Source organism: Pediculus humanus, genomic scaffold (genome assembly GCF_000006295.1).
Source record: "Pediculus humanus corporis 1103172107729 genomic scaffold, whole genome shotgun sequence".
NCBI lineage: Eukaryota > Metazoa > Arthropoda > Insecta > Psocodea > Pediculidae > Pediculus > Pediculus humanus.
Window position 1 is genome coordinate 274793 of NW_002987332.1, and position 61438 is coordinate 336230.

At 28.0% G+C, this 61438-nt stretch overlaps 12 protein-coding genes across 12 annotated transcripts in view; 6 read left to right on the plus strand and 6 right to left on the minus strand.

Annotated features, from left to right (window-relative positions):
• Phum_PHUM320240 (Dentin matrix acidic phosphoprotein 1 precursor, putative) overlaps positions 1 to 1220 on the plus strand; it is a gene marked incomplete at both ends in the record, with an annotated part of 2462 nt that extends 1242 nt beyond the window's left edge. Inside the window, 2 exons of the mRNA XM_002427416.1 lie at positions 1 to 724; positions 1188 to 1220. The exon at positions 1 to 724 is cut by the window's left edge and continues 655 nt beyond it. Coding sequence (XP_002427461.1) covers positions 1 to 724; positions 1188 to 1220 — 757 coding nt within the window. The remainder of the gene's footprint in view (positions 725 to 1187) is intronic.
• A 10272-nt stretch (positions 1221 to 11492) lies between these two features.
• On the plus strand, positions 11493 to 14182 carry Phum_PHUM320250 (protein p60 precursor, putative; the record flags this gene model as incomplete). Its single annotated transcript, XM_002427417.1, has 3 exons — positions 11493 to 11507; positions 11689 to 11820; positions 12104 to 14182. The coding sequence occupies 3 exons, from the start codon at positions 11493 to 11495 to the stop codon at positions 14180 to 14182; spliced, it is 2226 nt and encodes a 741-aa protein (XP_002427462.1).
• Positions 14183 to 18013: 3831 nt separating this feature from the next.
• Positions 18014 to 20185, minus strand: Phum_PHUM320260 (cytochrome P450, putative; the record flags this gene model as incomplete). The annotated part of the gene is made up of 8 exons (XM_002427418.1): positions 18014 to 18127; positions 18212 to 18421; positions 18506 to 18748; positions 18997 to 19142; positions 19238 to 19444; positions 19523 to 19698; positions 19816 to 19984; positions 20068 to 20185. 8 exons carry the CDS (start codon positions 20183 to 20185, stop codon positions 18014 to 18016), a joined length of 1383 nt encoding a protein of 460 aa, XP_002427463.1.
• Positions 20186 to 22077: 1892 nt separating this feature from the next.
• Phum_PHUM320270 (uncharacterized protein) lies at positions 22078 to 23767 on the plus strand (the record flags this gene model as incomplete). The annotated part of the gene is made up of 8 exons (XM_002427419.1): positions 22078 to 22149; positions 22241 to 22359; positions 22433 to 22612; positions 22718 to 22810; positions 22884 to 23101; positions 23193 to 23416; positions 23503 to 23598; positions 23702 to 23767. 8 exons carry the CDS (start codon positions 22078 to 22080, stop codon positions 23765 to 23767), a joined length of 1068 nt encoding a protein of 355 aa, XP_002427464.1.
• Positions 23768 to 24977: 1210 nt separating this feature from the next.
• Positions 24978 to 28124, minus strand: Phum_PHUM320280 (ARF GTPase-activating protein GIT2, putative; the record flags this gene model as incomplete). Its single annotated transcript, XM_002427420.1, has 9 exons — positions 24978 to 25160; positions 25249 to 25646; positions 25722 to 25958; positions 26075 to 26378; positions 26468 to 26785; positions 27122 to 27305; positions 27390 to 27499; positions 27581 to 27714; positions 28094 to 28124. 9 exons carry the CDS (start codon positions 28122 to 28124, stop codon positions 24978 to 24980), a joined length of 1899 nt encoding a protein of 632 aa, XP_002427465.1.
• A 510-nt stretch (positions 28125 to 28634) lies between these two features.
• Phum_PHUM320290 (RNA binding motif protein, putative) lies at positions 28635 to 31929 on the minus strand (the record flags this gene model as incomplete). The annotated part of the gene is made up of 9 exons (XM_002427421.1): positions 28635 to 28766; positions 28865 to 29087; positions 29168 to 29370; positions 29444 to 30159; positions 30255 to 30449; positions 30535 to 30729; positions 30813 to 31470; positions 31621 to 31803; positions 31894 to 31929. 9 exons carry the CDS (start codon positions 31927 to 31929, stop codon positions 28635 to 28637), a joined length of 2541 nt encoding a protein of 846 aa, XP_002427466.1.
• A 290-nt stretch (positions 31930 to 32219) lies between these two features.
• Phum_PHUM320300 (multisynthetase complex auxiliary component p38, putative) lies at positions 32220 to 33773 on the plus strand (the record flags this gene model as incomplete). Its single annotated transcript, XM_002427422.1, has 4 exons — positions 32220 to 32387; positions 32797 to 32961; positions 33100 to 33313; positions 33397 to 33773. The coding sequence occupies 4 exons, from the start codon at positions 32220 to 32222 to the stop codon at positions 33771 to 33773; spliced, it is 924 nt and encodes a 307-aa protein (XP_002427467.1).
• Positions 33774 to 34274: 501 nt separating this feature from the next.
• Positions 34275 to 35944, minus strand: Phum_PHUM320310 (4-aminobutyrate aminotransferase, putative; the record flags this gene model as incomplete). Its single annotated transcript, XM_002427423.1, has 4 exons — positions 34275 to 34665; positions 34744 to 35212; positions 35283 to 35562; positions 35645 to 35944. The coding sequence occupies 4 exons, from the start codon at positions 35942 to 35944 to the stop codon at positions 34275 to 34277; spliced, it is 1440 nt and encodes a 479-aa protein (XP_002427468.1).
• Positions 35945 to 39345: 3401 nt separating this feature from the next.
• Phum_PHUM320320 (fetal alzheimer antigen, falz, putative) lies at positions 39346 to 49416 on the minus strand (the record flags this gene model as incomplete). The annotated part of the gene is given in 20 exon segments (XM_002427424.1): positions 39346 to 39548; positions 39639 to 40087; positions 40163 to 40222; positions 40271 to 40646; positions 40755 to 40937; positions 41029 to 41185; positions 41282 to 41358; positions 41597 to 41773; positions 41850 to 42567; positions 42619 to 43437; positions 43525 to 43682; positions 43809 to 45209; positions 45319 to 45948; positions 46057 to 46581; positions 46658 to 46900; positions 47327 to 47431; positions 47685 to 47893; positions 47999 to 48281; positions 48378 to 49045; positions 49061 to 49416. The coding sequence occupies 20 exon segments, from the start codon at positions 49414 to 49416 to the stop codon at positions 39346 to 39348; spliced, it is 7797 nt and encodes a 2598-aa protein (XP_002427469.1).
• Positions 49417 to 50749: 1333 nt separating this feature from the next.
• Positions 50750 to 53966, plus strand: Phum_PHUM320330 (zinc finger protein 585B, putative; the record flags this gene model as incomplete). Its single annotated transcript, XM_002427425.1, has 3 exons — positions 50750 to 51930; positions 52207 to 52557; positions 52652 to 53966. 3 exons carry the CDS (start codon positions 50750 to 50752, stop codon positions 53964 to 53966), a joined length of 2847 nt encoding a protein of 948 aa, XP_002427470.1.
• A 1915-nt stretch (positions 53967 to 55881) lies between these two features.
• On the plus strand, positions 55882 to 57184 carry Phum_PHUM320340 (uncharacterized protein; the record flags this gene model as incomplete). Its single annotated transcript, XM_002427426.1, has 4 exons — positions 55882 to 55996; positions 56225 to 56537; positions 56691 to 56803; positions 57048 to 57184. The coding sequence occupies 4 exons, from the start codon at positions 55882 to 55884 to the stop codon at positions 57182 to 57184; spliced, it is 678 nt and encodes a 225-aa protein (XP_002427471.1).
• Positions 57185 to 58989: 1805 nt separating this feature from the next.
• On the minus strand, positions 58990 to 60492 carry Phum_PHUM320350 (tetraspanin-8, putative; the record flags this gene model as incomplete). The annotated part of the gene is made up of 5 exons (XM_002427427.1): positions 58990 to 59037; positions 59123 to 59326; positions 59423 to 59593; positions 59739 to 59930; positions 60433 to 60492. The coding sequence occupies 5 exons, from the start codon at positions 60490 to 60492 to the stop codon at positions 58990 to 58992; spliced, it is 675 nt and encodes a 224-aa protein (XP_002427472.1).
• Between the last annotated feature and the right edge of the window lie 946 nt (positions 60493 to 61438).

A 61438-nucleotide genomic window follows, 5' to 3' on the forward strand; every position in this document is an offset into this window, starting at 1 on the left:
ATATGAGGAAACGATGAGTTTTGAGCGCGAGAAAAAAAATGATGATAATAATATTTTGGATTTGGATGATTTGAAAAATGAAAAAGAATTTCCGGCGAATGAATTTTCATCGACGAATGATAAAAATCCATTTCGCGATTCCGTTATAAATAATTACTCAGAAGTAATAAATGCTAACGATTCGAGCGATGCTAATGAAATCGTGGCCGAAGAAGTCAATTTACAACAAATGGATAACACGGCCGACGTAAAAGATTTCAATGCAGAAAAAAACGAGAACGAATCGAAAGAAAATGTCGAAAGTGCATTAGCAGAAGAAATGAAAGAATCCGAATTATTCGCTCCTCGATCCGTAGATCTCGATAAACAAACTTTTGTCGCCGAATCTCTTTCGCATTTGAATGAAAATTTGGAAAATAAGGATTCCGGAAATGCGACATCACCTGTTGATGGCTGCGACAAAAGTAACGAGACTCAGGATTTCAGTCATGATGATAACAAATTTTGTGAAATGGCTCCCGACGAAAAGCGTGAAAATATCGAGGAGGAGGATGTCAGCAAAGAAAAACCGATTTTAAATGAAACCGCATTAGAATTAACGAGTGAGGAAATTCAAAATCAAATATCGAACGAAGAAATCACTTTTAACGAATCCGTTAAAATTGAATCTTGCGAGTCTGCTGACACGACCAACGTATCAAACGCCGCTGCCTTTTGCCAAGACGTAAGTTATATATGTATTTTTTAAACTCGTTAATATTTTTTTTTTTTTTTGAACGGTTAAGTATTTAATTTGAATGGAAACGTTTTCGAGAACATTCTCCGAAGTTACGGCCGGTAATCACGAATTTTTTGTAATGGCACAAATAATTAAAACTTGCATAACGGTTTTTTCTCCCCCCCCCTCCCTCCCTTTCTCGTAAAAAAAACAAACTTTAATTTGCTTTAATGGATTTCCATGGTAGAATTACGTACCGATTTTCTTTTTTATTTTCCAAATTTTTTGTTTGCGTCATTTTCTATTCCAGGATGTTTTTGTTAATGATTCTAAATATTCTGTTTGGGGGGGGGGAAGAGAGGGAGAGAGAGAGAAATTCTATCTGATAATCGCCCAGAATAATTTTTTTTTTTCTTTTTTCCTCCATGATTGAGTTGTTGCATCCATTTTTTTTTTTCATTTTATTCAGCCGCAAAATTACGACTGTGGATTTCGCGGTTAAAAAAATGGGGGGGGGAGGGTAAGGGAACGTATTGTAAGGTTGAAAATTATTTAAAAAACGTGATTTCGTAAAAGGTGGTGGTAAAAGTTAAAAACTTGAGCATTTATTTAAAAAAAAAATTTATTTTTGTTATGCACCTGATAAAAAAATAATAACAAAATCGATACAGAATTTCTTTTTTTTCCCCTTTTCCTTCCCCCCATTCATTATTCCGTAAATAAGAGGTCGATTTTACGTGAAAGTGGTTATTTATAAATAAAAAAAAAATTTAGTGCTCTCATTGTGTCTCGTGTTTATTATTATTATTATTATTATTATTATTATTATTATTATTATTATTATTATTATTATTATTATTATTATTATTATTATTATTATTATTATTAATCCAAGTGTGATGATGTTGCGGAGGTTTAAGTGTGTGTGCGTGTGCGTGAGTGCGTGTGCACAGCATAAAAAAAAAAATAAAAAATTTCACTGGAAATCATCATCGTTAGCAGAGCACAACCAACAATTTGAGTTTTTTTTAAAATCGTTTTTAAATTTATTTATAAAGTAAAAGAGGTTCATAAAGAAGAAGAAGAAGAAGTCAAAGTCTAGACGTCGACGTCTTTTATTTTTAGGATTCCTTCGAACTTAATATTTTTATTTATTTATTTTTCACTGTTTTATTGATTTTTTTTTCTCGATTTCCTTTGTGACGTTTCGAAAATTGCAACAACGATTCTCATTTAAAAAAAAAAAAAAATTGTAGTTGTGTCATTTTGTGGCGTCTCTCTCTCTCTCTCTTTTTTCTTCAGGATTTTGTATTTTTTCGGTTTTTGAGGCTCGCTTCAATATTAGTTGTAAAGAAAAATTCATGGCAAATATTTTTTTTCCAACATTTTCTTTTATTTAATAAATAGAAAAAAAACCGGCTACTAATTATCCAGTCGTTTCTAGTCACGGACCGTGAAGAAATTTATTTATTTATTTATTTTTGTTTTAAAATAAAATAAAAAAAAAAAAAAAAAGAAATATTTGCGCGAGTTCAAGAAATCTGCGGAGAGAAATAAAATTGAAAACGACGGATATAAAAATAGAAATTGTCGTCTGCCACTATTAAATGTCTGGTTCAGGTTTAACGAAATGATGCTCGTTCTTTTATTTTATTTTATTATTTTTAAGTAAGCGTAAAGATGCCTTTGAATCTAGGTAGGTAGCAGCTACCTAGCTACCTAGCTAGGTATTTAGGTATTTGATGTTTTTCTGCTACGTTATTTGGAAATTGTTTGTATATTTTTATCACCAAATTAAATTATTATGACCTAATTTTTTTTTAAAAAAAACCTTGATTATTCTACCTTGAATTGTTTTTTTTTTTTTTTTTTTTTCTCCACCGACTAAGTTACGCGATTACGCTTTGTTTTTATTTTTATTAAAATAAATTTTATAGGTCGTTGACCGAATCGCTAAAAATAATTCATCGTTAAAACAAAAAAAAAAAAAAAAAAAAATTGAAAACGTCTAGAAAATTATTTTATTATTATTTCCCAGCAGGAGCAGGAGCATTTGTCGTAATAATTTTGTTTTTTATTTTAAGTTTTGTTTAAAATAAAAACAAAATTTTCAAGTTGGAGAAAAATTTTAGAAAATATCCTAGTAATAGATATTTTTTCTAGAAAAAAAAAAAAAAATGTCCGACAACACGTTTAAACTCGGTTTTTCTCTCGTACAAATCACATTCGCACGTTTAGATTACGGGGAAACGTTTAACGGTCGATTTATTCAACACAACAAATCGTGATTAATGTATTAAAAAAATAAAATAAAATAAAATTTTTTTTCAGAGTGTTATCCCGTCGGACATTAGCGAAAATCCACCGGAAATTTGTTTCGTACCAGACGTTTCCGGTTCGAATAAAATTTCGACAGATGATTATTATTATCATCAAATGGAAGGGGATGATTCGAAAAACGATGTTGATTCTTCTTCGCCTGAACATCTACCATCACCATCGGTTCCCACATTAGACAACAGTAAGTTTTTTTAATTTTTATTTTTATTTATTTTTAAAAAAAAAAATCATTTCGACGCCATTTTAATAAAATTTGCCAACATGGCGATGTTTAAAAGACACTCACTCATTCGCTCTCTCACTCGCTCAAATTTCGTTTCGTGCGAATAAATAATAATAATAATAAAAAATATAAAAAAAAAATTCACTTTATGATTTTTTCGCAATGTTTTTTTCTTATTTTTATTACCATAGGTAATTTTTTTTTTTTTTATCTATCTTCTATAAAAAAAAAACGTTTTTTCTTCATCTTCTTCTTCGTCTACTTCTTTTTCCATTCGTTAGAAAAATTATTAGAAAAAAAAAAAAAAACAATTATGGTATTCCGGTTTTAAAATTAAATTTTATTATTGCTTTTTAAAATCGCTCTCATTTAAAAATTGGATTGGAAATCAACATTTTAAAAAAAAAAAAAAAAAAAGTAAAAGAAAAGTAAAAAAAAAGTAAAGGAAAATTATTATTATTATTATTAGTAGTGGTAGTGGTAGCGGTAGTAGCGGTAGTAGTGGTAATAGTAATTAAAAAAAAAAAAAAACGGGAGGAATCATACATTAAGTATGATTAAAAAAGGGATAAATCAAATCAATTTCGTAATTATTAATTATTATTATTATTATTATTATATATTTTCTATCTTTCTCTCTCTTTTCGTTTTCTTTCTTTTTCGTATTTAATATTATGCCTGATTTATTATTATTATTATTATTATGTAGAAATAGCCGGGAAAATGTTTAATTTAATTTTTTAAAAAAAATAATGATTTAAATTGATTTTGTTTTGTTTGTTCGTTTGTTTGTTGTTGTTGTTGTTTCGTGCATGCGATTCCCATTAGATGAAAATTTCTTGTTTTTATTCTTTAAACATTATCATCATTATTATTATTATTAGTATTATTACCGTCTTATTATTTTAGTTATTAATGCGAAATTATTTATCATTTATCATCGTTATTTTTTTTTTTAATGCGGATTTGAAATTTTCTAGAAATTTTATTTGATATTTAAAATCGTAATTTTAGAATTTTTTCGACACCGATAATGATCGCAATAATAATAATAATAATAATAATGTTGAGTTATTTGGAACTTTGCATTTACGTAAATTTTGAATTATTTTGCCGAAAAAAATCGTGTGCAATCAATCGCAAATCGGGCGAATCGTTAAAAAAAGCAAATTCTAAAGTTACGACGAAAATTAATTGATATTAAAATTTGTATGCGAGCATGTTTTATCATGTTGTTGTTGTTGTTAATCCCACGTTCTTCATTAATTCTTATTCACGACTTTATTATTATTATTCGTTTTTTTTAGATTTTTCAAACGATCCCGATCGAACTTTTATCGAATCATTGGAAACAAAATTTAGAAATAGTTTTTTTTTTTTTTTTTTTTTTTTTTTTTTTTAATTTTACTCGAGCACTCGAATTTACTCGAATCCCCGCTCTCCAACATTTTTTAAAATGAGGGGGAAAAAAAAAAAAAAAAAAAAAAATTTTTTTAACGAAATGGACGCGACGTATTCAGTTTGAAGGTAGATTTCGCTATTATTCATACACGGTTCATTGGAGAAAATAATAATAATAATAATAATAATAATAATACGCGAACGCGTTTAACGAACGCCTCAATTCGAAATAATTGACGAACGTTTTGTTTTAAATTTTTCAAATGAGAATGGGTTGTTATTATCATCATCATTATTTGTAAAATTATTTATTTTTTTTTTTCGTATAATAATAATAATAATAGAAAACGATGGCGTAATAAATATTGGGTGTGAAAATTTTTCGCGTTTTAAAAACAAAACAAAAAAAAAAAAATTATTTTCGTATTTCCTGTTGTTAACAAATAATAATAATAATAATAATAATAATAATAATAATAATAATAATAATAATAATAATAATAATAATAATAATAATAATTCGTAATTTCTTTTTCGGTTTCGTCTTTGAAAAATAAAATTTATCGTGGTTCTAGTTAAAAGTTTTCGTACGAACGAACGCGACGACACTCACGATATTTGGAAAACGCGTGATTTTTTTTTTTGTCGCAAGTACATCAATTTTTATCATCATTATTATTATTTTTTGTTTGTAAAATCTGAATACGCGTCGCGACGGTAATCAATAATTCATTCATTCATTCATTCATTCATTCATTCATTCTTTTCCGTTTTCTTTAACGAAGACAAAGTTTACTGTGATTGTAAAGAAAATAATGACGGCAAAAAATTAAAAAAAAATGTCTTTTTTTTTTTAATTTTAGTCGTCGTCGTCGTTTTTATTTTGGATAGTATTTTTTTTTTTTTACACAGAGGTCACAACGCACGCACGCACACACGCACACGAATTAAAAAAAAAAAAAAAAGAGGAATTCGGTGACAGGAAAAATAATGTTGTTTTCGATTTTAATTTTTAACTATGTTTAAAAAAAACAATGGACGACGTTTACAAAAAGAAAAAACAAAAATAATTGCTGCCATCATCGTCGTAGAAAGAGTTTTTTTTTTTTTTTAAATTCTCGAACGTACGACGAAACGTAACGTTTTTTTATTTAAAAAAAAAAAAAAAGAAAAAGAAAAACGAGAAATAAAAACGTTAAAAAAAAAAAAATTCGTGTCTTTTTGTTTTGGTTGTTGGCGAAAGGTAAAAAAAAAATTCTTCGACTTCTTTCCGGTTTCTCATCTCTCAGATCGTTTCATTTTTCATTGCAATTAATTTATCGAACGTTTAATTTATTATTATTATTATTGTTGTTGTTTTCGATCGCGGGAAAAATGCCTGTGGAAAAGTGTGTGCGAAAAATTATAATGGCGGATCGTATTGGAATTCAATTACACATTATAACTGTAAATTAATTGCTTTTCTTTCTTTTTTAATTTTAATGGGTTGTTGTTGTTAAATTTTTGGTTTTTTCTCTTCCCCTCCCCGCCCCCATTTCATCTTTATCTGTGTCGAAAGTTAAGTTGGAAAAAAATGAAGTGTATTTGGGCGTTGTCGATTTAAATATTATAAACACGCCTTTAAAAAAAAAAAAGATTTTCATTCTGATATATTGTAACAGCTTCTGAATTTTATAAATAAGTAAAAAAAAATAATAATGATAATGATGATGATGATGATGATAATGATAATAATAATAAATTAAGTGACATTATTACGGTTTTTATTTTATTTCGGAAAAAATTATTCGGGTTTTATTTCGGTTTTTTTTAAAAATTATTCGGAGTCTCTCTCTCTCTCTCTTTCTCTCTCTCTCTCTCTCTCTCTCTCTCTCTCTCTCTCTCTCTCTCTCTTTCTCTCTCTCTCTCTCTCTCTCTCTCTCTCTCTCTCTCTCTCTCTCTCTCTCTCTCTTTCTCTCTCTCTCTCTTTTTTAAGGTTTCATTGTTTGACTGTCGTGAAAATATTTTTTTTTTTTTTTTAAATTTATTTTATAAACGTCTGGGAGGAAGTTGTTGTACTTTTTCATGTCTCACCGATCAGAAATGTTTTTGTATCGTTATCGTTTCTGCTGTGAAATTATTATTATTATTATTTTTTAAGGGAGAAAGGGGGGGTACGGTAGAAAGTTTTGAAATAATAATAAACGTATTGGTATTTTTTTTTTTTTTGTGAAAATTTTTTAATGACGTTTGCTTAATTACACGTTTTTTACGGTCGAAAATGTATTCGAGTCTTCAAATACAATAACAAATAAATCTCTCTCTCTCTTTCTCTTTCCCTTTCTCTTTCTCTCTCTATAAATCTGATGTTTTATGTGAGAAGAAATTTTTTTTTTTTTTCCATTGTTTAATGCACTGGATATTATAATAAGATCATCGTAAAAAAAAAAAAAAAATAAAGAAAACTTGAGGGCATTTGATAAATCAATCGAATTTTCCCAATAAACTCATCGTATTCGTCTCGTTCCACCCTGTTGCCATTTTTTTTTTTTTTTTTCGAACGGGAAATTTGTCGAAAATAGGAAAAAAATAAAAATAAAAACTGACCTTTTAAATATAGGGAAAAATTCGCCATTTTTCGCGTCGTCGTCATCGTCGTCTACGTTTCTAGAGACACGTTAAAACGATTTTATCTTAACGGTTTTTTTTTTATTATTATTAAATTTAAATTAATAAAAAGTCTTGTCTAGGATTAAATATATAAAATAAGTTATATATTTATATTTATATAAATGATTTGAGGTTTTGCCCATTTTGTCGAGAATGTGTCGGGGGTGGGGGGGGAAGGAAAGAAGGAAGGAAGGGGGGATTATTATTATTATTATATTACATCAGATTTCGATTACGGAACGCCGGGTTTTTTTATTATTATTATTATTTAACTCGATGAGATGGCGACGTGTTTGTTTCTCTTCTTCGTGTTTGAAAATTTTTCGTCGTCTGCGCAAGCGTACCAACCGTACGGTTAAAACTCGATTAAAATGTGCAGTTCATCGCGTTGCGCTGTACCACGCGGGACGTTTGATATTGAAAACAAAAAAAAAATTTCTTATTTATTGCTAAGGAGAATTCAAAAAAGAAAAAGAAAAAAGATTGGATTCGATACGTAAATATTAATAATAGTAAATCGTGTAATTAGTGCGTGTGTGTGGGTGCGTGTAAAGCAATTAGTCATTGCGTCATAGAAGAAAGAGAAAGAGAGAGAGGGAAAGGGAAAGGTTTTTTCTCTCTGATAGTGGTACGCGTGCGTTTTCCGTTCCCCCTGTTGAGGATTGTTTCATGGACACGACATACTTTGTATAAACCGATCGTAAGTAATAGAACATAATGCATTCGAGGTAGAATTTTGTTGTATACTGTTGTTGTTGCTCGGGCAACGGTCCCATTTTTTTGTAGAACAGATTATTATTATTATTATTATTATTATTATTATTATTATTATTATTATTATTATTATTATTAAAATAGATTTTTTTTTTTTAATTTTTTCTTTTCTTTTCATTCGAACATTTACTATTCTTTATGATAAAATGACCCTCGTGCAGGGCGTTAACTTTCTTTTATATAATAATAATAAAATAAATTTTGCATATTTAGGGGGGGAGGGGGCTTGGGCGGCGGATTTTACCTTAATTAATTAATTTTTTAGCCCGAAACTTTCTCTTGTTCCTCTTCTTCTTCTTCTTCTTCTCTCTTTTTGTTCTCTCTCTCTCTCTCTCTCTCTCTCTCTCTCTCTCTCTCTCTCTCTCTCTCTCTCTCTCTCTCTCTCTCTCTCTCTCTCTTTCTCGTTTTGTAAAATTTAAATAAAAATATAATAATAAGTTTTTGTTTTAATGATATTTTATTGGGGAAGGGGGGGGAACAAGATGGGAAGGAAAGGAAAAATAAAAGAAGAACCGGTATAAAAATAATAATAATAATAATAATCGTGTCGGGTAACATTTGCGTTAAATTTGCGCTCATTCATTCAACTTGTTTTAACAAAAAGATCAGTAACCTTTAAAAAGAGAGAGAGAGAGAATCTGCGAGAATCAAAAAAAAAAAAAAAGAAGCGTGTTATGGTACCATCATCATCATCATCATCATTATTATTATTATTATTATTATTATTATTATTATTATTATGAAATTTTGGAATTCGGTATATGTGTGTGTGTATGGTATCGATGTGGATTTTAAATGTGTGGATCTAAATAATAGTCCAAAAAAAAAGTTCAATCAATGTTGACCTTAACGATTTAATTCGGTCGTGAAGAAGTTAAAAAAAAAAAAAAAAAAACACGAAAAGCTTTTATTAAATCGTGCTTTGATTATACGAAATTAGTTTTTCTGTTCCCTCCCCTCCCCCCTCCCCAGTTCGCTCCCGTTAATTCCACGTCGATTGTATGTGGAATGGTGTTAAGTCACACACACACACACACACACACACATACACACCTGATGAGATTAGTTTAGTTTAGTTTTTATCATTAATTTATTGTCGAATTGTCGAATTATTTCGCGTATACACGGAAAGCAATAAAAACAAAGAATTATTATTATTATTATTATTATTTTACTTTCTTTTTGACGTGGTTCTAGTCGAAATTAGGAAAAGGAGAAAAATGAATTCCTGCATAATTTTCGTTTTCGTGAAAATATTTTAGTTGTGTGCGTGTAGGTATAAAATAGAAAATTTGTTGAAAGGAAAATTAATTATTTTAACGTAATTTTTTTTAAATTAATTTTTCTCGAGAAAACCTTTTAACCTTTTTGGAATTGTATGTACCATGTGCGTGTATGATAAAATAATAATAATAATAATAATAATAGAGTTTTGGTTTATCTGAATTTAAAATCCGCCGCTTATCTCAAATGTGGTCGTTTTATTTTTATTTTTACGTTTGTTGTTGTTGTTGTTCTCGTCGTTTTCTTCGTAATCGAAAATGATTATTGTTTTATTATTATTATTATTATTATTATTATTATTATTATTATTATTATTATTATTATTATTATTATTATTATTATTATTATTATTATTATTATTATTATCGACGTTTAAAAAGATTCGATTTAAATTTTTCGATGTTAATATGAGTCACATATATATAAATATTCAAGTTTTATTAAGGTTTTTTAGTAGGTACATATTCATGCAACGAAGGACGATTTTTCTCTCTCTCTCTCTCTCTCTCCTCTCTCTTTCGTGCCAAATATCAAATGACCTTTTTTTCCGCCTCCCCCCAACTTCCAACTTCCAACTCCGCCTTTTCCCCGTGGCAAATAAAAAAAAAAAAAAAAAAAAAAAAAAACAATCAATTTATTCGAATCTCAAAAATTAAGCACGTGTACGAAAAAAAAAAAATTTGTTCACTTCGTGAACGTGGATATCATCAAAATTTAATTTGATTTCCACTCACTCACTCACTCACTTATTTAATTTGTTTGTGTTTGTTTGAAAAAAAAAAAAAAAAAAGAAAAAAACCTTCAAAATCAGGTTTTGAAAATAAAAACTTGTGCTTTTCCATAATCGAGAGAAAGAGAGAGAGAGAGAGAGAGAGAAGTGATTATTGAGCGTTAAAAAATTATTATACACGTAGTAAAAATCTGACAAAATAATAATAATAATAATAATAATAATAAAGGCGGGGTAGTAAAAACCAGGCGGGGTACCTAAAATTTTCCTTTTTGAAATGATTTTTTTTTCCTGTTTTTTTTTTTTTCTTCTCTTCATCGATGATGACTATAAATGTTTGTAAAGTGAGTAGTAGTAGTAGTGACGCATTATTATTATTATTATTATTATTATTATTATTATTATTATTATTATTATTATTATTATTATTATTATTATTATTATTATTATTTGATTAGAAAGGGAAAAGAAGAAGGAGTAGTATGTTTAGGGAGTACGTGGCGAATACCTTAGATGGACATGAAACATGTGATTCGTTAAACAATGCCTCAAGGCAGACAAACCCAATATAAGTAACCGATAAAAATAAAAATTTGGTGGAAAATCTGTTTGAAAATCGATAACGAAAGTTCGATCAATAGGTCAGTCAGTCAGTCAATCAATCAATCAATCAATCTTCGATTACGCGGTATTTAATTGCGATCCGATGACTTGTGTAGTAGCAACCTATCGAGAATGTTTAACCTTGAACCTGAATTACAAGTCGTACATATCTCATTGATTATATGCGGGTGATGAGTTTAAAAAAAAAACTGGAATTATTAATTCGCGGGGGGGGGGGGGGCGGGGGGTTTCATAAAATTATTACAATAATGAATGAATTAATTGTTTCGTGCAAAGATCTCCGAAAGTTTTTTTTCCTTCTGCTTCTACGTCTTTAATTTTTTTTTTTCTTTCTTATCCTTATCCTTGTATTTAAAACGCGTGATTTAATCATTTGAATATAATAATAATAATAATGATAATAATAATTGTTAGGAATGAATCACCAACGAGAAATTTATTACCATTAATAATACCTGAGACTCGTCGATTATGATTGATGCGTAATTTTTTTTTTTTTTTTTTTTTAATAACCTTATATCCTAATTTGTTTGTTGAATAAAATGGTTTCTAAAATATATTTATATATATTTAATATAAAAAAAAAATCAAATAAGGAAAATGTTTGGCGGCCATATTAATAAAACGTTGTTAGAGTTCACGTTACAAACATTTGTTAATTTTTTTTTTTTTTTTTTAGCTTATTTTCAATTATATTTTAATAAATTACACACGAAGAAATTTAAAATTTTAAATTTTTTTCACAGCGCATGCGCGGGCCTAACGTAAATTACATGACCCGTTAATATTAAAAGTTGGCGGACCGGTCGTAAAGCGAAAAGACTTTTCTAAAAAAAAAAATTTAATTTTTTTTTATTTATCCTCAATTATCCATATATATGCACATCTGTGTTTTTTTTTTGTTAATTTGAAAAATAATTTATTATTATTATTATTTTAGGTGAGGCTAAGGATGAAGTGGTAGCAGAGTCAGGTGGAGAAGTGGTAGAAGATTCCGAAGACGACGAATGGAATTATTTTAAAGTTGAATCTGGTGTTAGCGTACCGGTTGAAAACGTCACTACTAACAACAAATCGGTAAGATGAAATATTTTGTATATTGGTTTACGAAACGAAAAGAAATAAAATGTACAGACAACAAACAACAAACAACAACAACAACAAAAAGGAAATGTTATGATTGTTCAAACGCATGACAGGCGTGCAAATATTTATTTTGATTAACAATTGTTTGTCGCCTTAGAAGTAAAAAAAAAAAAAAAAAAAAAAAAAAAAACCGTCTCGTCGTCTCTCCATTGTTGTTTGATTTTAATCAATAAATTGTATTTATTAAATAAATAAAAATTGAAATGATTTACAGATTTCTGGCGTTGCTGAAGATTTGTCAGAAGAAAAAATAAGCATGAATTCACCATTGAATCCAGATGCTGCCGAATTCATTCCCGTTTCTCCCATGTCTGCTCCCGGGGAAAAATATTTAACCGAAACACCCGTGAAAAATATTCCCCACGATTTGTCCGACATAATCGCGTCTTCGCCGAATTGGTCGAACATGGAAAGCGTCACGGTTCCGGAAGAATCGACTTTTATGAGGGATATCAAAAGCAGACCGAGTAATTTATTTGAAGAAGCTCAGTTGTCACCGAATAACGCCTTTTCGAATTTCAACGAAGACTCGAATAATCAATCACCGAATTATCAAATTCCCGATTATGCATCACCGCCCGCGGAAAACGATTCGCCTAAAGAACAAAGCGTTCCTGAAGAAGCGCGTGGAATATCGTTGGCAAACGATATGATTAGCTCTTTTATAGATCCATCGACGATGAGTTCACCGAATGAAATGATGGAACAACACGTCGATGTATCAAATGTGGAAGTGAACGAATCAGTGGTCGAAGAAAAGAAAATACCTTTGAGCCAAGAAGTACCGCAGACGCAAGATGTCGAGGCACCCGAATCAAAATTATTACACACGGAATCGCCGAATTTAGTTTGTTATAGTCCTACCAAAGATGTACCCGAACCTGTTTCACCAATTCCATCGACTCTTAAATCGCCCGAAGTTGACAGATCATTTTCTCCAGAATCGGAACCTATCACGGAACCCCTTGTTTCTCCCGTACCCCCTACTGATGTCCACAATTTAACACAAACGCAATCATTTGCACCCGTGGCGACCGAAGATTTATCGTCGCAACTTGAAAAATCTAATGAAAGCAACGAAAAATCTTTGCCCGACAATGAAAAATATTTAGCTGCAGATAAGAATGTAGAATCTGCTCCTGTTGTTGCTGGCGTTGTAGCAGCGAGTGCCGCTGCTGCTGCTACTGTTGCTGCTACTGCTGCTGCTGTTACTGACTTAGTCAATAAAAATGAAGTAAAAGATGATAATAAACCTTCGCAAAAAAGTGTTCCTGGTAGGCTTTCCACGAAAACAACAGCTTCGAAGCCTTCAGTTACTGGAACCAAAACCACTACTGCTAAAAAATCATTAGCTCCAACGCCACCAGTTAAATCATCGGCAACCGCAAAGACTGCTTCAGCTTCACCTATGAAAACAGCAACATCAAGATTATCAACCACTGCTAAAACAACTTCCAAAGTTTCAAGCACTCTGACTTCCAGTTTAAACAAAACACAAGTTCGTCCAAAAACGAGTACTGCGCCCCCGGCTTCAAAGTCATCATTGTCTTCAACTGCAACTGCTGCAAAATCATCCTCGGTAGCAGGAAAGACGGCACCAAAAGCTCCGACTTCAACGGTACCGGCAGCAAAACCAAAACCCAGGGTTTCATCCGCTCCGCTCGTAAAAAGAACTGCTCCGGGTCTTAACGGCGAAACCAAAAGCACGACCACGATAAAACGAACAGAAGTAACTTCGCAAACTAAAAAACCAATATCCGCAAACACTTTAACCACACCTTCACGACTATCATCATCCACTCGTCCATCCACGGCACCAACCAAACCCGGCGGAACGGCGAGAACAACTCTAACAATGGTGACAACAACAACAACATCAAGAACTCTTCCGGGAAAATTGAAAACGGGTACGAGCACCGTGACAACGAGTACAGTTACCACATCGAGCAGATTATCTTCTGCCACGAAAAAACCAGTACTCGGATCGGATAAGCAAGCAAAAGAATTGGCAAATAGATTAACATCAAAATCAACGGTATCGTCAGTCAAAACGAATGGAGTCATTCCGGGTAAAACAACCACAACCGCAACCACATTAACAAAAACGAGAAAATCTTTGACGAGCGGAGCGACGCCGTTGAAAACAAAAACGAATAACAAGACTGAAAGCAAGGCTGAAAAAATTGTCGAAAAAACAATTGAAACGATCGAAACCATGAAAAACGAAAGCGAAAACCTTTTGATAGAAAACAATAAGGATATTAATTTAATTAACAGCATTGCGAGCGAGTAAAAAGTTCAAAAAACTCAGGTACAGGTTTTTCAATGCCCCGGTACACAACAAAAGTATTTTGTGCCAATATTTTATTTTATTATTATTATTATTCTCGAAACACAATGCTTTTCTTTTTTACAACAAGTGCCTATTCAAACGTCAAAAGAAGATGGAGTAATTGTCATTCGTTATTAAGAGAATCGCAAATTATTTACTTATTAGGTTTTTTGTTTTGTTTTTTCAAGTTAGAAATGATTCTCATTCGAGAACACGCGATAAAATGCCGTATTGTTTCTAAAAAAAAAAAAAATAAAAAAATATTTTTCCTTAAAACAGGCCCTAAATTTCATAGATTTAAAAACTAATTGTTATTAACGTATGAAAAAAAACGTAAATGTCGTGGAAGAAGAATAAAATCAATTTAATTTGAAATAACGGTTTTTTTTAAAAATTTGAATAGAACAAGTAGTAACAAGTAGTAGTTAAATACAGGATAGAGATAAAACATATCATCAAATTTTTTGCCTATGCTTTTTAGTAACGGATTTTTCTATGTGTTTTTTTCATTTTTCTTTTTTCATCGATTTGGGTATTGAAAAACCGATTACGCAAGTTTTTTTTTTTTTTTTACTTTTAATTTTTAATTTTTATTTATATTTATTATTTAAAATATTACATGCGCATAAATAATAATTTTAATAATAATAATAATTTTTTTTTTTATTTATTCACGATGCGAGAATTAATTATTTAAAAAAAAAAAAATAATAAATAAATGTAGAAGGGGGAAGAGAGAGAGAGAATAATTTTATATAATGGCGGTTATTTTTTTATTTTTTTTTTTGAATAAAATCGGGGATATCGGGGTGATTTTATTATTTTATTGTAAAATGTAAAAAAAGGAATGTGTTGTAATTGCATTTATTTGTTTCTCCCCCCCCCCCCCAAAAAAAAAAATAAAAATATTTATAGGCTTGAAATAAAAAAAAAAAAACGCAAAAAAAAAATTTTAACTATTTTTTTTTAATTGTTGTCTGAGGGTGAGGGCAGAATGATGATGATAATAATAATAAATAAATAAATTTAATTATTTTTTAAATTAAGCGTATGAAAAATATTATTATTATTATTATTATATTTTATTCTATTTTTTTTTGTAAACGATCAATCAATCAATCAATCGTGTGCATAATTTTTTTGGTTATTTTTAACACCGAAGCACGTTATTATTATTATTATTTATTTAATAAAAAAATACGTAATAATAATTAATAAAATTTAAATATAATAATTATAAAATATTTTGCGTTTAAGTATTTCATATATTTATATGAATACATGTATACATGGGAAAGCTTTAATAAAAAGGATATAAAAAAAAAAGGAAAAAAAGGAATATAATGATAATGATAATTAAAAATAAATAAATATATATTGCGCTAAGGTTTTATATTGCATGGTGTTATCGTTTATTATTAACGACATTTTTTTTTTTTAATTTTTTATTATATATAATTTTTTAAGCTTTGAAAATTTTATTATGAAAAATAATTAATTATGCAAGTTTTATAAAAAAGTATATATATATACTTATATTATCGAATTTATAATAATAATAATAATATATATATTATTTGCTTACGTACACACCCATACACACTCATATATACATATATATAAATATATGATAATTGTTTTTTTTTTTTTATTTGCATAGCTTTTTGCAATAATAGTAATAATAATAATAATAATAAAATGCCACTTTTTTTTTTTTTTTTTTACACTGCTACGCTTTTCTCGTTATTAAATTTTTTTTTTTTTATTATATATATATATATAAATAAATATATATGCGCTCTACGCCTTTTGTTTAAGCAAGAAAAATATATAATAATAATGATAATAGTATATATATTAATATTATAATTAAAATATTTTAATATTATTATTAGCCTTAAAAGTACTGATATATATATATATATATATATATATATATTTTTTTTTTTTTTTTACTACATTTATTCGGCCACGGTTGTTTATTATTTTTAAAAATAAAAATGAAAAATGAATTTTTTTTAATAAAAAATAATTAAATAGTTAAATAGTTTAACCGTATGGTTGTGGTCCATTTTTAGTTTTCTATTATTATTATTATTATTATTAATATATATATATGAAATAATTTATTTTACAATTGTGTTTTTTATTTTTTATTTTTATGTTCGATTAAACGCACATTTAGTTTATTATGAATATATACATATGTTCACTTGGATTATTATTATTATTATTATTATTATTATTATTATTAATATTATTATTATTATTATATTGTTAGTTTAATCACGAATTTTTATTATTTTTTATCATCAAATATAATTATCGCGAATATAATAATTTTTAATATAGTTATGTGCAATTTTTTTTTTTTATATTAATTTTTCCTTTTGTGTGTAAAATAGAAATTGAACATCATGAAAAAAAAAGAAAATTATTTAAAGGGATGTAAGATATATAAAGGGTATAAAGGAAAAAGAATAATTCCTAAAATATATATTTATATTATATATTATATATTAATATATATTATATTATATATAATAAATATATTATTATATATATAGTAATATATATTAAATATAATTATATAATAATATTATATTAATATATAATATATATATTATATATTTATATATATAATATATATATATAAATGGTAATTATTTTATCAAAATAATAACTTAAAATAAGTTTATTTACATCGATAAAGGGAATTTTTAGTTTCAAATGTTTTCCCTCCAAAAAATGTAAACATTGAAACGTTGCCAACATTATTTTTCTCTATGACACGACAGTACTTAAAGTCACGTCGTATGCTATTTACCTCATTTTTATTTACATCTTCTATGACGTTCAAAGTCAGTTTTTCATTACATTCAAACTTTAACGTTTATAGTTTTGTTTGGAATATATGGATTTTGTTGTGTTTCGGCTTACGATTTATAAATTTTACGTCAATTTAAATAAAAGGTAAGTTTTTATATTAATTTTTGATAAATTTATCGAAATAAATATCGCGGATACAAAAATTTTTTATTTGATTTTTATCAAGTTTTATACGATGGGATACGTATCTGGTTTAATTAAAATATTATTTTTAAATTAAATTTTATACCTTTTTTATATATTTCATATAATTAATATTTAACAATTAACATTTTTAAAAAAATTTTTGAAAAAAAAAATTTTTTTTTTTTTTGTCTATTGCAATGAGGTTTTCAAAGTCAACCACATATATATTATGAGTGTCATTGATAGGCTAATTTAATTATCAATTATTTTTATGAATAAATGACATTGGTAACTGCAATATTAAAATTTTTGTTTGATGTTTTATTCAAGCAAAATATTATATAGGATTTTATTAATTTTGACTGAAATAAATTTAGCTTTATTAATTTATAATTGTAGTCATATGAATCATGTATAATTTTCAACATGTGAAACTATTTTTTTTAAATGATCCCCCTGAACTTTGCTTCGAATAACATAAAAATCTTTTTAATAATTTAGTATTTTATTATTCATTAAGTTTTTTTTTGTTTTAATTAGTTAAAATTATGGTCATAGACGAGTATATATATATATATATTTTTGTTAAAATTTTGAACTTTTGAACGTTAAATAAACAAGGCATATACATAACATTTTTATTCGAAAAGCTATAAATTAAATTTAATAATGTTTTATGTTTCAAAAAAAAAAAAAACCCTTTATATATTTGCATGTTTACTATTTTACTCGTTACTATTTTAATCGTTTTTTATTCTTCGATAAAATATATTGAATTCATTTTCTCGATTTTAACATAATTTTAATCGGTTCAGCTGGTACTGATATTAAATGAAGCACCATATTAATTTCTTTATCATTTTCGAGTCTCACCTCATAATTTTTCAATATCTGAAAATTTTAATTTAAAAAAAATATGATTTAACGATATGATTATAAAAAAAGAAAAGAAAATTCTTTGGCATGTGTACTTACAGTAGATAAAGCGATTAATATTTGAGTTTCAGCAATTTTTTTCCCAATACAAGATCTAGATCCCATAGCAAAAGGTAAAGAAGCAGTTGGATTAGTAACTCCTTTATATTTATCACCACATCTTAACCATCTTTGAGGGTAAAATGATTTCGAATCAGGAAAATATTTTTCATTTCTTCCACTCGAATAAAGTGATAATAAAACTAATTCCTAAAAAAAAAAAAAAAAAAATTTATGAAAGTTTTTTTATCTTAATATCATACCTGACGTTAAGAAAGTTTTTATAAAATTTACATTAGCGTTGATTTTATAATCGTTTAAAATTGTATCTTCTGGCATGAATCTTGTTATGAAAGGTGCAACTGGATAAAGTCTTAATGTTTCTCTCAGGCAACCTTTTAATAAAGGCAAATTAAAAACGTTTTGCGTATTATTATTATTATTATCATCTTCTTTAATAATTTCATTGTAAATTTCTTTTTGTGTTGTTTCGTTCTTTGATAAAAGATAAAGAGACCAAAGCATTGTGTAAGCCGTCTGAAATGTAAAAAAAATATGTTTTAAATTAAAAAACAAAACTAATAATAATAATAATAATCATTTTTTTTTTATAATTTAATATTAATGCATTCATATTTAGACTAATATTATTTTGTTATGGGAAGAGAAAAAAAAAAAAAAAGAAAACAATTTTTTTTTTTCATTTCATTTCAAGGGTCAAATTTTTCAAGGTAAACAACAAAAAAATTTTTAATATTTTTTTTTTTTTTTTTGGTAACACTCACAGTGTCTCCAGCTGCTAATATCAAATCTATTACTATTCTTATTAAATCTTCTTTTTTTTTTATTTTAATTGATAATTCTTGTAAAAGTCCTCCAGGAATTGGATTTTTTTCATTCATATCCATAAGTTTTTCAACTATTTCTCTCCCTGATGACGTCACGACAATAATGATAATATTAAACTTGATAATCAATTTTTTTTTGTTAATAATCTATGTAATATTATTATTATTTTTTTGTTACCTTGTTCCATGGCCGAATTAGCAGCCGCGACAAATCTTTTCCAAACTGGAAAATTTAATTTTGCGACAATTTGAACGGGTAAAAGCGATAGGGTAGCACTTTCGATAAATATTCTATGAGTTTTTTGCGATAGATTTTCAACGAATGGCGACAATATAAATTTGTTTCGAGAATAATTTTCCGTTCCGAGTAAAATGGCGATCATAACTGTAAATAAATTTCGATTTAAAAATGGAAACTCTACAAAAAAAAAAAAAAAAAAAAACTTTTTTTTGACATTTTTACCTTCGAGTGACCATTTGTATAATTGTTTTTCCAAATTTTCGACGACCGAATCACTTTTCCAATTTTCAATCAAATTTTCCGCGACGTAAATTGATTCCCTAACGTATTTATCCTCTCCGATTTTCAACATTGAATTATTCATAATTTTTCGATAATTGAACCATTCTTCGTTTTCCCTGAATGAAGAAAATCTTCCTGGGATTCATACCAAGCAGTCACGAATTGGGTTAAATCGAAAAAGAGAGAGAGAGAGGGGGGGAGAGAGAGAGAGAGAGACGAATACTTAAACTTACATGAATAACAATCCTCTTTTGCAATTGTATTTTTCATTATATAACATCCACGATTCTGGAATTATATGTTTCGGATATTTTCCTTCGAGTGCAAAAATTTTCCTCATGTAATCGCCATCGGAAACAAATATCGCTGACACGGGTCCAAGTTTTTCACGGTAAATCGGACCTAAAATTTTCCGATAAATTCGTTCGATAGTAATCGATATTCGTTTTAAAAAAATTTAAAATTTAAAATTTATAATTACCGACCCAATTCTTTGTGACGTTTATCCACGTACAAATGTAATTTCGACGGTCCTCCGTTTGCCAGTATCGATAAAGTCGTACCGATAAACGGTAACGATTTTGGACTGGGTATCGTCTTCATTTATTTATTTATTTATTTTTACTTTAATAAATAAATAAATAATTTATAATAAGTTTTCTGAATTGACGTCGATTTTTATTCGGCTTCTTCTTCAATAAACGTGATCGTCTCTTCTAAATCATAAAGTGTTTTTAAATAATTCATATGCGAGAGATATTTTATTTTAAAATGATGGAGTCGTTAAATGAATTTCAATGACGTACAAGTTTAACTAACAATGAGAAACGTGATACTCTTTTGTTGAAAAAAAACAACGCAAAGCAATGCTATTTTCCATTTTCATCTTTCGTACCTGTATACGGCAAAAAAAAAAAAAAAAAAAAGGTGGACAGACAGTGGCGTAGGTATAAAAAAAAAAAAAAAGGTATCGGATGAATAAAATTGATGAAAAGGTTTAATTTTTTTAAATGGAATTAAATTTAAAAAAAAGGAAAAAGAAGGAAAGAAAGTAATAAAAATTATTATTATTATTATTATTTTTACAGTAAAATAAATTCCAGATTTAATTTTTTTTTTAAATATTTATTCATTAATTTTTTTTCGATTTTGAAATTAATTAATTAATTATTCAAATGAATTATTCATACCTGTATTGGCCTGATTTTAGTGAATGAAAACACGTTTTATTAATTATTATTATTATTATTATTATTGTTATTTTATTAATCGATACCTTATCAATTTTTAAAGTTTACCTTATAATTAGTCATCATCTATTGAATTATTTAAGAATTTTAATTTTTATTTATTAATTATTTAAATATTTATTCAAATATTTAACTTCTTCTTTTTTCCCCGGATGAGTTATATGCGATTTGAATTGAATTTATTGACAAAGGAAAGGAGAAAAGGATAAACGAAATCATGTTTTCTCTCTTTTTTTTTTTTTTGTTTTTCCTGGCGATAATTTAAAAAAAAAAAAAAAGTATTCAAACGAACGATTTTGTAACAAAAAAAAATAAATAAATAAATAAAATTATAATTTATAATGGCGGAAAAGGAATATTTTACATCGGATTTTTTTTTTTTTTTAATAACATGGATTGAGAATAAAAGAAAGAAAAAAAAGCGAAAAAAGGAATAAATAAGACATTTTTTTCGGGAGGAGGGAAAGGTTAAAACCTTTTAAAAAAAAAGAATGAAAGAAAATTTTGTTTTTTTTTTTTTTTTTTTGATACAGATTGATTATGACGTTTTTCCCTAAGTTGACCCGTCGGTAACATCAAATTTTTAAAATTAAATTTTCCAATCCGAAACAATTTCCCCCCGCCCTTTCCCTCTTCCCCCCTCTCTCTCTCTCCACCCACGTGTACTAAAAAAAAAAAAAAAAAATTATTTTAAAAGGGAAACCATTTTAAAAATTAAAAAGGGGGCCTATTGTGGTGGGATTTTAAAAAAAATCGTTAACGCGTTTAAAACGTCAAGTGGAGGGAAAAATAAATAAATAAATAAAAGGAAAACATTGCAGAGAATTTTTTAGCCGTTCGGGTAATTTTGTCGCCATTTTGATTTTGATCGTTTGATTGCGCAATAAGCGTTTAGAAACCGTTTGTGGTTTTGTTTAGTGAAACGATTTTGTTTTTTTTTTTTTTTTTTCATTGTTGGGATTTTATTTTTTTGGGATTAATATATATATATATATAAATGTTATCTCTGACAAGTGAAAAAATTTTTAATTTATTGTTATTTTATCTTGTAGAGAAAGATGAGTCGTTTTTTTTTTTTTTTTTGTTTTTAAATCAAAAACTTTACTTTACTTAATTCAAAAAAGTATTATGGCGACCGTTATCGAAAAGAGATTGTGATACTTTTTTTAAATGTTGTCGAAACTAAATAAAATTTGAATATTTGATTATATTTATGTATTTTCTCAGGCAAAGCATTAATTCATAATGGAGATTCGGGATCTCCCAACTTGTCTTCAAGATTGGGAGGACCTTAAAAAGGAATTCAAAGCTTTCGAGGTCCGTACAAACAAATTTTTTTAAAAATTGTTTTCATTGTGTCAAGCATATAATCGAGTTAGTAAAATCTCCCATCTTTTGTAAATTTAAGGCTTTGAGTAAAGAATACGAAGGAAAATTAGAAGAATTAGGGACTTTACAAGGGAAATGTATAAAAGAATGGAATCATCAATCCTACAGGTTGAATCTTATAAGCAAAGGAATCAACAAGTAAGTTTTTTTGATTTATTTTTATTATTTTTTTCAGTTTCACGCGAGGTTTTGTTTTTTTGTTAAATTGTAGATTGAAAAAAGAAATGAAAAATGAATCGGATCCAACATTGGATGATTTATCGAAAAAAGTTGATAGAAGACTTTTGCAACTTCGCGATATCGAACAGACATTACCAAGAGCGAGTAATGGAACTTATTTGAAAATTATTTTGGGAAACGTTAACGTTTCCATACTCAACAAAAACGATAAGTAAATATATATTGAAGGGGGGTGAGTGGGGAGGGAAATTTTTTGGAAATTGGAAAACTTTCAACAACATCATAAAAAACTTTGATTTTGTCTGATTTTTTTTAGGTTTCGTTACAAAGATGAATATGAAAAATTTAAATTGGTACTTAGCATAATTGGACTTTTACTTTCTGTACTTAATTTAATTGTTGTCTGGAGGTAAAATCAATCATTTCCTCGTTTCCTGTTTTCTTTTGTTTAAAAAATTATAATTTTGATTCACATCTTTCAGATCATTGGAATTAATTTTTTTATTCTTGCTCGTTTGGTATTATTGCACTCTGACAATAAGAGAAAGCATATTAAAAGTAAACGGTTCGAGAATCAAAGGTTGGTGGAGGATGCATCATTTTATATCAACTTTTGCTGCCGGTGTATTATTAATATGGCCGAACACGACTCCGTGGTATTATTTTAGGGGACAATTCATGTGGTTTAATTGTTACATTAGTGAGTTTGTCTCTCAATCATTGAATGAATGAATGAATGAAAGTTTTGGGTTTACAATGATAATTCACATTTCATGAAAAAAAATTTACAGCGTTCGTTCAATATCTGCAATTTAGATATCAGCAAGGGGTTCTCTATCGTTTAAAGGCTTTGGGAGAAAGGCATAACATGGATATAACGATAGAAGGTTTTCACAGTTGGATGTGGAGAGGATTGAGTTTTCTTCTTCCATTTTTATTCATCGGTTACATCTTCCAATTGTACAACGCAATAACGTTGTATCATTTATCTTTTCATCCGGAAGCCACATGGCAGGTTCGTCGGTAGAAAAATTAAAATTAATTTTTAATAATTTTTGACGAGAGTATAATTTATGTTTATTTATTTATTTATTTATTTAGATTCCAGTTTTGTGTGCCACGTTTTTAACATTATTTTTAGGCAACACTATAACAACGTGCATGGTCATACCACAGAAATTTAGTAAAAAATTAACGGTAAGTTTAAGTAAGGGGAAAATGACTCGATGAGGAATCATCAATTGTGTTTGAAAATTCAAAAAAATTGAAAAAATATTATTATTATTATTATTATTTTAAGGCCGTTAACGTTCATTCATCAAATTCAGATAAAGAATCAAATTCAATGAACAAAAAATCGGAATGATTCTGATAACAAGAAGCATATTTGTTAAATCGCTGGACGAAGTTAATTGTGCTTTGTTATTATTTATACATATATAATATTTTGGATAAGTTTACATAAGTTACATTAATTTAGCATTTAAGCTGAAATTTTGTGTTTTTTTTTTTTTTTTTTTTTTTCTTAATTATTTAAAATATATTTATATATATATATATAAATAATACGAAGGGTTATACGTAATTATATTTAAGGGCGACCTATTTGTTTGTTTTTTTTTGTAAGTTTTGCTTACCGTTTTAAAACTAATAACTAAAAAAAAAAAAAGGGATTTTTTTGTTTTAATATATGAAAAAAAAAAGTTAATATTAAAAAATATTAAAATTTATTTGAACAAAGGTAACATTAACAAATAAATTAAAATGGAAGACAATTAAAAACCATTAATAATAAATATAACACGTATATATATAACAAAAATTTGAGACGAAAAAAAAAAAAGAAAAAAATTAATTTAATTAACTTACGAATTCTTTCTTTTAATTTATTATTATTATTATTATTATCAATATTATTACTTTTTCTTTTAACATTTAAATAAATAACGTAAAACAACAATTTTAATTGAAATCGATTATTACTACTGTGCTATGTTTCGTAACATCTTCTATGTCAGTTTTTAATTTTTTTTTTTTTTATTGATAAAGAGAAAAAAAAAAAAAAAAAAACTAATCATTTATATTGCAACATCGTGATTATTATTTAAATAATTATTTAATATATCTTATCAGTCAATAACTATTATTACGCAAGGCACTAACGACATTTAATAAAATATATTTTATTTAGTTTTTCTTCCTACTCGTATTTAAAATCCAACAATTATTATTTTTAAATTAATAAATAACCATTATAACAATGTAACAACTAAAAATTGCAATAATTAAAATCCCAAAAACTTAAATTTAATACATTAATTAATAACTTACCCTACTTTTATTATTATTATTATTATTATTTTCATCCTACTTGTTATTAAATTAATTCAACAAATTATTCGTTAAATAATGTGTAAGCCATAGGCGGCAAGCATTTATCATCTAAAGGCACACGGCATTTTCGATTCAAGAATAACTTTTTTTTTTGGCTGTTATTTCGATTTTGGGAGAAAAATTAAAAAAAAAAATTATTATTTGAATTTTTCCCCCTCCTCTCCCTCCGCCCCCTTTTTTTTTCATCCGTTTTGAGCGTTCATAACGATAAGTTTTGTCGCTTTTGCAATTTCGTAAGCGCAATTTCGAATTTGCTGTAAACAATTTGTCGCAACTGTCGTGTCGCAATTTTGCAAGGATCCACATTCGATTTGCAGTCTCGCCGTGTTCGCGCCCAATTTACGAATCAGTTCATCAGGTGGGCTCTAATTAAAATAAATTTATTTATTTATTTTTTAACGGAAATGTCCATTACTTTAATAAAAATTTTATTTAATAAACATTTATTCTTACCTGTGGAAAAATTGCAATGAGTTCAGCGACGGCCACTCTTATTCTTTCTGCACACGGAACAAAAGTTCTCACGTCTCCTTCCAACATGGCCGTCCATAATTCTTTGATTCTTTTAGCGACTTGTTCCGTTCTTCTAATAACATCTTCGTATCGCGGCGTTTCTTGCACGAATAACTGCCTTTGATATATACCTTGAGTAGAATTTTCTTCCGTTTTACCTGTCCAGTATCTCAAACCCTCTCGAGTTTCGTACATTGAAGTAGGTCGAGTACATTTTTGAGTTTTCGAATCCGATACGGGTTCGGCTTCTCCCTCTCCCGACGCTTCGATTCCTCTGGTAAAAGATCTTGCCCTGAGTATTTCATCTTTTAATTCGCGATTTTCTTTAACCAATCCTGCTACCTGTAAATTCCAAAAATTTACAATTATATTATGAAACGTCACTTATACAATATTCGTAAGCAACAATGAACCTACGGTAACTTGCAAAAGTTTTATTTCAGATTGAAGTCGATTTATTGTGGCTTGAGAGGATGTAAGACTTTTCTTGAGGTCATCTTCAGATGCATTTTCATTAGGAAGACCGTTACTTAAAGAAAAGGATGCTCGCTCTGGAGAAATTCCTTTTTCTGCATATGCATAATCTTCATCTGAAGCAACACTGTCGTACAAAGGCTCTTCGTCTGATATTTCTGTTTTAAGCTTATTACCTTAAAAACAAAAGAAATGCCGGTAAGTTTACTTCATTCATAAATTTAAAACGCCTTTTTTTTTTTTTTTTACTTGGATAAATATTTTTTCCTTTTTCTTTTTTTTTTCTCAATACAAATTAAAAAATACTTTTCAAATATTTTACCCGTTAAGTTGTGAGTAGTGTCTCTACGTTTGATCTCTTGCAAAATGTCAAAAATTAAAACGTTGAATTCTTTTTCTGTAAGGCGACCAAGTTTTTGGCGCCCTTGATTTCTTGATGTCGAAAGCTCTGGATGAACTGGTAAGAAAAGTGTTGAGTTATTCGAAATGTGATTTTGTCCTTTATTATAATTTAATAATCTCACATTTTCTGCTTCACGCCTATCAACTTCATCATAAACGTCTTCAATTAGTCTTTCAAATTGACCATTCGATAACTAAATTCCAAAAAAAAAAAAATGATGTTAATTTTTTTTTTAATTCGAATAATATTCAAAAAATAAAATCCACACCTGCTTTTACTGACCTTTTTTAATTTAGTTTTAGCTTCACTGTTTTGTACAGAATCAACAATTGCTAATGATTCATTTTTAAATAAATCAATTTGAGTTAATTGACCTGGTTTCCTTGAACACAAATACTGAGATAACCTATCGGGAACATGATATTTGACTTCCTTTAACCTATTAGCTAAATCGAAATGACCTGCTTCTAATGCACATTCTTCAGGTGTTTTACCAGAGGTGTCTTTTTTCGTTATATCTGCACCATATACAATTAATAATTCTGCTTGTAATGTTTGACCAGATTTAGCAGCAACATGAAGGGGCATGTTTCCTTTTTCCTACATGACAAACATATTTTTCACTTAAACCAAACAATTTTAATTTTCAAGTTGGAAAACATTTAATTTAATTCATGACTAATATTTACCAACATTTTAAATAAGATTTAAAAAAATTACTTTTAATTGTTAAAAAACGATTATTTATTTCATTTTAATAAAAACTATTATTATTACCTGATAAAAGCGGTTAAATCCTTTTAAGAAAACTTTGTAACGATAATGAAAAAATAAAAATATTTTTATCATTTGATAAATTTGTAAGAATATTATTGGATTGATTTAAGAGTTAATTTAATCAGTATAAAATTTATAATAAATAAATTTAATAATCACCTCGTGAAAAAAATTAGGATCAGCTCCTTGGGAAAAAAGATGTAAACTAGTTAGCAAATTAGGGGTTCTCGCAGCGGCATGAAGTTCAGCTCCCAATCCATTAAGCCCATCTGTTTCTAAATCTGGTTGTAATATATATTCCAAATCTTCATGTTTAGCTTTTATAAAATTTTCTTTGTTCGAACTGAAAATGGTTTTTTATAAATGATAAAAACATTTTGTTTTTTGTTGGAAAAAAAAAAAAAAAAAAAAAATTTTAAATACCTACTGCATAGATATAGAAAATTTTGGCTTGCAGTTAACTGTTGGCGAGCCAAGTTCTAATAAGGTGTGCTCCCAAATATTATTGGCACCAGCTTTGTTTAAAGCTTCAACCATCTGTAGCAAAATTTAATATATTTCATTTAAACATATTCAGTGCTTTTCCTACATTTACATATAAAATATGAATAATGTTACCATTAATAATGATGGACTCCACCATTCATGATGTAATGATCGAACCCAAGACACATGGCGTCCAATATTTCTATGAGTACTACAGCAATCATCACATAGTAAAATACCACGATTTAAAGATGCCCATGAAGGTCCTAAAGATTTATATATTTTCTTAAAATTAGTTCTTAAAATCTTATAAGGAAAAAAACTTTTCCATCATTTACTTTTTAATATAATTCTCAAACTGCATTGCCTTTTTACTCGAAAAAATGTAACCAATTACTAAAATTAATGAGTTAATTTAATAATTTATAAATTTTCTTAATGTAATGGAAGGAAAAATTAATTAAAATGAATAAAAATTTAGGAAGTGTTGGGAAAATTCATATTAAATATTTTATTTTCTTTTTCTTCAATTTTTTAAATGTCAAATGAAATAATTGTTACTTTGCAGCATAAAAAAAAATTTTATTTGAAAAATAATACACCTACTACTACTAACTAGCAACCTTTTTACTCTTTCTTAATTACCTGCTTTTCCACAATCTCCACAAATCCTCATATCAATATTTTTTATCCTAATAATTTTACCTTAAAAACCTTTTACTTATTGTTTAGATATAAGTAATTAAAAAAAAAAAAAAAAAAAAAGGCGTTAACAAATTGTTTAAATATATAAATACAAAAGTTTACAAAACATTAATGACTGCAACTTTTTGATTAAAAAACGACTTGTTGCACTTAAAATTAAATTCTTATTATTGGACGAACTCGACGCATTTACCCGCCTTTTTTATTTGATTTAAATTTTCTGAAAATACAAAATAAACAAATGTAGGAGTGTAGGAAAAGCGAAAGGACAACAGGATAATTTTTTTTTTTTTTTTTTTTTTACAAATGATAATGCAAAAATAATTTATTAAAATATTTATTCGTTATTTTCTACATCTTCCATATTTATTTTTTTATTTTGCGAATTGCTTCCGTGTGCTGAAAAAAAAAAAAAAAAAATTTTTTTTTATGTATCACGTGATTAATTGTATAAATTTTTTTTGTAAATTTGTATAAAATTTTACAAACCTGCATTAAATTGTTCGGCAGTTTTTATTCTAAGATTTTCAATGTCATCGTCCACGGCTGCCCATTCAAGAACCAAACGTCTACCGTATAAATGAGTGCTTTGAGAAAGAGAATTAAAAGCTCTCTGGAAATAAAAAAAAAAAATTACATGAATTGATTGAATTAATTGTAATTTTTCCCCGCCCCCAGCTTCGCCCCGCCCCTCTCATCGTTTTATAATACCTTAGCATCTTGAACGGTATTGTATTCGACAAAACAAAATCCACGATGTGAACCAGAACCTACTAATTTTTTTGGTAACCTGATAGCTTTTATTTCACCGAAAACTTTAAATAAATCACCGATTTCACGTTTCGTTGCTTGAAACGGTACATTTCTTACTAATATTTTCGAACTCGGTTTTTCGCATTTTTTATAAGTGTTCCTCGAATTTGTATTTGCAACACTGAAATCAAAAACGCAATTGAATCAATACTTAAAAATAATAATAATAATAAAATTGGGAAAATAAGGGTAAATACTAACGATGTAGTTCTGTTAGATCTTTTTAATTCAATTTTATGATCGTCTAAATTTGTAAATTGTAAAGTTTTCAATGCTTTGTCTGCTTCTTCTTTAAGGGAAAACTCTACAAAGCCATAACCCATCGAAAGACTTTTACCCGGTTCTTTTGGATCTTTTTTCCGTGCTATGGTTACCGACAAAACGGTACCGCAAGCTTCGAAATGCTGTAATTAAGTTTGAATCCATTAATGACAAACGATCAAAATAAGTAAAATTACTTAAAATTTCGTAAATTACCTTTCGCAGTGATGATTCATTGGTGGCAAAATTCAGGTTTTTAACAAAAATGACCGTACCTTCCTCAGGAACGCGTTGTTCTTCAATTGTACCTGTAGTTTTCTGAGTCTCGTTTTCTGCACTTTGATTTTGATTAGTTGATTTTTCACTTTCCAAATTTTCATTACAGGTTTTTTCAATTTTTTCCACGGGTTTGGCTTCGGTCGAAAAAACTTTTTCCGGAGCCCATTCTAAATAGAGAGGAACGTGTTTAAATTTCGAATAAGAAAGACGACGAAAAGCTATTCTCGCTTCTGACGGCTCAGCAAATTCAACGAGAGCTGCCACGCCGGACGGAGGTACCACAACTCTACTTAACAATCCGAATTTTCTAAATTTTTCACTTATTTCTTCCGACGTAGTGCCGAAGGGTAAATTTTTAACGAGGATGACAGTGTTCGATCGGGGTGAAACGGACATGTTTTCAAATGAGTCCAAACAAACATTGTTTTCTTCCAAAAACTCTTTCATTTTATTAACGAATTGCGTTTCTCCTAATGCAAGTCGCACAGCTGCTCCACTTTTCTTATCATCAAGAACGCTTTCTTTAGATGTTTTATATGTGGCAGCAACGACTTCTGCCAAAGCATTTTCTCCAATAAAAAAAGTATTCCAATTCGCTGTCGAATTAATTTTTGATTGTTCTTTTTTCATTTTTTTTTTCTTAAACGAGTCCTCTAAAAAAAAAAATAATTTCTTCAACCATTTAATTGATATTCTTTTTTAAACTTATCGAATTAGGTTCCTAAAAAAAAAAAAAAAAAAAAATTACCATTCAAATCCTCTTCTGAAAATTCATTATTAGGAAGGGCTGGAAGAAGATGAAGCATTCTCCCTGAGAAAATCGTGCCATCTAATTCATTATAAGCTTTGCAAGCATGTTCTGGGATGAGATAAGTTACAATACCAAATCCTTTCGGTTTTCTTGTGAATGAATCAATAGGCAATATAAACTCAATGACAGGACCTTAAAATTAAAATCACATTATGTAAAACAAAAGGGGGGGAGGGGCTCCCAATTTATTTTTTAAAAGAAATAACTGAAAGCATACCATATTTTTCAAACACTTCCTTCAATTCATTTTCAGTAACTGTATATGGTAAATTACGAATAAAAATTCTACCAGATTCGGCAACAGTTTCCGATTTTTTTAATCTTTCATTTTCGGCTTCCCACTTTTTTTCTTTTTCATTAACCTCAGCCATATTGTCTTTCCTTACTTCACTAACATAAATTCTTTTTCCACCTACAAAAAAAAAAAAAAAGTTTAAGCAACTTTAAATAGATTGATTCAGTTCAAATTTTTTGTAAAATATAAACAAAAATTACCTAAAAAACTTTTATTTTTTCTCAAAGCTTGCTTCATTTCTTTTTCAGTTTTAAATCCGCAAAAAACAGTTCCTCTCATCCTTAATGCTTTTCGAATAGAAAAAGGTTTGTTAGGTTTTAAAAACTCTTTAATTTGACTTTTTTTTATTTCTAATGGTAGACCTCTGAGCTTAATTGTAAAAAGTTCAATATTTAAAGCTTCTTTACCATTTTTTTTTAATTTGACAGAACTTTTCGATTCTGTTTTTATTAAAATGTTTTGACCTGTTTTTAATTTTATATATTCTGAATCAGGAATATCTTGGTTGGCTAAAACATTTGTTTCTTCTTTGTTGTTTTCACTGTCCTCATTTTCATTCTTGTTTGTATTTTTTATTTCTTCTTCTACATTTTCTAATTTTTTATCAGAATTTATAGAAAGATCTGGAACATGGATTTTCATGAATTCAGAAAATAAATCATCATTTTCATGATTTTTTAATAATTCTTTAACCTCTTTATCTTTAATTTTTTCTTTTTCATTCATTTTTAATTTTTTTTTCGATTCATTATGATTAATCTGTGTTTGTTTTTTTTTCTTTTTAGCAACATTCTCAGGAGCATATTTACTCCACGGCCTTGGTTTATTAGGATCTCCTAATTCAGCACAAGTCTCCACCTAAAATTAAATATCAAAAAGGTAAGTGCTATATAATTTTTTTCTTTTTTTTTTTTTCTCCCAATGAATTTTCAAATCGTAATATTTAGTTTGTTGAAAAACTATGAAAGTTAATTTTTTAAATTACAGTTTTATAATGGGATAATTTACTTGAATTTTAGACATGTTAATAAATGTCTTATTAAGTGCAGCTTTTGCTTTTTCCGCATATTCTGGCTTTTGAAAACCAATAAATGCAAATTTTCTAAATTTTCCTTCTTTTGTATACTTTAGTTGTACATCTGTCACAACTCCTTGCTCACTAAATATTTGATGTAATTTTTCTTTGGTTATCTAAAATATTAACATAACAATAATTAAATTGAAATTTTTTCACAAAATCAAAAAAAAAAAAAAAAAAATGAAATATTTTAATATGCTCACCAAACCAGGTAAATTTTTTACAATCAATCTCGACATTTTAACTCACAAAAAAAAAAAAAATTTACAAGTTATTAAAACTTTAAGTTTAGTGACATGTATAAGTAAAAATAATTTCTACGGTCTCTCACATGTACGATAACGCAATACTTATTTAGCGCAAAATATGATTCATAGCAAAATTTAAATATCAGTTAGTGAACGTCATAACAACACATGGTGCGACAGGTTCGAATAAAAATCTCATATTTAAACGTTTTTAATTTAATTTTTTTTTTAACTTTTTAACAAATTAATTAACGTTAATTCGTATGTAATTTATTTACAAAATGAATAAACCTACTTCGATGTATAAATTAAAACGGGTTTTCGATTTGCCAGAAAAATTAGATCTACCAAGTTGTATGTATAAATTGAATAACCCTGTCGCATGCGTTACGAGCGATGGCGACAGTAAAATTAAAAATCAAGAAGTTCTAAATGGTATTATGGAAAAGGTTAACTTTGTGTTAAAGGTTCAAAAATGTTTAAATTATTGCACTAATAACGAAAATAGCCATATTTTATTCGGTGTCATTTTTTTTTATTCAGGCTTTATTTTTTTTTTAAATTGGATTAGTTCCAGTTAAAATTTACTGTTAATTGCCGTTAGCCATTTTTAATGCTAAAAATACAATTGACTCGTTTTTTACGAAATTATTTCATTTGTAAAAGCTTATCATCGAAAATAACGTAACACACTGTAATTTAGTTATAACAAAGTAAACACATACTTTACCAAAATTACATAAACATGTTAAAAGTAAAATTATTAGATTTGTCATTTGAAATATTTTTGAACTGGTTAATATCGAATAGAATTTTTTTTTAAATTTAGTATTTTATTAATCCGTTATTAAAATTTAGGAACCGATACCGGGATTAGAATCTTTAGAAGCAAGATGGGATGGGCTTCTTCGACAACTTTTGGAGCTCAAATCCCAAATGGGGGATATAAGGAAGACGCTTGAAAGGGCATGTAATTTTACAGGATATCAATTAATTGACAGCACTGCACTTAATAACTTAAAGGTAATTATCATCATTTCAAATTTAAATTTTAACAAATTAATATTTTTAAAAAAACATAATAATCAAATTTAACAAAATGTGTCGTGAGAATTTTTTTTTTTTTTTACATTCAGCACTTTGTATTTAAAATGGTTTTAGATATATGATGGAGCTGTTGTTAATGCTAGTCCATCCAATCCTCCTTATTCATTACTTTTACTTAAACATCTTTGTAAAACCTCTGTTCCGATACTTTTTAAATGTCATACACATTCGAGCGTGTCAAATTTACCAGACGAATTAAAGTACTTTGAGGAATTGCAAAGTGAACAAAATAAAAATTTATTAAAATTACATCTTATTTGGAAAAATGGTAAATATTTTTAATAATAATTAACATTATTTACTTGATTGATTTTTTTTTTTAAAATGGGGAAATTTTATGCTGTGTTTTAGATCTTATAGATACAGAATTTGTAACTAATCCTGTTAAACAAATACCTATTAAAGGAGAAGTTAACATACTTAGGCTTCTTGCTTGTTCCGGATTAAAAGTGTTGAAATATCCTTGCGATGATTTTCTTAGCACAATTAAATGTGATTCAGCTTTAGATGTTTGCCATCAATTAATACACACTCCAATAGGAAAAGAAAGAAATCCTTTGATTAAAAGTTTAAGCGAAAAACTCGGAGGATCATTGTATTTTGGTGGTAACGATATTGATATTGTCGACATTTCAGCATGGTCTGCATTAAAACAAACTACTCAAAAACAGGGCCTTAGTCAAAACTTGAAAAATTGGTATCAAAAAATGGATCAAATATTGTTTTGAAAATAAAGTTTGGTTTTTTTTTTTTTTGTTGTTGTTGAACGAATTCCCAAGCAATATTTTTTTAAATGGACTTCCTTTCATTTCAATTAGTTTTGTTTGATTTAATGAAAAGGAAATTTTTTTTTAAAAAACTTGATTATCGGTTAACTCATAGAATTTTTTTCGACTACTAACTAAAATGAATATTTATCAAGCGTATTGAAGGTAACGTTTATTAATAAATTTTTAATTTTTATTTAATTTTTTTTAAACAGTTTATTATATTTTGATTACACATATCATAAAATAATTATTTTTATGTATTTGTACAATATTTATTGGAAGACTCATTTTGGAAGACATTTATTGCGAATAAAAGCAAAAAATATGGTTTACAAATTTTTTTTTTTTTGTTTCTTTTAAAACTTATCTAACGTATTCGTTTGATTAATTTTTTGTAATAGCTTTATTTCTAGATACTATTGGTATTTAAAAAATTTTTCCGATTCGGGGGAAACTCTTTTACTTTGTTTCTTTTAAAGCCGTTCTAAACTTATCTAAAAATATGTAGGCATGCTGAGGTGCAAAAATTAACGCCGGTCTAAGTCTTATAGATTGATCTCCGCAGCCTCCAGCTTGAACTCCTTCCATTTTTAATTTGGCCACCAATTTATCCCTGATCTGAGGAGAAGAGCATGAAATTGCCAAAAACGTACCACGTCCTCGAGCAGAATTTATTAAATGCGAATATTCATTTTGAAGTTTTTTTAATTCCGAAAGTAATATGTCTCCAGATTTTTGAACGAGAGAAAGAAGATTGTCTCTTTTGATGACGTTAATAACGGTTTCTAAAAGAAGTAATTTACTGGGATCACCCATCCAAGTGTTAAATATTCTGTACGGTTGATCAGGTCTGAAAATCAATTTTAATTTTATTATTATTATTATTATTTTTTGCACGTGTTAACAAATTAAATTCGTTTTAGCGTACTTGAGTTCTTTGCTGTGAAAAAAACCTCCTAAAAACATTTTTTTACTGAATGTCACAACGTCGGGTGGAGAATCTAAATTGAAATGTTCGTGACACCACATTTTACCAGTTGGACCTCCTCCTGTTTGTACTTCATCAATCAATAAAGCCGCTCCATATTTTTTACCGATTCTTTGAAGTTTTTGAAAAAAATATGGAGATGCTTCGTTATCACCTCCTTCTGCTTGAATCGGTTCGCTTACAATTCCAGCGACGGGAATTCCTTTTTTTTCATATTTAACAATTAAATCTTCAACTTGGGCTAAACATTTCTCATCTTCTTCGGCATTTTCTCTTTCATTTTCTTCCAATGGATATTTATATTTTGGAAAATTAGCAATGGGCCAGTCAAAAGCGGGAATATCTATTTTATGAATGTATTTGGAGTGAGTCGTGGATAGTACTCCCAATGTTCGGCCGTGAAAAGCTCCTGCGTAAATATTAATTAATGGTTCTCGTCAAAAATTATTCTGCATTACATTTTTTTTGTTAAATTTTACCTTTAAAGGACAGCATAGAAAGTTGAGGAGCTCCCGGTGGTAAATTTATCATGCAAGATGTTTTCTCCTGTTCAGAAAAGGTAATATTTTCTCCTCTTTGATTTTTTCTATACCAAATGAAAATTTGTTTGTATGCATTTTCATTAGAACAAGATCCACACGACATGGTGGTGACATGATCCAGTCCTTTTGGCGCTACACCGATTAATACTTGTTTTAATTTTTCCGGCCAATCCGCACCGGGGAAGACGCCCAAAGCTGGTCTATTGATCATGACTTTCTGGAAGAGGTGGAGAAATCAATTTTAAAACATTTTGATGAATGCATAGCAAATGACAAAATGATTTTTTAACGTTACATACTATATTTTCAAGTTTTTCCATGCTTTTCAATAATTCCGGATGATTGTATCCTATGGGAACGGATGATATTTGAGTGTATACATCTAATAAAATATTTCCATCCACATCAACCAAATAGTTTCCAAGGGATTTGTTATAATCTGCAAATAACTGTACGGAATTGCATTGTTGAACTTCATTAAGAGATTCTAATAATTTTTGTGAAGCAGGTCCTGGAATAATTGAAGTTTTAACCGACGGTCCCTTAGCCTCTCCTGGAACTCCAGTATAATGTCTTAAGTACGCCCCTGAAACATTCATTTTCTCATTTCTCAATAATTAACTCAAACACAAAAAAAAAGAAAATTTTAATGTAAAATTATTTTTTACCTAGACTGTTTCTGACCACGGTTTCTTGCGTCTTGAAATTATTTGATGAAAAAAACGTTTTTGATAATAATTTAGAAGTCATATTTTTTTAAACCTTGATTTATAAAAAAATCTAAAAAAAACAACAACAAATTTATATGTGTGAAAAAGAAAAAAAATTTTTCGAACACAACCGAAAAGGAAGAGAAACGTTATAATAACTAATAAAATCGTCTATTTTATTATTATTATTATTATTATTATTTAACAAGGTCGTATTAATAAAGCACTTGTTCCAATAATAATATTTCAGAAGAATTTTTCATTTTTAATTGGGTCGATCGGTTATTTTTAAGAAATTTTTTTATTTATAATATAAAAAAATAAATTTATACATCCATAATAATTTTTCTTACTACTAAAATTATTATTATTATTTTATTTAAAACGATTTCCACTTTATTACGATATTAACTTGATTATTTTATTTATTTAAAAAAAAATGGAAGACGAGATTTTTATAAATATATATATATATATAATTTAAAAAAAATAATAATAAAAAAAAACGATTCTTATAAAATCGATAATGTAATTCTTATATATATATATATTCAATTCGTGAGTATAACATGAATTTTTCTCCATATAATCTATTGCCACGTTTTTTTTTTTTTATTATTTAACCGACAAAATTCGAATCTAGGGGTTGTTTGTTTGTTTGTTTTCTTTTTTTTAACGGTTTTCTAATACTAATAATAATAATATTTATACTTGCGCGCGTATTTTTAACTTGATAATCAAATTAAATTTATTTAATAAAACACATAAATTCCATTAAAATTAGTTTATTTATAAATAAATAAATAAATTTCTTAGGGTAAATAATAATAATAATAATAATTTTAGAATAAAAATAAAAATTAAATAAAAAAAAACAAATGGAATTTTTCTCTCTCTCTCTCTCTCTCTTTTTCTTTTCGTTTTAAATTAAACAACCGAATAAAAAATAAATTTTAAAATTATTTACCTTTAAATCGATTTATATATAATTATTATTATTTTAAATAAAATTTAATAGATTTTATTTATATTAAATAAAAATCCGACGGCACAAGTACGAGTTTTAACTTGCTTATAAAAATGGCGTCTGGGTTGTTATTTTAATTTATTTATTTTAAATTTTAATAATTTATTATCGATAACCCGGTAAATTATTATTATTATTATTATTATTATTTATATATCGTGACGAAAAACGATTTTTTTCTTTTTTTTAAATATATAATAAATCATTTCTTTAATATGATATTAAATAAATTAATGATTAAATTTATGGAGAAAAATGGAGTTTTGAACGAATAAATAAAAATGTAGGAAAATAATTTTAAAAATTAAAATATTTAATAAATTTCTTTTTTTTTTTTTCTTTTCTTTTTTGATGAGTAAATTTTTCTTTTTTTTTTTTTTTTTAATTTAAAAATTTTTTATATATAAATGATAAATATATATGTATATACGTTATTTATATACACATAAAAATATGCGTGCGTGGGTGTGTGTGTTTGTATTTATATCCAAATATTATTATTATTTTCTTAAAAAAAAAACGCATGCACACGCACACACTCTCTCTTCTCTCTCTCTCACACACACACCCACGCACACACATGTATATACATAAATTTTTTTTTTTTGTTATTTACCGACAATATTAATTACCTAAGAAAAAAAAAAAATTCTAAATAATTTTCAAAAAACCAATTTTTTTTAACTACATTAATATTAAAAAAATATTTACAAATTTTTTATTTTTATTTATTTTTATTTTATTATTTAAATCCCAGGCAAAATATTTATAAATTATTTATTTATTAATTAAATTTTCCCCCGTCAATAATCGATTTACAATTATTTTAATAAATATTTTCAATAAAAAAAAAAATAATAATAATAATAATAAAAAAACAAACAAACAAATGAAAATATATTTATATATAGAAGAGGATAAAGTATAATTATTATTATTATCATCATTGATATTATTGTGATATATTATTATTATTATTGTTTGTTTATAAATAATTTCTTTCTTTTCATTCGTTCTTTGCAACAACAAAAAATTAAAGGGAAGGCAATAAAAATAAAAAATATAAAATAAAAAATAAACGACCAAAAAAAATTAATTAATTAATTAATTAATTTCAATTTTTTTTTTTTTTTAATAATAATAATAGTAATAATTACGAAGCAGAAATTATGTATATATAAAAAAATAATAATAAGCAAAAAAAAAAAAAAAAAAACAAACATTGAAAATAGTTTAGTTATAAAAAAAAAAAAAAAAAAAAAAAAAACATGATTTTATTAAAATAAAAAGAAAAAAATAATCAAAAATAATAATAATAAAGTTCCTACTTTTATTACTGAAAAATAAAACGATCACCATCATCATCATCATCATCATCAACAAAAAAAAAAAAAAAAAAAAATATTCAGAGCCTTTAAAAAAATTAATAATAATAATAATTTAAAAAAAAAAAATTTTTTTTTTACCCCCTAAAAAAATTTTTTCTCCTTTTTTTTACTTCCTTTTTCTTCCTTTTTACAAATAAGGTTCTGAATATATTTTTTTTCCTTTTTTTATTTGTACAAAATAATTTTTGTTAAAAAATATTTTTTTTATACTGAAAATCTTATACTTTGGTCTCCTAATATATATATATATTTATATATATTATACAAAGCAGAAGATTTTAAATATATATATAAATATATATATTCAAACGTATAAAACCGTTATATAATAATAATAATAATTATTCGAGGCGTTTTCGGCATTTTTTCTCATTTTGTACTCAAAACTACTGCTTCATTATCTACACATATATTATTATTATTATTATTTATTTATTTATTTATTTATTTATCATACACATGACTTTTTCACTGAAATTGTACATTTTTTTCTCTTCTCTTCATTTTTTTTTTTTTGCATTCTCTATAAATTATTTAAAAAAAAAAAAAAATGTCTATACAATTAATCAATTAATGTCATTCGCAATTTTTTTTTTCTCTTTTTCTTTTTCTGTCTTTTCTTTCTAAAACGCAATGGCAAATATTATTATAAATATTTATTTACAAGTCAAAGAACAAAAAAAAAAAAAAAAAAAAAAAACAATTTCCGACTTTTTCCCGCCAATTTTCCTTACCCGATAACTAACTAACTAACTAATTAACTAAATTAATTTTTTGTCAATCAGTACTGGAGGAGTTATCTTAATTGTCATTCGTGTTATCAATTCTTCTTTTTTTCCATCGTTTTAATTAATTAATTAATAACTCGTGTTATACTATTTATTTTCGACAATTTTTTCTCTTAGTCCTTTCACTTTTTGTACAAAAAATGATTCTAAACCTTCGGCGCACCGGAAAAAGGGAGATTCCTTTGAATTGTAATACCGACAATTATCGAAAAGCTTTGTTACGTCACCGATAAATTCACTTAAATTTTTATAATGTTTTTCGTTTATCCTTAATTCTACCGTTTGTAAATCTGTAAGAAATAAACAAAAAAAAAAAATTTTTATCGTTTCTTCATCATTTCGAATAATAATAAATGGTGTAGGAATCGTCGTCTGCTTACCCATGGGTTCTTTGATTACTTTATAGTAATCGGGTGCTTCCGTCGGATCGACGGGTTCCATGAACGGCCAAGCACTTTTATGTCCTTGCATTTGCTTGACCAATTTTTTCAACGCTTCGTAATCTCTGTTATTTAATTTTTTCATGTTGGCAAAATTTATGTTGGAATCCACTTGACAATTCGGACAAATGTACTCGTCGATGTTGTCCGCCTCGGATTGAAGAATGCCGACGCACCGACCGTGAAACCAATCCTGACATTTGTCGCAACAAATATAAAATTGAGATTCGTCGTATGGTTGCTTGCACAAACAGTACAATTCTTTTGTTTCTCTCGCGTGACGACATTCCGTACAAACAAATTCCGTCATTCTTTTCGACATGCTTTCCGTGATTCCGACGCAGTCTCCGTGGTACCAATTATGGCACAAATCACAACCCACGTAAAACCTTTCAGTTAAAATTTAAATAATTATTACGATATATATATGCGTATAAATAAAACGAACGGTACAAATTTCTTACTTTGTATCATCGTAGGGCGTCCTGCACACGCAGTATAATTTTTCCTTTTTCCCCGTTTGACTCGATGACGGTGGACTCATCGAATTGGATTGTAATCGACCGGACGACTTTTTAGGACGTCCCGAAACGCCTCTGGACCCCGATTTGGGGGGTTGAAGAGCCGCAGCGGGTACCGGAACCGATTTCCGTTTTCCACTTCCCGTCCTTATGACTTCTTCCGTTTTATTTTCGTGCTGCTTCGAACGCGAACTCAATTCCACGCTGATTTCCCTTTGAATATCTATTTGCAATTCCTTCTCCAATAAAGCTCTCTTCTTTAAAATATCTTTTTTCAACAGTTCCTTGTGCCTGAATAATAAAACATTTAATTTTGACTGCGCTGCTTGTCGTCTCTTCTCTTCTTGATTCTCTTTCCATTTTTGCCTCGACCTTGAATTTTTCTCATCGATTCCATCCGCTTTCGTGGGACTAAAAATTTTCAATACTTATTTTAATACTTATTACACATTTAAAAAAAAAAAAAAAATGGAAAACGATTAAACTTACGATTTTATTTCTAATTTAGGTTCGAATTTGGTTACTTTTTTAGGACGAGATATTTCATAATCGTGATTGTTTCCCTGTACGGAAGAAGGTCTTTTTCTAGGTTGAGGTCGCGTTATAACGGGATTTACGGGTTCATTTTTCATTTGTTTTTCTTGATACCTTTGTAATTGAATTAGCTTTTCTTCTATTTCCGGATTTAAATTTTCCTGCTTGAGAGCATTTTTTATGGCTAAAATAATAAAGTTTGATCATGTAATCTCATAAGTTAATCTTACTATAATATTCACGGTATTTAATAAAAAAAAAAAAAATTTTTTTACTTTGATGAATGTAATCGTGAGTCAAAATAAATTTCTTTTGCTGTTGACCATCCGGAGTTTGATTTTCGCAATTTTCTTTGGGTAACGTTTCCGCCGCGCTGTTGTCTTTCGTTGGTGACGCTTCCATTTGTTTAGAATTGTTGTCCGTATCCGTTGTCTCTCCCTGCATAACGCAATTAAAAAAAAAAAATTAAAAACTTGCATTAACCGTTTAAAAATTTTAGATTTTTTATATTGAAGTGAAAAAAATTACTTCTTCGGTTTCCAGATTTTCCGCCACGTTTTCAATATGCGAATTAGCATTTTGCCTAACTATTACACTTTGATTTCCTCCTAATTGAGATTTAAGGGAATGTTTAACAACAACATTTTGCTGTGATTCTTTCGATGGAGTCATATCTTCACCACCACCAAGTCCTTGCGAACGAATTTTAATCAACTATAATTTAAAAAAAATTTTTTTTTTTTTTTAAATTAAATTAATTATTTTCGAGTATGAAATTTTTTTTTAAAAAAACTCTTACTTGTTGCTGTGTTTGTTGCATTTGCTGTTGCGGTAGCGGAGTACCCGAGAGAGTTTTTTTAGCAGTATTTTGCTTAACCAATATTTTTTGATTTTGCGGTGTAAGTAATGTTTCCTCATTGACAGGTGAATTACCGGATTGATTTGTTTGCGGGGGAGGTTGCACTGCCAGATAAATCTTAGTGGGACCCAAAACACCTTGTTTTCCTGTCGTCGCTTGATCTGTACAACAAAAAAAAGATTAATTTCATAAAGAATTTAAAATCTTTTTTTTTAAAATCATTAAAAATATATTTACTTTTTAAAAGTTGCTGTTTCACTTGTTGCTGAACTAAATTTAACTGTTGCGGTGTAAAATCAGCTCCCTGAATTCCCTGTAAAACTATCCGGGGACCCTCGGAAGTTTGAATAACTTGAGCCGTTACACATTTGATGATGGTTCCCGGCGGTTGACTAACCAGTAATTGTCTTTCTATTTCACTGTTGTGATCAACCAGTACCGTCGAAGCTAAGGGATTGTTTTCTTGAGTCTCCGCCGATTGATTTCGCATTTCGACTTGTGATTCGTTATTTGAATCCGAATTTTCTATCGCGTCCATTTCTTGATTGAATTCCGCTGAAGACTCGACAATGCTTTCGTTCGATGTTTTTTCAATCATTTCCGAATTAACATTTTGCTCTAAACTCCCTTGCAATCTCGATTGTAAAATTTTTTGGTTTGATGACACTGATAGTTTTGCGGAAGCAGTCCTTTGGTTTCTTAAAACTTGTTGACGAAGTTGTTGTTGTACTAATTGTCTCGAAGGAATTTCTTCCGTCATAATATTTGATTCTGAGTTTTCATCCTTTTGCGTTATTTGAATCAAACCAGTTTGCGTTTTGCAATAATTTTGAGAACTTATAGGAGTGTCTTGCGTCGCGGAAACTTGAACATTAGAAGATTTTGGAGTCGAAGGAGATGATGACTGTGCCGACTTGGTAGGTGATAACAATTTTTGCAAATGGTTTGTTGTTGCCTGTCGAACAACGTTTCCGGCTTGTTTAATTATGATATTTCCAGGAGTTACGGATGTTTGCGAATTCGTATTCAATGCATTGTTCGTCGAAGTTGTGCGTATTAAAACCTGTTGACCGTTCAGCGTGGCAAGTTGTAATTTTCCTTCTGCTAATTGCTGAGCCAAAACCGGATTGTTGACCACCACCGACCCACTTTGTATCAAAGCAGGAGCATCAGTCTGATTAACGGTTCCGGAATTCAAAGTCGAATTTTGTACAACGGTTGAAGCCAAAGAAGTGGTTGAAGCATTCGACACACTTACAGCGATCGGTCTCTGATTCGAAATAGCTACATTTGATTGAGTTTTATCATTTCGCGGAATCAAATTTTGAACCCTTGACGTGATAACCACTTGACCCTTTTCGTTAGTGGTGCCAATAACTTGATTTCCTCGCATCACCACAGAATTAGGGGTAAAAGTTTGACCGGCAAATATATTTTGGGTTGTTTGTTGAGGTTGTGATAAAACGACTTTTGTACCATCTTGCTTGAGAATGATACTCTTATGAAAATTTTGTTGCAATTGTTGTTTTAAATTTTGTCCCGAAGGAACGACTCGAACCTGCTGACCTTGAGCATTTTTCACTATTATTTGAGCCGGAGAAGTAATTCCACTTCCTTCCGTACGAGTTATTTTAGTGTTGCTAGGTGTTTGAACGAGAGTCGATTGACCACCGACGGTTGTTGACGGTTGCGTTTGCGATGAAATTTGCCCAGTCAAAACGTGAAGTTTTCCATCGGCCATTTGAATTAATTGCTGTCCAGGAACCAAACCTCTGACTTGAATTTTACCGTCGTTACCACGAATGATTTGTACTCGCTGCGGATGCTGAGATAAAGGAGTTGTAGTAACCAATTGACTTTGAATGTTTTGCTGTGAAGCGGGAGCAAGTTGAATAGTTTGAGACGGTTGAACACCTCCTTGAATACTAAAAGTGTGCTGATCAGTTTGAGGTTGAATTTTAATGAGACTTTGTTGAAGATTTCCAGCTGCAGTTGTTTTTTGAACCAAAGTAGCAGGAGACGTGACAACTTTTGCAGTGCCATCTTTTGACATGTAAATTTTTCTGGTAGCTATAAGGGTTTTATTTACTGGAGTATTCGGAGGAGTAAGTATGGAAGTTAAGGTATTTTTCCCACCGTGAACGATTGGTTTTGTGACAACTTTTACTAACGATCCATCCGCGGTAACTTGCTGACCTGGGAGAAGCTTAATTATTTGTCCCCCGGTTGTTTTAACCATGGTTTCTACGCTTTTTTTTTGATAATGAGCAGCGCGTTGAGCTCTCAGTTGCATTTCCATTTTTTCTTTGATTTCTTCAGGAGTTCCTTTAGTTATTATGTTTTCCGCTTTTATGGTGGAAGCTTCAATTTTTATTTCGGTTTTAGGCGTCAAAGTTCCCGTGCGACTCCTCGTCAACGTCATATTATTAGTTTTTTCTAATTTATCACAATATTGTTTAATTTCCCATAGTTCTAATTTATCTTCATCGACCCATTCTTCAGACACCTGAGGCTCCGTATTTTGAGGAGTTTCTTCCCGTTTTCTTTTTCGCAAACCACTCCTTATGGGATTGACTTCCCTGATGGTTTTCGGCAACTCCAAAGGTATAACAATTTTCCTTCTAAGGTATTGCGTTTTTTCTAAATTTTCACCTAAATGCCTGTGTTTAAGTATTTCTAGAGTCATAATTTCCGTATCGGTCGTCACTTGATTTTTACCATCGGTTGATTGAGGTTTTACTTGCATGTCGTCCCAACGGAGACACGCCCATAAAATACGTAACTGCAGAGAAATGGCTGGTATTGATTGAATTGTTGTAGTTCTGTACAGCCAACAAGTTTTAAAAAGAGGTTTCGAATTAGGATAAGGCCATTGCCAAGTGTTACTTTTGGCAAGATGATGAAATCCATTGACCGTCAATTTTCCACCATTTCTGGCAAGTTTTCTCAGTTCCGATTTGGGCAAAATCATAAGACTGTATTGCCCGTGTTTACTTAAAAATGTTGAATACAAAGGATATTTCACAGGAGTTTTCTTTCTCCTTCGATCTACAATCGCAGTCGTTAATTTTTTTAAATAAATTTTACCCCTAGTATCGGTGACGGAGTAAACTCTTTCCACTTCACTTCCATCTTCCAATTTCACTTTTTCCAAAACTTTAAAATTATCTAATCCACTTTTGCTTAAACCACCCTTCACATTTTGTTTTAAATCTTCCGAAACTTCCGTTTTTTTAACAGATAAAATTTTATTTAGTAATCCTTCAGATTTTACAGCTTGACCATTTGTTATCATATTGCTTTTAATCGTTTGTCCGCTGTCGAATCCGATAATTTTGTTAGGACTGTCATTTTCTATATCTATTTCTTCTTCTTTTTTCATCGTGTCATCAGTCGTAACAACCTCTTCTCCACAAATTACAGTATCCATGGATATGACTTCTTCTTCCAAGTAAGATTCAGGTACTTCTTCTTTAACTTCGAGTTTTGAGGAAACTTTTGAAAAATCTATTGAATCATCTTCAACATTTTTGGCTGTAGCCACAGCATTTACCAACTCTTTTTTAGCCGCTTCGTTTAATTCGCCTGTTGCGTTTTCTACGTATATATAAAAAAAAAAATTTACGTTAAGGTTATCTCATATATACATGCAAAAAATTAAAATTATTAAAAATTATTGTGAATGAGTTAGGAAAAATAAATTTACCTTTAACGTTTTTCATATTTTTTTCAGTCGTAATTAAAACGTTTTGTAGTGTTTGAGAATCTGTTATTTCTTGGGCCGATTTTAAAAGGGTAGCCAATTTCGCTTTTAATGCATTTTGAAGGATGCACAAAGGAGAGTAGCAAAGTAAAACTCCAGATGAATTATTTCTACACGAAACTGAATAGCACAAAGTTTTTGAAGTACTGACTTCTTTATATCGCTTTTTGCATACCAATATTTCTTGAGCAATTTCAATTAATTTATCTTGATTCGTTGACGAAGATGCAAAATCAAAATTTTTTTTATCTTCGTCTAAAGCTTCAACGTCAATGTCTGAATCAAGCTTTTTTGAATCCATTTCTTGACAACTAGAATTGGCAACCATGCCCATTTGAATAAATTTCCGCTCTTCTAATAATTTTAAATTACTCCGCCTGAGTAAAAAATCATCCAACTTGGATTTTTTTGCTATTTTGGGATACTGTAACCTTCCCGGAGAAGTTAAAGCTTTAGTAACATCAATCGTTTCGAATTCCATTATGGGCCGAAAAACTCTTAAATTGTTTAATCTTTTATCCGTTTCACTCTCTTTTGACCATTCTTGTTGATTCGATTCGTTGGAAACTTCTTCTTCGCCTTTTTGAATGTCTTTTTTCTTTTTGTCTGCTTCTTCGTCGGTATCACATTTTTTTAATAAAAATGCATAGGTTCCGGGATCCACGGCCAACAATTTAACACTAATACCATCCTTCACTTGAACCATAATTTTTTGCGGACCAGCTCTTAAACCCATAGTTCTTGCATCTTTTATAATTAATTTTCTAGTACTAGATAACCACCTCCAACCCCACTGCCCGTGAATACGATACTCTTCACCTTTTTGCTTTTGAACTGAATGTTTCAATCCGAGCGTGTATTTTACAAAATTAATCGCCAATCTGTTTCGTTCTTCTTCATCTTCCTTTTCTTTTTTCTCTCTTTTCTCAATTTTTTTCCTTTCTTCTCTTTCGATCGCAGTAACTCTGTGTAATCGAACATGCCCCAGTTGCTCGTGCCAAACCGAAGCGTATACCACTGGTTTAATACATGCCTGTAAAACAACTAATGCCTTGCCAAAATCTTTTGGCTGAATGCACGACTGAACGCAGGCAATCCAAGTTTTCCTTAGCAGAGGCCAGTTAACGTGTAAAAAAGATGTTGGGATGTTACTTTCGAGTTGGAGTATAGTTTGACGCAACGTATTAATAAGTAAAGCTTTTGGTCCTAAAATGAAATCAATATTTAATTAAATTTAAATAATTAATTTTAAAAGAATTAAATTTTTTTTTTTTTTTTTTACCGAAAACACTTCCAGCCCATTTGAATTCTGATGCAGCCGTAAGGGAAAATTTATGAGATAAGTGACGTTTTTTATCTCTTTCTTCGTTTCTTTGAGGTTTGTTTAATGCGTAAATATTGCTCGTATATTGATTTACGTAGTTCTTGCAATTATTATCTTGACCAAGCTTAAAAAGAAAAGTTCCAGAAGCTATTTGTTGAGCTCTGTAACGAGTTAATCTCAAATTTTCTAATTCTTGCAAAGCTCTCTTTTCTGACAACGACTTTTCTTTATCTTCTTTTGATACGATGGTTGTACTTCTCCTTTTTAAATCATCTATGTCATAAGTTTGAGGTTTTAAAGAGCCTGTTTTCGACCTTGTCAGCATATTTTGTTTTTTTTCTTCGTTTTCCCCGTCGATATTTTCATCACCGTTATCAATACTTTTAACAGTGACACAACTCGTTTGATTACTTGAGGAATTAGTGCTTTCAACCGTGGTTTCTATGCAGTCTGCAGGGTTTTCAATAAGAGTTTCCGACGTTCCACCAATTGTGGTCTAAAATTTGTGAAAATATTCGATTATTATTATTTAAATATTAAAAAATTTCTACGCATTAATAAAATAAAAAATTTTTTAACATACAACGGCTGTTGTAACGTCAAATTCTACTTGCTCGGATTCTAAACCTAATGGAACTTCTTCTGTTTCAATTTCTGCTTCGCCGGCTAGAGTGGGAATTTCATTTTGATCTGTTCTTTCACTTTCGGCCAAAATTCTATTCATTTCTTCCGCTGCTTCAAGTTCTCTTCTAATTTTCTCCTGCTTTTCTTCAAATTCCCTATGCTGTTTCTCATTTGCCTCTTTAATTTGTTTTTCTTCTTCCATTTTTTTCTTTCTTTCTTCTTCCTTTTGCCTCTGCTCTTTCCTTTCCTGTTGTAATTTAGCCAAAGCAGCTACAAAAAAAAAAATTATTAAATTTAACTTAAACCTAGTTTTAGAAAATTTTACATAAACCAAGTCACAAAATTTAAAATGAAATAATACCATTTTCAACTTCTAAATACGATTTTCTTCCGGCCTTTGCAGAATTTGTTACAGTTTCTGTAATGCTCATGTGCTTTAAAATGACGTCCTTTAAATTTGTTATTTCTCTATAGAGTGTTTTTTCCATTGAATTTTCATCTAATTTATCTAATAGTTCATCTAATTGATATTTTGTGCTATAATACCATACCTCGCCGTCATCTTTTTCTCTGCATAAAATATGAATTTAAAAAAAAAAAAAAAAAACTTATTGTTATTGTATTTCTATCTTTGCATTAATTGCATAGACCTTTATGTGCAAAATGTATACATACACAAATATTCTTCTACATAAAAACCAATATTTTCGACCATGTCTATCAAACCCTAAATGCTCATGTCTGCTTAATGTGCCAGTTTTTTCAGCTGGTATTATGCAATCTGTAACACCCGAGGTTCTGTGTGATTTACAAATGTTACACTGCCAATCTTCCTCAGGAACATCATTTAATGGGGGTTCAACACATTCTAAATGATAAACAGCAGGACATGTTTCACAGCATAGTAAGTCCCCTAGTCTATGACATATTCTACAGTGATCATCATAATGAATTGGTCCTACAATTTAAAAATTTTATCAATTCTTATAACTTTTAGTCGGGCTCAAAAATTCAATAATAATTAAGCGTCTTAATTAAAATGATTGTTTCTTACCTTCGCTAATTAAATCTTCCCTTACAGGATTCGTCACTAGAAATTGATCTGTAAGAAATTGAAGGACTTTTAACCTTTTCTCTACCCCACAAAATGGATAATCACCAGGAATTAAAATGTCTAAAATTGAATGATCAAATGATTTATCACTTTCCACATATGACCTCAGAACTTCTGGCCATGTCATTGGATCTATAAAGTAAATGCAAGCATTCACACTGTCTTTTTGATCCAAAGGACCGAAATGAGTTTGCTGAGAATCCTCTTCTCTGAAAATAGCTTTTAAGAGCATTATATGAATTTCCACCAACAAAACATTTTGCTCTTCTAACATTAAAGCCCCGCAAAATTCTTCAAGTCTGAAAGGTGATAATCTAGCTAAATTTCGAAAATGTCTTAACACTTCGTAAATACTCAAAGTTTTCATTATATATTCTTTTGGAACTAGAAGATCTTCAGAAGATTTCGGCAGATCTAAAGGAGGTAAATCTATTTCTTGCAGCCACAGGGGATCAGGGCTTGGAGGTTTAATGTATGACACTTTGTTTTTTGGTAAGTCAGAAGAATGATTACTTGAATCAGAATCACAATCATCTGATAAAACTGCATCAGGATCTATGTCGATATTGTCATCCATTTCACTTTCACTTTTCATTTCCTCAAAATCACTCCTGCTGCTTGACTCTTCAAAATCTGATCCATAATGATAATCAGAGCTCTTTTCAGCTGCTGATTTGAAATTGTAATGTCGCCCATAGTTAACACTTTTACCTCCCCTTTTTGAAACTGAACCATATGATAATCTTTGTTTATGCCTAAATGAACGACTGTTTTTATTGCTGATGTCACTAATATCTGGGGATGCGCCTCTGGAATGAGTTGGAGTACTGTCTTGTGAATTAGGGGTTTCAGACCCCTTATTTTCTTGGTTTAAGAGGTATTTTGGTTTTTTTAACAGATGATACTGGAATTTTTTTGGTCTTTCTAACACCACCGCTTTGGGAGGGCGTCCTCTTTTCCTAGCAGGTCGTCCAGTCATTTTCGGAGTAATTTACCAATCGAAGACTATGACGAACACGTGGGTTATCAAAACAATCATTTGTATACAAATATTACTGACAACCACAGAAAAAAACAGGCTATTTGTGTTTACGCTTTGCGCCATTCCCCCTCTGACGTCACGTGACCTAAAACTTTATCCATATCTGTCAAAAAAAATTATACAAACGACTAGCTCTTTTTACTATTTGCACGATCACATTCTGATTATTTTAAAGATTTACACTTATAAAAATGTTCACAATGTTAAAAATGTAAAAATTAATTCACTGACGCCAATTCACAAGTGAAAATACATAATCCTATAGTCGATGTTACATGCGATCTGATTGGTCAAATAATATGTACGCCATTAGCGTCTTATTTAAATTTTTTTTTTAGTATTATCACCATGTCCGATAATATAACTTTCAGCAAAAAATCAGCATTACATTAATACGATCGTTTGAATTTTAGAGGTGTATAATAAGTCTAAATCGTTAAGAGACAAAAAGTTACGCTTAACGAATGTTTAAGACACCTCGAACTAACCAATCACAAACGTTCTTACAATCTAGAAAAAAGAAGCGATTCAAGCAATGATTGAAGAAAAATTTTTGACGCTCAATTGTAGTTCCATTTTTCGCCACTTGTAGTTTATGCTTTTGTGTGATTCTTGATAAAATTTGGTTAGAGGCAATGTTTTTTTTTGCGTATTTATCCTTAATCAAAGCTTTTTTAATTTATTTAAATTTCCTTTTTAAGAAGTAAAGCAGAAAGAAAAAAGTTTTAAAAGATACACTCATATTCTTTTCTTACTTGCAATACTTTCCATTTTTTTTTTCTGATGCTAGGTTATAATATTTGAGTAATTATTTTGATTTTATTTACTTAAATATTTACGTTTTAGTTTTTGTAATTATGTTTCTTTCTTTAAAATAATCTTTATCCTGCCTAATTTGTCTTAATTTAACATGTTGGTTCATTTTAAACCTGTTATATAGTATTAAAAACATATGTGTTACTCTAATGTCTATAACTTTCTTTTTCTTATATCTATTTTTAAACTCTTAAACTAGATCATTAGATGTTAAATTTTAAAAATTACATTTTAACATTTACTTGTTTGTAATATTTTAGTAACTATAAATAACTTGATGTAATAATGAAACTTTATTTTAATTTTTAATGTTTAAAATATTTAAAAATTTATTGTTTGTTTCAGATTGACATATATATTGTCAAAACTGTTTTAAATCATTTCAAACTATTAAAAAAGTCATTGACTATAATTTTTTCAATGTAATAAAAAAATGACTGAGGTACATCATACAATGAGCTGGGCTCCTAATAACCCAAGTTTGGTTGAAGAAGAAGTAATATATGGCAATACTGAATATGTTTTGCCTCAGAAAATGGAAAATAACATGAGATTCATCACCCTTCCTGAAGAAGTGCCTATGATAGTTATTGAAAGCAATCAAGTATCAGCAGAAACTGATGCTCCAATGATCATTGTTGGAAATGATGTAGTAGAGCAAATGATATGTGCTGAAGAAGAAGTAGAAACGGAAACTGATTTGACTTGGTACACCAATCCTCCTGTGGCACATGAAGAAACAGTAGATACACAACCTGAGTCAAAAAAAATTAACAAACGTGAAGGAAGAGTTGCAGTGCCATATTTAAAAGATGAAATGCTTGATATACCACTTAATGACGAAAGTTATGCTACATATCATCCGTTTCCATGTGATTTCTGCAGCAGAAGATTCAAAAAGAAAGCTAACTTAATGAATCATATGGTAGCTCATCAAACTCAAAGACCCCATTCTTGTAACATTTGTTCATCCAGTTTCATGAGAAAATGCGACTTGGTTAATCACCAAAAAATACATTCATATGTGCCTAACAGAGAAAATAGAAATGACATTAACCAAGAAACAAAATACAATAATTACAATCATGTCAGGAAAAAAAAGAATAAGAAAATTAAAAGTAATTTTGGTAAAAAAGCCGGAGGAAAAGATAAAATTAAAGCTTCATCTTGGTCACCCCAAGAAAATTTTTTCAAACCGACCAGTTATGTCGATGAAGATGTTAAATTGTTACTTGAAATGACCAATAGGCTTCATGAAAAAAGTGGAAGTGACAAAAATTCAAATAAAAATCCTGGAGAAACTTTTACAGGTAGTGAGCAAAAACCTTATGTTTGCAATAAATGCGGGAGATGTTTTTCTAGAGAAAGTGCTCTTGTTTCTCATTCTCAAATCCATGCGGAAGATATTTATTATGACTGTAGCAAATGTGGACAGAATTTTTTTTCTTTGGAACTTTTGAGAGATCACTGTGCTAAAAAGCATGACATTCCATATACTGGTGAAACTTCTGACGAAAGTGAAGGTGGTGAATTCGATAAAGGAAAATACACGGGAGATGAAAGGTTTGGAACCTTTCATTGTTCTATTTGTTCTATAAGTTTTCATAGACTAGATTTATTGAAACAACATAAAAGGTAAATTTTTTTCTTTTTTCTCTTTATTTTATAAAACAATAATTATAACATTATTAGATTTTGCATTGTTTTAAAATATAAATGTATAAATAAGTAAATTACAAAGAAATATTTTTAGTGATACTGCTTTATTTTTTGTTTCAATTGTCAAAAAAGATTTTTTAAATTTACATAAATTGCATGTTTATTTTAAGTACTTTTTTTTACATTTTCATACTACTTTCTTTTCTTTTGCAAATTAAATAATTTATTAATAAATTTTTTTTTGTTTTGTAGAATTCATTCTAAAAAAGATGAATCATCAAGAGGCTATAAGTGCAACACTTGTCTTATTGAATTTTCAACTTATGAAAAACTATTATCTCACTTGGAAGGCAATGCTAGCTGTCAAAGACATATGTGTTTATTATGTGGAGAACATTTCAATGATCAAAATGCAGGTCAAAAACATATTCAGCAAAAACATAGTAAAGAATTGACTCCAAATTCATGTACTATATGTGGTAAATATTGCAAAGATAAAACTGCTCTACAAAAACATTCTTGGATTCATTCTACTGAAAAAAAATATTCTTGCAAGAAATTGGATTGTTCGAAAAAATTTCACAGTTGGGCAAGATTAAGAAGGTAAGAAATTTTTACAGAAATCTAAAATTTCACATATTTTTTTTTTTTTTTTATTAAAATAAAAAAATTATTCAAACAAAATTGTACATTTTAGGCATATGTTGTCACATAACGGAAGTAAAATGGTCAGATGTGAAGAATGCGATGAAGTTTTTCCGGATAGAAGAGCTTTAATTAATCATCGGCACAGTCATTTTCCCGATTCAGCGGCCCGTAAATTCATTTGTAACGAATGTGGAAAATCTTTTGGATCTCGAAGTAGTCAACAAATTCATAATCGTATCCACACCGGAGAACGACCTTACGGTTGCCGTTATTGCTGGAAAGCATTCGCTGATGGGGGTACACTTCGGAAACATGAGAGGATTCACACTGGAGAAAAACCATACGTTTGCGTTGTTTGTCCCAGAGCTTTTAATCAGCGGGTTGTTCTTCGAGAGCATATCAGGTCCCATCATTCTGGTTCAGTTAGTAAACCTGGTTACTCCACTCCGGTTTATCTATGTCCAGTATGTGGTGTGGTTACGGCAAATTCAGAGGAATTGGCATTTCATTTAGTCAAACATAGTGATGATAACACAATCCGGAACAGAAATCCTCAAGCTGGCATTCGAACTTACAAGCGAAGAAGAAAATTAAATTCCTACGAATGTGAAGAAAGTGAATTCGATGACGCTGATTATTATTCAAAAAGAGAGAGTGAGACGGAATCTGCAATCTCTGATAAAGAACAAGGAAAGAAACCTGCCGGCAGGAAAGGCAATAAAGGAAGGAAAGTAGACACTTACTCAAAATTTACCAAAACGTTCGAGGCTGCCATGAAAAATATAAATTCTCTGGTTGAAAATAAGCCAGTTCGAAAAGCAAAAATGATTAATACAAAAGGCAAAGGAGGTACAAAGAAAAATAAAAAAATTTTATCGAAAAGAGGACGAAAACGAAACAGCGGTGTGGCGAATAAAAATTCTGCCCCTAAATCTCGGCCCCGTACTCTTTCCTCGAGAACATCGGAAAAAAAAGAAAGTACAACGGAAAATGCTGAAAATCCGGTCAACGTCAACACCGTTTCCGGTTCTCAAACGGAAAACGCGAGATCACGACCTTCGAGGCCCAGAACTAAAAATGTTAATTACGAACAAATGCAAGAACAATTGCCCAAAGTTGCAATATTTCCCGAGAAAACGAAAAAGGTGATTAGGAAACCGTCCGTGTTTCAGGGAAAGGTAGAAGTTAAAAAAGAAATGTCGGAGGAATTGTTATCGGAGGATAACGGAGTTAAAATGGAAATCAAATCGGAAATTTCTGACGGAAATCACAGATCTGTAACGGATAATTACATATGCGGAATATGTTCGAATGCTTTTCCCAGTAAAGCTGACCTTCTTTTTCACGTGCCTATTCACATATAGCCAAATCGTTTATAAATTATAATCGTTATTAACAAATGATGTATGTTGTGGTCTATCTTTACAAAAAATACATTATTTAAAACAAATTTTATAGATTTACAAAAAAAAAATGTTTTATATCGTTTATGTTTTCAATTCTTCAAAATAATTGAAAAGCAGAAATTTATTTTTTAATTATTTCATTATTTTCAAATATTCTTATTGTAAAAGTTGTTTGCAGTGATTGATTGATTGATTGATTGATCGATCTGACATAATATATATGACGTAAATATTTTGTAAATAATGTTAATTATTTGTCAGATGTAATTAAAAAAAAAAAATAAGTTGTGCTCTTTGAAACAATGGCTAAAAGTTTTTTTATTTATAATTACAAAAAAAGAAATTTTAATTAATATGTTGATGTATTTTTTTTTTTTTTTTATTTTTTATATATATATACTTAGTAAAATTAGTATATAAAAGGAAAAAAAAAATTCATATTTATAAGATAAATATGTACTATTAATATATTGTATATTATAATTTATAATTTGTTTTTGTTCCCATAAATATTTTTAAAAAAAATAATTGCCTTAATATATATATATATATATATATATATATATATATATATATATATATATATATATATATATATATATATTTTACTAAGAAAGTAAAATAAATTTCAAATACTTGATTTATTAATTTATTTATTATGTAAATGAAAAAACTATTAATAGAGTATAAATAATAATAAAAAAAAGAATATATTATTTATACATGCATATAAAAGAGTTTGGAAAAGTTTTTGCCATTTATTATTAATTGTATTTTCTCATTTATTTTATTTAATAATTATTAATGATAATTTTTATGTGTTGTGCCAAATGAAAAATAAAAAAGCTCATGAGAGCTTATTTTAAATAATTCATCATTGATTTTAAATTTTAGACAAAATTTTAATTGTAATAATATATATATATATATATATATATAATTTTACTTTCATTTAATTTTGCACAACTTATTATTATTATTCAAACAACAATTAATTTTTTTTTTTTTATTTTTATATATGTATAAATGAAAATAAATGTATATGCTTTAAGGTATAATCATATTTTCTTATTGATAAATAAATGAATATAATTTCTTTTTTTTTTTTTTTTTATTGTACATAATATAAGAAAAAAATTTCATTATAAAAATATACTTAAATATAATCGCTTGTGAATAAAAAATGTAATTATCGCATTATAAATCGTGTTTAATATTTAATATAAATTCATTTAAGGAAAAAATTATTATTATTATTATTATTTTGTAGTTTTATGTATGTTATTTTGTGTATTTAAAAACTTGATATTTTTAAAAAATAAGTTTGAAACATGTTAATTTTGATTTTAAATTCATAATTTAATTATTTTTAATTAATAATTAATTAATCTATGTTGTTATTTAAATCATTCTGCAATAGAGAAGACAACACCACGACTTCAAATGTAAACAAAAATACATAAATATCAAAATGTATATATAATGTACGAAAAACAAACTTTTTATAATTATTATTAATTTATTATTAATTAATATGGCTAAAGCAAATGTTATATTACTTAATTCGATTTTATGGAACCTTCGGGAAATATCAAAACTGGCTGAAGTAATAAAAAAATATTGCGGAGATGTTGAATGTTCATCATGGAGATATCCACTTATAAATTGCAGTGAATTGGAAATATTTAAACTCCTTCAAAATAATAAAAGTTTAGATAATTACACTTATATTTTAGAATTAACTTACGATAGGTTGTTATATGTATTTAATTTAATTATAAAATATATGGAATCATACGAATCACTTGAAAATTTTCGACCGAGTAAAAACGTACGAAGACCCGTCACACTCTCGTTGGCGTCCATCTTGTTCATGATATGGGATAGAATAAAAGCTCAAATGGAGGGCAATAAGAATAATGTTGCGTCTTGTGAAGATAAAAATCCAGATAAAAATAATTTTGAATGTAATGTTTCGTGTTCGAAAAGTACAACTTGTACTCAAAGCGATGTTTGTTCCATTTCCGTTTGTTCCTGTTGCGAAATGGTACAAGAATTCGTTACCCAACTCGTTTTGCAAGTTGAAAAAATATTAAAACAACAAAATTTTGAATCCGCCATTACGTGTTTAAGGTATGTATTAAATAATAATAACGTTTAAAAATATTATGATTAATATTTAAAATGAATAATGTATTTTAGAAATTCAATAAAAGAATCTCTGTTAGAAATGACAAATTGGTCTGCAATGTCAAAATGGCTCGAAGCCATCGGAACAGATTTAAAAACAATATCGGAAAAATCCGAACAAGAAGCATTAAGCAGTCGTAAACTTCGTCACAGAATGGATGCAGATGAAAAAAAAATGAAATTAAAAATTGAAATACTTGAAGAAGAGAATAAAAATTTACAAAATCAACTTCGTGAAAATGAATCGAAAATATTTTCAACTAAAAATGAATTGGAACAACTTTTAAAAGAAAAAATTGAAATGAAAGAAGAAATAATATTGAAAAACAATCAATTGACGTCTACATCCAACGACTACGAGAATAAAATAAAAGACATTAAAAATATTTACGAAGAAAAACTATTAAAAAAAAAAGAAAAAAGAACAAAAAAAGAAATTGAAAAAGAAAAAGAATGGAAAAGAAAATTAGATTCGATGAGTAATAAAGAAAGAAGTTATGAATCTGAGATTATTCAACTACGCGAACAATTAACGGATATGAGAGAAAATTTAGAAAAAACAAATATGAAAATTTTCGAAGAAAAAAATGCTTTGGAAAATATGTGTAAAAATTTAGAAAGAAAATACGATGATATTAAAAATGAAAATGATAATTTAAATTTAATTTTAAATCAAAAACAAATTATCATTGATGACTATTCGAAAAAATTAATGGAGGCATTTCCGGATCTTAGTGACACGACAAAACTGACGTTCAAAGGTAATGTTATTTTTTTTTTATTTTATTTTTATTTAAATAATTTGCGTTTATTCGACGATTTTATAAAAAAAATTTTTGCAACTTAAAGCATCTGGTAATCCAATTATTGATATGGAAAGTCAAATAGAAGCTAATAATTTACGAATCGAATCCCTGTTAGCCGAAAATGAAACCCTAAAAAAAACGTTAACTAAAATAAAAACACTTAAAGGTGAACCAGTTTGAAATTAAATTTTTTACCTTTTGAAAATCTATTAAATTTAAAATCATAAAAACTTTCAATGGGTTGAAAAGCATAATTGTGTATAATATTATAATTTCAATTCAAAAAAAAAAGGAATTTTAAATCTCTATACTTCTTCATTGTAACAAAAGAATAAAATTTGTTTAAGAAGTTATAAATGAAATAGAAAATCAAAGAAAAATTATTAGTCTGAAAATTGTTGTTCACTTTGTCGAATAAAATCATCTAAAAACTCGATTAAGACACACAAGCCTGTATCGAAAACTAAACTATTTGTCTCACTAATCTGAAAATTTTGATAAATCAGCAAAATGATTATTTAATTTAAATTTATATAAATACTTATTGGGAAAATCAAGGAATCAAAAATTAGGCATATACCTTTACATTTTTTTTTTTATTTTAAATTTCATATTTAATTCTGATTTGCAATTTCTTACACTTCAAATTATGTAATCTAGTCTAAATTTTAAATAATACTTTGTACTTTTATTACATATATAAAGCAATAATAAACAAATATTAGTGAGAATGTCGATGAATTTTTTTTCATATGTAATATTTTATTACTTTGAATAAATTTTAAATGCATGAAATAGTTATAAACACAATAGTTATTTAAAATTAAAATTGATTCAAATCGATAATTTAGACAAAAACAAATAAAAAATAATTTTTGCATACATTTATTAGTTTAAAAAACAAAAATTTGATTTAATTTGTCGACCGAATTCCTAATACTCGTGGAAGTATTTAGTTCATCATATTTTTATGACATAACATTGCAATGATGATGATGATAATTATTAACCTACTTTATACTTGGCTCTTGTGACTGAACTATTTAAATGATTTATAATTCTTTTTTAATTTAGTTCTGATAACTTTTAATAAGGAATGAATAACATGACGATAAAATTCTTTACGAATAGGAATTTTAATTCCATCTTGTTTGTTTTCATTCTTATGTAGCAGGGATTCAATTTTTTTTTTTTTCTGAAGTAAATATATATATTTTAAAAATAAAAAACATGAATTTTACACACAAAAAAAAAAATTATTTTTTTTTCATTTATTATGTAAGATAAAACTTTAAAAATTTTAAATTAATAAGGCAATGATGAAAAAATAATTATTAAAAAGGATAAAATAAAAAGCTGCATTAACCATCAGACAACATAAAAATTGTACTCGATTTTTAACATAAACTAACAATAATAATAATAATAATAATAATATTACTTTTAATTTGAGACTTACACACACACACACATTATTGAAACAATAATAAAAAAATTAATTCTTTGATTTAAAGTTAAAATTTTTAAAAAATATTTTTTTTTTTTTTTTTTTTTTTAAATTTAATCAATAATACTGACAAGTTAATTTTTTTTTTTTTTTTTTTTTTTTTAATAAAAATTTTATTTAAAAAAATAATTTAATAAATTTTTAATAATAATAATAATAATAGTGTATATAAAATAAAAAAAAAAACATAAAAACATGATTGTTGTTGTTGTTGTTGTTTTTTTAAAGCGTTTTATATGTAAGGCGAATCATATTCGGTGAAAATAATAGCTTTTAAAATAAAGCAGAAGTAAAAAGTTTTTTTTTTTTTTTTTTGTTAGTTTTTGATAAATATTAAATAATGTATTTATATAAATATTTTTTTTTTTTTTGTTTTTACTGAACGAAGCGTTTGTAAATGAAATATTACTATAAATTTATTATTATTATTATTATTATTATTTATAGTAATAAGTCACGTGCTGTTTGTTGACTATCTTCATCTTACGTGACTGGCTAATCGTAAGGCAAAAATAGCACCAATTATCTATAAACAAAAAAAAAGGAAAAATTAATTTTATTTTTTACAAAAAAATGTGTCAAACGTTTTTGTTTTGTTTTGTGATAAGAACCTCTATAACTGATAAAGCAATGGCAACACCGCCTAAAATATCTCCAGCTTTTCCAGTGAAATTTGTTAATACTTCAGCACAACCTCTTGGCCAATAATCCAATGGTCTTGTTATGCATTTGTTTTTATCTCTGCAACAAGATTCGGGTACAGGATAAAGTGATTCTAAATAATCACTTTTTCCTTTTACCCCACAGCATTCCCACTGAAATTTAAAAAAAAAAAACAAAAAAAATTAACGAATGAATTATTACTTATTTATTACTTATACTTTTTTTTTTTTAATAATAATTTCACTCACTTCGGTTTCCATAACTTCAAATAATCGTCTGATATTCGGATTGTATTTTAATCTTCCAAATTCGGTTTCCAAACCTTTGTTAACGGCTGTCGTGAATTGTTCTTTGTGTGTCAATGCATAAATTCCAACTCCCAATTGTACGATGAATATGGCCAAAAGTAAAACGGCAAACTAAAAATAATAATAATAATAATAATAATTTGAATTTCATTTGACTTTCTTATCACGCTACCATCTTTAAAATCAGTTTTTTTTTTTTTTGTATAAAAATTATTATTGGGTAGTAATGAATAGGGATGGAACTTTATTAACTTACCGTTATGAGCATGCATCTGCTTTCTCTCACGGCTCCGCAGCATCCCAAACTGGCAATGAAAAAAATAACGACACCCACGACGATTATGAAAATTTGGGGAGCTCTAAGACTTGCATCTTGCACAAGATCTTGAAAACTTGAAATATTTGATAAGAGCAAAGAGCCTACAACTATCAGTGCCAATCCAATGAGCTGAAACAGTTTTAAAAAAACATTAATATTATAAATCCTTGTAAGAACCAACCCGTAATTATTAATTTTTTAATTACTTCTCAATGAAATCATACTGGCGTTTATCTCCCGCCCTCCCCCTCTCCTTCCCCCCGCAAAAAAAAAAATTTTCAGGGCAAAAAATCATGCGATAACTTTACCAAACATTTGTTACGCAATGCCAGAATAAAATTAACATATCATTTCAATAGGCAAATATATACGTAATAGTAGTAATAATAATGATGATAATAATAATAATATAAACTAACAATCGCGTGTTTCCCCCTCCCCTCTCCCCCCGGGATAAAACTTCATCCAAATAAATAATTTATTATTTTTAAATTGAATTTTTTTTTTTTTCTCATCTCATCTCAATATATATTCAACTCTTACTGATACTAATACTAATTATTATTATTATTATTATTATTATTATTATTATTATTATTATTATTATTATTATTTATTACTGACGACTTACCGAAAAAATGAAATTAAATGTGAATAGTAGAAATTTAATGCAACCGTCTCCGCAACTCATTTTCTTTTATTTTTCTTCAACCTTGAAAAGAAAAAACAAAAATAATAATAATGATAATAATAATAAAATAATATATGTGAGGAGCCATATTTATATTTAATAGTCATCATAAGTGAAATCATTTTTTTTTTGACGTATTAAAAATAATCATTTATTATTATTATTATTAAAAGGAATGACGTTTTCTTTTACTCAAATTTTTCTTTAATTCGTCGTGACACATTTTCTCCACTTTTCCTACGATTAAAATGAAAATAAAATTTTCATTTTTCTTTTTTTCGTTTTGTTTTGTTTTGTTTCGTGTTTTTTTTTAAAATTCGCGATGAGATTTCGAGAATAAATTGAAAAAATTAAAGTTTTTAAAAATTATATCCCCCTTAATAAGTTTAATAATAATAATAAGAAGGCGGTTAATAATAATAATAATAATAATAATAAACAATCCCGAATTTAATAATAATAATTATGTCATGTATCATTTTTTTTTTTTTTTCTTAATAGCATCAAAGGATATTTAAAAAAAAAAAATGACGTCATTAACGTTTTAAGGATGCAATTAAAAAAAAAAAATAAAAACAAAACAACCGGAAATGGATAAAAAAAAAAAAAGGAAAAAAGGAAATTAATGGTCATTTAATGATTAAATACTTTTCTTTCTTTTCTTACATTAAAAATTTTCATTCGTGTAAACGCATAATAATAATAATAATGATGATGATGATAAGGACAAATTTAAAAAAGAAATTTAAATAGCGTAAAAAAAAAAAAAAAATCAATTTTAAGAAAAATTAATTATTATTATTATTATTATTGGATAAAATTCGCGAGGAAAATTTTTTTTTTTTTTTTCGAAACTTAAATTCGGTCATGGCATTGTTTTGGCTCGAAATCAAAAAGGGAAAATTTAATTTCGAAAAACTAAAACTAAAACTAAAACTAAAAAGCG